General features: G+C 36.2%; 2 long non-coding RNA genes across 2 annotated transcripts in view; both read right to left on the bottom strand.

Annotated features, from left to right (window-relative positions):
- LOC135289515 (uncharacterized) overlaps positions 1-4,675 on the bottom strand; it is a 15,777-nt gene extending 11,102 nt beyond the window's left edge. Inside the window, exons 1-2 of the long non-coding RNA XR_010352273.1 lie at positions 4,635-4,675; positions 392-503 (exon numbers count right to left, since the gene is read on the bottom strand). This is a non-coding gene — a long non-coding RNA (uncharacterized LOC135289515). The remainder of the gene's footprint in view (positions 1-391; positions 504-4,634) is intronic.
- A 13,118-nt stretch (positions 4,676-17,793) lies between these two features.
- Positions 17,794-39,968, bottom strand: LOC135291078 (uncharacterized). Its single transcript, XR_010353944.1, has 3 exons — positions 39,854-39,968; positions 30,719-32,726; positions 17,794-18,620 (listed from the first exon to the last, which is right to left on the bottom strand). It is a non-coding gene; the product is annotated as an uncharacterized LOC135291078 (long non-coding RNA).
- Between the last annotated feature and the right edge of the window lie 32,121 nt (positions 39,969-72,089).

Genomic DNA, 72,089 nt, shown 5'->3' with positions numbered 1-72,089 from the left:
GGTTATCAGAGGCGATTTACCTTCTTTGACCATTCTTTTCTGGTTTACATGCCTATAAAAGCCCTTTCTGTTATTCTTTGCGTATCTTGCCAGGATCAGTTCCAGTTGCCTTAGGCCTTCCTCAGCCCATCCCTACAAAAGTGAGCTTCCTCGTTATAGCATTCCCAGGTCAGCTCTCTATGTATTTGCTTCTTCCCCTTTACTTTGACAGAGAGGTGCTTGCTCAGCCATGCTGGTGTCTTGCCCTTCTTGCCCAATTTCTTGTGCATCGAGAGCCAGCTCTTGCACTCCCTTGTCACTGGGCAGCTGCCCAGGGAATCCCACTGACTATCTCACTGAAAAGCTGGAATTCTGCTTTCCTAATGTTTAGGGTCCAGACTTTAGGCCTTACCTAATCCATATGCTCAGGATTGCAGGTTCCACCAGTGAATGATTACTGCAGTCCAGCATGCCTCCAATCTTGACATCCTCAATTAGCTCACTTATACTGATGACCATCAGATCTATGTGATATATTTGTAGAAAAAGAGAGGAGACCTATTTTAAAATTCTGAAGTTATGGAATATTTGTTTTATGAGCCTTCATTTTGAAGTTGTCTATAAGCTGTCAAAAAACCCAGTTATACTAGAAAAATGGTCTTATCTATCTAATCTACATTTATTGTAGCACTTATAATTATATATCAATGTGCATGTAACAGGTTTGTGATGCATGCTTGCATTTGCCATGAACATGAAGTAGCAGCCAAAATGACTATACAGTGACTGTTCTTTCTACACATTCCTCAGAGAAGATGGGAGACAGCTTTATAAAAATACTGCTGAATGAAAGTACAGATAAAAGGGGCAAAATTCATAAATATAACAATTTATTGACTATCTCCGTGCAACTTCTCTCAGATTTGAAAAAATAATGCAGAAAAAAATTCTATTTAATGGTGTACAGTGCATCCAAGCAAGTGTGCTTTGAGACTGCCATGTAATGAGACTGTTGCAGTCCATTGAGTCCATTGACCCTATGTTAGGCCAGGTGTTTAATTAAATGAACACAATACATTTCATTGTGGTGATGTACTTTGGTCTTCTACAAACATTCACTGAAATAATTCTGCTCTTTAAAAGCAATATGTCCTTCAACATTAACTAAGGCCTTGTGAACTTCATACTAGCCATTATTTATAACAGTAAACACAAAATAATACAAGAAAAAAGATACGTGCATAGAGTATTTATAGGACCATATTTTTATGCAACTGGGCTGACTTAAAGAACCCAAGACATCTGTTTCTCACTAGTCTGAATGAATCAGACATACTGAAAATAGGACTATTCCTCATAATTTTAATGTGAAATGTGGTAAAATCTGTTGGGGTGTGATTTTTCTTTTATTTAATACTATACTATATTTGACTTTTGATTTGATTTTTACTTTGATTTTAAAAGCACTATTCTTCTATGGAAACCCATGAATTTTACTTATTTATTTATTCTATGAAAGACATAAGCCCTAAGCAGAAAGTATGGCAGGTTCAATAATGACAAAGGCTTCTCTTCTTTTTTTGCTTCAGGCCAAGCAGACTGACCAAATTCTGATCCCAAAATTAGGATAATCTTGGGGTTGCTGTAATGATGCTCTAACTGCTTATGTTTGATAATATTAAAAATTTGGTGTAATATAAAAGATAGCATATTATAACTCTTTCTAAGTCAAATGGAAAACCCTCAAATTCATTGATTAGAATTTTTTTCCAACCAGATATTTCCCTTAAATTAAAAATATGATTTGTGACTAATTAAAACAGTAATTTCTACTGCTATATTTACACTTTTCTGTATGTGATACCATGCTATCTGCATCACTATATATATCATTGTAGAAGTTCCCTGGTTAAGTTAAAACTAAGAGAAACGATGACATATTTGAAAATGCTTTATTTTACTAGGGATTATTTCTTGCACTGAAAATCTCTAATCAAGAGGCTAAAAAATGATAGGAAACTGAAATCTCTAGAATCTCCCTCACAGAGATATCTCTGATATTTGACTAAATAGAGCAACTACTCAAAATTATTCATGATCAGTTTTATTCTATGTTTTTGGAAAAGAACCCCAAAAACCTACAAAAACTGTCAGGATCCTCTCAGATTTTGAGAGTAAAGTAAATAGGATTGAATCTCTGCATGTTTATGGTAGTTAATATGTAGAGAGAACACTTTTATAGAATTAGTTTGGCTCCTGTTCAGAATCTAGCAATATCCATAATAAATTTCAGTTTAAATCTCTTGTAGAGATGAATAAGTAGAGGATTAACATATTTTTCTGCTGTGTTCTTAGTACTTATCTTGGCAGTTGACTTATCTGCAGAAACAAAAGGAAAAAATATATTCTCATTTGGGCCAAAACCGAATTGTTTTTAAAATAAATAATGAAGATTTCCATTTTAAAGATAAATATAGTCACATTTTTATAAGTGTTTTTTTGTAATCTTTTAAAGGTTAAATGAAAATTCAGCTGAATGAAGAGGACTGATACATTTTTTATCTCATGCAAGTTGTGTTGAAAGTTGGTTTAGAATCCTTTTGACTCTTCCAAAAAAAAAAAAAAAAAACCCAAAAAAGCCTGGAATGAAACAAAATGTGCATTAAATCCTCTGTATCCAGCTGAATTTTCATGTAACCTTTACAACTTTACAAAAAATATTAGTGAATTCTGCAGTCTAGACGGAAATCATCAGAAATGTAGTTGAGCCACCATACACAAAAAATGTTCTTTTTTGGAGCAGAGAGATAGGGAAAATCTCCAAATTTCAGGGACAAGTTGCATTTCCTGAAGGGTGCTTCATTACGAGACAGACTAAATTTTTTCCATTTGTGAAAATGGGGAAGGATAAAAGATGAAAATATTTATTCATGACGTGGCCAATTCTCAGAGTAGCTTAGATTCTACTTTGTTTCCCTTTTCAACATTCTCCAGATATTTTCTGATCTCATGCAGTCACTAAATTGGAGAAAAATAGGATTTGTTTCATAGGCTTTCCTTTCCCTACAGCATTACGTTTGTTTTATTTCAGACTTCTGGAAGAATACCCAATCCACTATAAGATTTTCACTCAAAATCACCCTTGTGTTAAGAGAGGCTTATTAAGCTGTTTCACAAAAATTGAAGATTAATACTCATATGACAACAGGCTGAAATACTGATAGATTTATGAATTCTATAAATATTATTGATTTAATGTAATATGATTTTATAGAAAAGTTATTACTTGTGGAAGCATATTATAAAGAGCTTTAATGCTCAGCATAGGTATGCCGCAGTATATAAATCAGACTTAAAACTTCTCATGATGGAAAACAATACTGAGATATTGGAAAATCACTACCTTTGTTTCATTTTAAATTTGTTTTATCTGGAAGATCTAAAATGTACTCCTGTCTCCTATGAATACTGTGCTTTATAATTCTGCAACAGATGTAATTTCCTGTTTAAAATCATATTCAAATTTTTTAAGGAACTTCATTGTTTCATGACAGGTGAAATGATATTTCACTACAGAGAGTTTAGTACCCTTATGAATATTTATAAGCATAGTTTCCACAACTGTACAGCAGACAATCAATTTCAGTGATTTTCATATGCAGTGGATTATAAAGTTTTCTGGTTTTTTGTCCTTTTCCAAATAAAATTGTTATCCTTTCTTTTTTTTTTTAATTTGCTTTAAAATCTGATAAAAATTACAGTATCTTCCTCTAGTGTTCTAGAGCCTGCCAAATGCCACCCACAATAAGAAAAACACTAGCGTCTTTGCAGACCACTGTTCAGCCATCACGCTGACAAAATAATTGTAGACCTCATATTAGACAAACTGCATGAGGAACAGGACACTCAGCCCTTGACAGAAGCTGGTGGGCTATTAAGGAAGTAGCCAAGTAGCAGCATGCTGTTCTGACACTTTTCTTGCAGTGGATGAATAAAGAGTGACTCCTCTGAGTGAATGCCAAGGCATCATGATTAGCATAATTAGAGCATACCTTTGTGGCACGATTATATCTGTAAGAAGTTGCAGCAAGAAAGGCTTGGTTGCAATTGGTGATATGCCTCATTATCTAAATACACAGCTTCTGATTTCAAAGGCTGTCAAGTGAGAAGGAGTAAAACTACACTTCACTTGCCCTGGTGTTACCTGATAGAAACCTTAAATACCTTTTTCCTCAGCTTAAAGTTTTGCTTTGTGCTACCTTTATGCTTTATATTAACAGCTGAGCCAGATAAAACAATTTTCCTCTACAAAGTATTACCAATTGCCAGCTGCCTAAGCAATAACAAATATAGGAAAATCACACAAATTTCTACCCTGTTGTAGGACTAACTGAAGGGCAGAACACACTTCAGTACATGGCTCATTGTGCCTTTTCAAAAGTACTAATATAATAAAGTGTGATACAACACAAGTATGATGCTGAAACCCAGGAGTCTCTTAAAAGCTTTCTCCAGCAAATCTATTCAAAGACAAGTCTAGTGTATTTACATAGTAATAATAGTTCTTGTCCTTATAAAGATAATATTTCAGCATAGTTGGAAAACTTTTCTGCTGATATCCTCTCACAGTGCAGCTCCTATTCTTTATTACTCACCTCTCTCTGGGTTTCTGTTTTCTCCACTGCACCTGCAAACCTCAGACACAAACATGACCAAAGCTGCTTTTGCTAACCTGAGTGGTTCAGTTCATGATGTCATAAAACAAGTTAGAAGTCTGCATCTGTAGCAGACTGGAGCAGACAGTAAATACTTGGTTAACTGTATAGGATAAACATGATTAGAGTTATGTTAGTTGGGCTGCAATGAGGGCTAACTCCTCCTCAGCTCCCTCAGCTCACTCTATGTGCGATAGCCTGTGCACGGTCAGTCTGTCAGCTGGTTCTGGTCAGTCTTTCCCTGACCAGCACAGGAGCAGAACCTCTGGCTCACTTGGTCTAGGAACTGAAGACTGGAAAACTATTATCTCTTTGTCCAGTGCTTTCAGTTGTCACCACTGTTGAACTTAGTTGACATCTTCCACTTGGCTCCATATTATTCTTCAGCTCACATAATCATGTTGCGCTTTCTAAAATTATTTGTAGGGATTATCTCTTTCTTCCTTTACCAGCCCTTTCAACTCCTCGTTTTCTCTCCTGTATGCTGTACAGTGAGCTTTTCCTTAAATATTTTTGTTTTCTTCCCTTTCTTTGGCAAAGCAATTTCCTTTTGCTATATATTGCACAGCAAAGTCATAGCAGATCTTCACAATACTTTTGGATATTCTTGTGAACCAGTATTTATAAAAAAAGGAAAAAACCCAACAAAACAGAGATCGGTTAATTGGTTATTAAAAAGTTTTCCATTTATAATTCAAAAGACAATTTATGAAATTTCTTGCCTTTTAAAAAATTATTTTCTGAAAATATTATGTTGTACAAAGACTTTCTTTATCAAAGGTGGGAAAATGAAATCACTCTTTTCATTAGGAGGATTTTTCCATTTCTCAGATGAAAAGTATTTCTTCCATAAATCTGTTTTTTCTGTTTTCTTCCTTAAACAAGAACAAGAACAACAACAAACCCCACAAAAAAGCCAAACCTCCGCCCTCAAAAAAAAAAAAAAACCCAAAAAAAAAAACCCAAACCAAAAAAACACCACATCCAGATCAAGTCTGTTCACAAGCCATTATTGATTTATCAGTGAGAAATGCATTGTGATTTTTGAGCCAGTTATCCACATGCTGTATTTTTTCAGAGGTCATACCTCTTTCTTGTGAGCTTCTCTCTATACATACAAAAACCTAGAAAAAACATGAAAATTAGTCCTGGTTCTGTGATAAGCTTTTTGTGCCCGATATTATATGGCAAAACCTAATGTTGCAAATAACCTGGCTTTATTATAGCCTTGGAAAATATCAGGGCATGCTATCTATGATTTTTTCCCAGTCATTCTTTCTAAAGGCAAGGAAGGAAGAAGTGAATGAAAACCACATTTTTTACCACCTACACACATACTTATGGAGACATTTTAGGCAAAGAAAAACTTATTTTTCATTCATAAATCTCCTAAGAAATAAATTCCAGATAAAAGAAAATAATTCCACATAGCCAGAATCTGAATATACCTGTGTAAGGGAAATAAGGACAAGTACGTAAATTAAACTAATTCACATAATTTGAAGGAATGATTCTTGCTTCAACTTGATAAGTAGACTTTATAAAGGATGTTTATCTAGAAGACAGATAAATATTAAAAGTAAAACTTGAAAGTGTTTTTAAGTCTCTATCTTGTTAAACAACTACTACAACTAGTGTAAGAGTCTTATCCTCTTCTCACTGAAAACTCCCAAAAGCTGTCATTGATTCAGTGACATCAAGTTTCAACCTTAATCTGCCAGTAGCAGCTAACTTATCTAAGATTCCATTCTGAAAATCTTCAGTTTTCCCCAATGTCTATGTATTTTTATGCAGTAATATTAAAAAAAAAATAAGCCTTATCCTAATCTACGTATGATAAACTGGTTTTTGTTAGGTCCAGATGCTGAAAAGTGGAGAGTTGCAAGAAAGTACATTTATCGATGAACTTCATATTGTGTTTAGTTGATGCTATGGTCAAGGAAAGAAGCATGTGCACTATGCTGAAGGAAGATTTGAGTGATGTCTGTTTTTTGTTTTCCAGAGGCGTTAATACACTACTTAACTCTCCAGGATGGAGTAAGGAAAGATAGAACTGAAGAGTTATTTCCTCTATTGGTTTGTCTCACCAAAATGACTACTCAAAAAGCTCTCTTATTCCTCCTGCAAAACCCTGTGTATATCTAATTTCATAAGTTGCTTCTGTATTTTAATTTTCCCATGTAATCTACAGTTTTCTAAGTCTTCATATACTTGCAGTGAACTAAGCAGTTTGGCACATGACATCATGTGCATTCCCAGATCTGAATATTTCTCCATCTGTTTTTGTTCCTATGGTGTATGAAGAAAAAAGATGATGACACAGTGCCTGTAGTGAGACCTCTCTCTCACCTCTGGTTTTGGGAGGCAAACTCCAGCCTGCAAACCTTTTTCAGAGACATGGCTTTGTTCTGCCATGTCTCTGAAGATGCATCTTCCCCATGTCCCTATGGAGCAAGGACTTTCATCAGAACTGGAGACCTGTACCTAAACTGACTTTGATTTTTCAAGGGATGATCTAAACAACTTTCAGCTCTTTTCATAAAGCTCAGCTCAGCACACACTGAGTACTGAATACTATGTACTGAGTACTGAACGCCCATACCCTTTACAGACATTCTCCAAAGCACACATCACATTAACAGAAAAACAAATGCCGTATTTTTGAGTGCTGTTATAGTAGTTTTCATTCATATATAACAGCCACAGAAAAAGTTAAGCTCTGTGTGCTCATTTATTACTATGTATAGTTATTATTACATGTAAGAGAAAAGTAACACTTTGGTTTGTCCTAAGCACCTAACAAATATTTTGTGGGAAAAGAAATGCTGTGTTCTGAATTATAGCCTTAGAACAGGAAGGATTTTTAGGCAAAATAACACAGTTCAATAAGAAATGGGATTTCTGAAGAGAAGGAGGTCCAAAAAGTCATTCATAATGATAAATCATTCATAAACATTTCCACTCTATTGCCAAAGTCAAGACAAATGAAGGCAAGGCTAGATTTTGTACATTTCTAAATTTCATAGGGATATCCTGATATTCTAGACACAGTATGACAATGTTATCTTCAAATATGATGAAATTTAAATGTGTAGGGAGAAAGGAAATCCAACAAAGAATTGTTCACTGTTCACATTATATCTCTGAAGAACTAGGATCATCCTTCCGGAGAAAATGAAACCAATGTGTAAAAGTTAATATTTTCTTTTAGAAAACATTGGACTTTCCATCTAACTGCAGCATCCCTTAAGGTTATTGCCTATTCTGATACCCTTGGAAAAGTGATGCAAAAAATTGGTGCAATTGATTCTGTGAGAGGTTTTCCAGTATGTTGTATAGCTACAGGAGTAAAACTTGTCATAGTCCTCATCTGTACAATCCTGCAAACTTTATGGAAACATTTATGCATAGAATTATCCATAACATTTCCATCTTCTGGCACTGGCTGGGATGCTGTATAAGTTGTGGAATGTAAAACATTTGAAAAGTGCCTTGTCGTTGGGAGAAAACACGTTTTTGTTACTTATACAAAGAGCCTTTTGAACTATACTGACATCATTCACGACATTAGAGAGAAGCTAAACTTGGTATAAATACCCATACATCCACTTTTCTATATTAATCTGTTTGTTTATCCTCACAAGTTTTATAACTCATATTGTACTCTTTGAACAACTTTAAAGTATTCATGGTCCAAATGATAGGTGACCTTGGGCAGAATACACTGTGCCTCCATCTTTTGAGCAACTTGCAAAAAGCATTATTCTTAAGACATGTCTTTCTCATCAATTTCTCATTCACTTGAACAGACTGAATAAAATACATAGTGTGCAAGAATTCTCTTTTTTGTTGGTTGTTTTTTCTTTTCATGACTGGAGTGCATGAAATGCCTGATATACTGGGGAGTGATTTTGAAGTGGAGGACCTAGTGCTGTGCCACTACTTGCACTTGGAAACCAGCTGTGCCAGTTGCTGTATTGGAAAAAATGCCTGCTGTGAATCTAGTCTGCATGTGTTGCTTAATTTCCTGAATTATCATATTCCCCTAATCAGTTTCTGAGTTAAGGACCAAAATTGAGGATCCAGGTGAGCAGCAAGGATTTAATGTCTAGAATGAAATGGTCTATTTTGTCTTTTTTTTTTTTTTTTTTTTTTTAAACTATGGGTACATTTATTCCATGTAGCTTGTCTTGGGCACTGAACATTCTTTTGATTCCACTTCATCTAATTGACCTAAATGATATTTCACAAGCTCAAGAGACTTAAGCAGTATTATAAGAATCAGATGAGGGTATATCTACCATGGATCCACAAAATAAATAAATTTGTCAGGCCTAATAAGTGGACACAGTTGAATTATTCAATATGAACCAAATATTTACTGCCTTTCTCAGTATATGTACTTTCATTGAATTGGGCACAACTGGGATGAATTTTTTCATTTATGTAACTCCTTATATACAGATGCTTTGAAAAATACAACTTGATTTGGCACTAACAAATAAGGTTCATAAATGTCTTGACCACAGGATCAAGGTTGGACCTGTAAACTTTTGCTTGTTTTACATACTCCATAAGACATAAAAAATATTTCTGTTATAAGATTCTTCACGAAATCACACAAATCTATCCTTACCTATTTGTTTCCATTTGTTAGAAAAACAGCAGAAGGGAGAGATTTCAATGCCAGAATCAGGCTATCCTTGTCCTTGAGGAAGACATGTAAGAAAATAATTTTATGAAAAATGACACTTTAACCTGGTGTCTGTGAATGAAATCCTCATTTTTTGGCTATGAACATCTCATAAGACATAATGCAAGTTCATAAATCAAAGAAGGAATAACTTCATTAAATGGCTTTTGGATGATTATATCTTTTTAATGATAGAAGAATTGTAAATTTGGATGGGCAAGACTGCTTGACAATTTAATTGCTTCAGTTTGGATAGTAGCATATGCTAAACTGCTACTTCTTTGTGGCTGCACAAATGTTTTAAAAGTACTTCTGGTGATATGCTGCAGCAACACACTGAAAATAATTTGAATGGTCTCTGATGTTATCTCAAATCTTCTTTTAGAGGAAATCTTGCTGTTAAGAGAAAGTACTTATTTAAAGGATAACATCTGCTGCCTGTCAGCATTAAGTGACTACTTAAATGCTTGTTTGTGGTTGCTAGAGCAAGCTTAACAATGAGGTTTGAGGTACAACACATGTACACTGGGTCTACAACATATTTTCTCTGTGTCCTGGCTTTCTGTAGTGTTGGATTGCTCATGCATCCAGTTTAACCAGCCAGTGTGGGTGTAGGGTGGTCAGATCTGTAAAGTCTTGTCCTCCTGCAGGTTTTTCTGTTCATGAAAATAAAGGGGGATGGAGCACTTTACAAAAAAAGGACATTTTCATGAATGCTGAAGGGGACAAATCATTAGCAGCTTAGGCTGCATGGGTGTTCATTTTCTGCTTTCAGGGTAATGTGAAGGAAAAGGACAAGGCTGAGGGGGTAACACTTTTACAGGCTCTGTAGTGGACTGGTAAACATTATCAGGAGAGGGGCAGACAGGTTCTCTCCATTCCCACTGATAAGTTTATTTCTATAGTAATAGAAACTTATCGGTGATGGCCTTCCCTCTTTCACTTTTAAGTGGTATCAGAAATGCCAGGCTTCTAAAAACTGGAAATCATGCCTTGAAAGACAGGCTTATTTAGTTCCTATCATTTGGGCTCATTTGTATTTATGGAGACAAAAATAAAATAATTCCACACTGGAGCCTTAAAAATACCTTGACAAAACTGGATGTTGAGACATCCTCTTTTCCTCATGAAATACAATTTTAATGTTATATTTGAAAATTGATCATTCCAAATATTATATATACATATATATTACATAAGGATAATCTGGGCCTTGATATTTGGGAGCTTTAATTTCTAGACAGTAGTATAAAATTTCTTTGATCATGATTTTTTTGTGTTTACACAGAATGAAGGAGCAAGCAATCAAATTTCCAAGGAAGATACCTTTGGAAAACACACTCAATCTTTGCTGGCAAGAATATACTGTGTATGTTGAGAGAAGTGATTCTTCACCTTGATTTATTACTTCTGCTAAGTGCTGTCATCTGTCCAGGTTTGGGTACCCCAGCACAAGGACACTGACACACTCGAGTGAGTCCAGAGAAAAGACACCAGGATAATTGTGAAGCTGGACTATATGGCATGCAAAGAGAGCCTAAAATATCTGGGTTTCACAGAATCACAGAATGAGTAAGGTTGGAAGGGACCACTGGAGGTTATCTATTTCAACCTCCCTGATCTAGCACGGTCCCCTCTCTATAGAATATTACTCAGGATTGAATTCCAATGATTTTTTAATATCTCCAAGGCTGGAGACTCCACAACCTCTCTGAGTACTTGTCCAGCCTAGAAGTTAAAAAGTGTCTCCTTTTGTTCAGAGGGAACCTCTTTATTTCAGTCTATGCCTGGTTATCTGATCATGGCACACCACTGAAAAGAACCTGCCTCCTTCTTTGCACTTTTTCTTTGAGTAGTTATACACAATGGCAAGATCTCCCTGAAGCTGAACAGTCCTCGATCTCTCAGCCTTTCCTCCTGTAGGTCGCTCTCTAGCCTTTTAATTGTCTTTGTGTCCTTTTGAGGACTCTTTCCAGTAACTTCATCTCTCTCTTGTACTGAGAAGATCAGGACAGGACACAGTACTCCAGATGTGGCCTCTCCAACTTTGAGTAGGAAGAAAAGATCACATTCTTCAATCTGTTAACAATACTCTGCTTTATGCAGCCCAGCCACTGGCCTTCTACGCAGCAAAGTCATGTTACTTGCTCATGTTCACCTTGGTGCCTACCAGGAATTCCATGTCATTTTCTGCCCAGCTGCTTTCCAGCTGGGTGGCCCCCAGCATACCCTGGTGACTGAGTTTGTTCTTCTCTTGGTGCAGGACTTTGCACTTCTCCTCATCAACCCACATTATGTTTCTGGCAGCCCATTTCTCCCCCTGCCAAGACCCCTGTAGTTGGAAGCACGAACTTCTGAGGCATCAGCCACTCCTTTCCAGTTTGTGTAATTTGTACATTTATTCAGCATATATTTTGTTCTATTATACAGATCATTAATGAAGATATTAAACAGGAGTGAACCAGTATTGAATCCTGGAGTACACCACTAGTTATTGACCTTCATCTAGACATTGAGACACTGATCACCAGTCTCCGGGCCCAGGCATCCAATCAGTTTTCATCTCACCTCCCTCTTGGCTTAATTAGCCTGTGCATCAACAGCTTGTCTATGAGGATCTTATGTAAGACCATGTCAAAAGCCACTTCAGTAATCCAGCACTTTTTTGTGTCCACAAGTGCAGTCACTTTATCATAGAAATTTGTCAAATTGGTCAAGTATGACTTCCCATTGGTAAAGCCATGCTGACTACTCCTGAAAATTTTCTTGTGCTTAGTGTTCCTGCAAAGAATTTCCAGGATTTTAGAGGAACTTCTGTTTCTAGGATTTGTTAAAAAAATGGTTTGAGAAATTAATCTATTGCTGTTTCTAATTGCATATTATTACTCTTATTAAACTGGATAACCTCCATGGATCGTATCCAATCTAATTGCACAGAGGTGGTAGCAGGACAGACGAGGAGTATTGCCATGCACATTCAGTCAGTGACATTGCATAATCTTATTATAAGTGGATTTATGTATTTCATATTGCAAGCCAGAATCTTCCTTTCTGTAGTGTTGTTGTAGGGCAATGGGTCTAGAGGGTCTTACCTCTTTTGGATGTGGTGTAGACCTCCACTAAATAAGCAGATTTTATACCCTTTTCCTTGTCAGTAGACAACTGGAAGATGACTTCCATGTAGGTGATGTCTTACTCCTTTCTTAGATGCTGTAGCTTGTGTTCTCCTTTATATTTAAAACAGTTTCTTATAGTCTTCTTTTTTTTTTTTTGCTTTTATAAAGATCAAAATAACTCCTGTGGACCGACAACAGACTTCAGCATAACTGAAATCTCTTTCCATGCAGTATGGTGAGCAACACCATTTATCTCATCTTCACAATAATGATAAAAATACCAAAGCCTAATAAAGGAAGTCTAATTCTGCTCCAGCATAAGTACTCCAACTGATTCTTGAGTAACACAACCCCTAGACCACACGCACCATGGTTTACAATACAGCCTCATTCCAATGTCATCTGCAATTCCCTGTGTCTTCGTTAGGCATCACATTTTGACCATACATGCCTTGCTTCCCTCCCTCTGCCTCGTGTGGGTCTTGGTTCAAGAACATAAGAAAAGATTTTTATTTTCCATGCTTTTTAAATTGAGGCAGCTCTCAGAAAAGCAGGACAGCACTATTGAAATACATGTCCACAAGGAAGCAGATAGTCAATGTGGGAAATAAACCTCAGTAGAATAATTATTTGGGGTCTGTTCGATGTCCTTTCCACTCAGCCACCCATTGTATAGATGCCATTTCAAAGCACGAGTGATTAATCCAGACAAAATTATCTTCTCCCTACTTACAATCACAACTTTATTTGATCTCTGCCAATGGCACACGTGCATTCTTCTTTTTAAAGAGAAATTTGCTATCTTCATTTTCCAAAATCTATTTTAAATGAAGGAATAAAAAAGATTTCATGGCAACTGTTTCCATATTTGCTAATTTAAATAACTGGTAATGATTTTGAATGTGTTTCTATTTAATGTTGTTTTAGTATTAGAACAGCATATTATTGTGATAACCAATGTTATTTGATTGTATTATGGCTGATTACATATCAAAGCTTAACACAAATTTAACTTTTGCTTGGTTTTCTAATGTAGCTCTTAAGAGTAGAATTTCACTTTGCAAAACAATTTAAGTGTTAATGCTGTGTGGGGCTAAAACTGGCCTGAGTAGTAATCCATTGAAAGATAGGTTTAACCTGCTTTGGTAACTCTTCCATGGCCTGTCAATATGATAAAATATGATTAGGTAGTATTACTAAGCTTTTAATCAGAAAAAAGTGGGGGTTTCTTTTGTGCAATTTATAATAATTTCAAGGCCTAAGATAGAAATAGAAACCTTCTTATATTATAGTGCTTCATATTTTCATTGAAATCAGCTCACTTTTTTTTTTTCTGTGTTTGCCATGAATATCCTTGACATCTTGGTTTAATTATGAGAGATGTTTTTGTTTAAACCATTGTGTTACCCTCTTAGCCCAACTTGTCCGATACTAACTCCTTTTCTTATATGATCCAGAAATGAAGTCAAAATGCCAAGGTGTAAAATCTCCACAATTTCCATGGCAACAGAGATATGATTTAGTGAACACAAGACTTTATTTTCTAGAGAAAATCAGGTAAATAAGAGAAAACCCCCCACCCATCCTCATTCAAATAGTGTTTAGTTGTTTTTTTCTTTTAAGGTATTTAGTTTGATATAAGGCTTTAAGCTACATCATTGCAGTATGAGAGCTTGTTGGACACAGCAAAATACCAGTTTGTTTCTTCAGTGCACAAAGAGAAATTTTCCCTTGGAAAATATCATACTGAAAAAAAGGGTCAGTGACTTAGCAGCTGATATTTCTTTGTGAACCTTCACTGAATTTCTGTCTCTGCAAGAAGATATGGAGGATATGGTGGAAGATGTGCACTCTTCAGGATGACATCTAAAATGGCTGTTTTACAAAAATAGAATTATGTGCTTTTCAAATGATTCCTTATTATGTCTAGCCTTTTGATAACTCATATGAGTTGTGCTGCAGTAAATCCTTCCTGTAAGCCTAATTCTGCAAAAATGTGGTTACTGAAGCTAGAATATGTTTAACATCATGCACCAGAGTTTTCCCAATATCTTGCCGTGGAAGAAAACACATGGGCCCCACAGTTCACTAAACTAAAAATATATTGACCAATAGGATGGGAAGTGAATTCCAAATACGAGGCTATTTTCAGCTAATTAAAGGTCCCATGGCACTATATGCAAGAGTAGGAACATCTGCTACTGTGTGCTAGTCAAATTACAGGTTCAGTAATTACTTTCTGCCTAATTGAGCTCCTGATTAATTTTAGCTGGATTTAAGTATTTGTCATGCCTTTCTGTATTTTGTTGCTGCTGTCAGTATGGTGGAGTGAACCACTGCTGAGAGAAAGTTTCTTCTGCTTTGGCTTGTGCTCTATATGCTGAATGTGAATAATAGCTCAGGGCAGCACATGGGGATTATGAAAGTCAATTTGTGTTGGACTTGTAAGAAGTAGACAAAACACAGCCTTAAACACTTCACTTGACTGAGGTCTGTGTACTACATAAGGCCATCAGCAGTTTTCCTTGAGAAAAATGAGTATTCTATTGAATAAAACTATTGTGCCCCACCAATTCCCCCACGATTTACAAAGAAACTATTTCTCTTAATTATTTTAAATGTTATAATGTATAGGTTCAACAATTCTATTTGCTTTAAGAAGCATCATAAAAGTATATGCTATATACCTGCTTGTCATATGGAATATATGGAATGTGTGTATTCTCATAATGAATTTAAAATTCATTTTACAGGGTGGAATGTTCCAAATTTCTGATGAAAAAATGACCAGGATATTTACTAGACTTTCAGACAAAACACAGAAATAATTCAGGATCATATTAACATTTTGTTTTCCAGTCTCTTAGTTGTACTGCAGTTGTGTATATGTGCAATTGTGAAAAGGATGTTGTACAATAAATACCAGTATGCATATACATACATACAATTTTTAGAAGGAAAAAAGTGAAGCATATATGTGGTGTGGTAACCACACATGTGAGAAAAGTGGCAGACTGACAGAGTGCAAGTCATTTGGTGTGATGGCTGTCCTCTTGATACTATCTTTAAGGGGACTTCTGTTTCACTAAACTAAGTGAGAATCAGATTTCACCAACTGTGCCTGACAATAGATTGTGGCTAAGTCTGACAAGGCCCCTGGGAAAGAGTGCTGCCCTCTGTCACCATATGGCCTGGAAAGGGTTTCATACCTGTTACAATATCCCGAGGAGAGGGATCATCGCTAAATCTGTGCAGGCTCATTCCTAATCCCATGAAGCTAATGATCTGTGAAGGATATCTTAAAGATGCTTTCTGTGAATAAGCATATTATTCAGACTGTCAGATGTAGTTTTTTTTCTCTCGTATTAGTTTTCATTGCACAATGATTACCCTCCTCCACTGAGAATACATTATCAAAAACAGTGAAAGACTTGCTTAGTCTCTCTTGCTATTCATGAATATCAGTTGAATATAAATACAATAAACTTACTGGTATTTTATAGCAAGATACTTAACATCCAATAGATATGCTAGTTCCTAAATTGAAATAATTCCCATGATAAAAAGATATTTTTCTCGTTTCCAGCAAACACTTTCAAGTTTGCACATAGTACAGAATGATGTTAAGTGTCATTTTTCAACCAGAATTTTACTCCTCATGGCACGTGCATTTTGATCTCTCTTGAAGGTTCAAATAACCTTCTAAAGTCCCTTAAAATTATGAAGTGTTGAACTTGATGTAAATATCACTTTTTAAGATGTTTTCTCCTGTATAACATTAACATAGGAAGAAATTTACAATTCACTATTCTGCTTATACGTCAGTAGAAAAAACTACTTTCCTTCCCCACCCCTTTATCCAGAATAATCTATGGATAGCTAAATTGATATTCAATAAAGGATTAGATTAATGTATATCTTGTTTTATTTTTAGACAACATAATTAAAAGAAATAAAAAGTAATAAAATGCTTCAGATGTTAATTTATGAGGAATTCAGAGAGATGTTGAACTTCCCTCCCACACCCATTAGCCTGATGCAGTACCTTTACTCCTGCCCAGGGTATACATCCACATGGATATGGGGTCCACCCATATTGCCCTTCTCGATTACCCACTTTATATATGAAGAACCTGAAAGATCTGAAAATCTCCTCCTATCAACAAGCATTTGTATAAAAATATTTAGGAATATGACATTTAGGTACATGCTCTTGAAATGAAAAAAAAATCCCAGTTATTATCTTTCAAGATGTAGTTAGAGTTTACCTTCTCTTTCTTCTTGTCTAATGGGCACATTTTAGCGTTAGATGTTTTGGCTATACAAAGATCTTCACAGAAACATTATTTCCAATAAAGATGCTGGGGGCAGCAGAAACAGGATTTTGTCAATTAGTTATTAATTCTCAGTGTGGTTATTTTCATTTCTGAAATCTGTCTTGAGACACTATCTCAGCTGGAGAGGCAGGATATTTTAATATCAGATCATGGCACTGGGACTGGAAGAAGGCACAATGCTATATGATTCTGAACTTGGGAAAAAATATGCTTGGAGAGTAATAGGATTGCAATGGCACTGATTAGAAAAATTTACCTTGTTTTTTAAAACTGTAAAAGTTAACGTAGGGTTTCACGACTGACTGACGAGGGTGAGTTTTGAGTAGAAAAAGTAACTTAGAAAAGTACTGATTACAGCGGTCACAGCCCAAGAAAAAATTTATTGAATACCAATCAATTTAATTAATACAAAATCTAATTATTAAGTAAGTGTGCTTTTTTGACACATCTGTGACAGAGATGTGCTCTGGTATGGTCTTTATGCCAGCTCAGGAACTGGAGTTCTTGGGAACAGTGATCGAAAGAATCTCAATTTAAGTGAATGGGGAAATAAATTTCTCAAATTACATTGTCCTTCAAACAAGGGTCTATGAGTGTGACTCTTACCCTCACTTTCACTTTAGGAGGCTGGGAGAGTGTCAGAAGGAACAGAAGACAGAAAAGCCTGGTGATCTGTTTAAATCAAGTTCCAGAGGATGAGATTTGACAGGAGACAGGAAGTCCTCCATGGATAAGTCTTTAGAACAGCTCCTTCATGTTTAAACTCCTGGCCCACCTAACTAATGCTGCTTCCTGTGGCCCACCAGGAGATGCATTTTTTCCCTCCCACGCCCAATGAAAGCACTAAACTTGTTGTGGATTTAAAAACTATTCTGACCTGAAATAAATATAATACTCTTCGAAATGCTTATTCAATAACAGAGAACCCAGGACAGAAAAAGCCATTTCAGGAGTCTATAATTTTTTTATTATTAATCTTACAAAGCCTTTGGTTCTTATCAAAAGAAGCAGATGATCACAGTTCCAACATAAAATTGTTCACTTTCCTACACATACATTGCTCCAACACCCAGTCCTTCAATGAAACCAACCACATCAGCTGGTTATGGTACCGACTAATGATACCATATGCAGAAAGCTGAGGGCTCTGCTTCTTCGCTCAGTGACCTGTGCAGTGGCTGGATCTCCCTGGCTGACAAAAAAAAAATTTCCCAACAAGCTTTGCTGTGTGCAGCTGTCATATATCATGTGAGCCTCTTCAGAGAAAGTCCTTCTGTATTGTGAATTAGGGTGTGTTCAGCTAGGAAGTAGAAGGTTATGGGATGAAAAAGATAGTAAATGCTCTTTAGTCTATCCAGTTGATGAAGTCAAAGGGCACGAAGCACCCGTGGAATGCTTACAGTTACAGAGTGATACAAAAGATGTCCCAGTCTTCCCCCTGCCACTCCTGACACTGGTGAAAGTTTCAGACATAAGAGGCCTTTCCTCAAAGCATGCAGGGCAGAATCAAACATATTGTTCATTTTTTTATCAGTTAGGCAGTGATGAAGTTATAACAAGAAATCCAAGGGCAATCCAAGAGGGACTTCAGGGGCTTGGTACAACTGGTTAAATGAGAGCAGTGTTCTACTTCCCGTCACAAGCAGTGATTATGGAGGAATCAGAGACCCAGCAAATCAATACTTGCCTCTGAGCCTGGTGTCACTGGCAGAATTTTGGGTTCTTTGATCGTGAGTCAGTTTACTTGACATCAAGACTGCTGGCAACAGACGTGGTACACCTGTTTTAAAGGGAGAAAATTATTTTTGAGCAAGGTTCATTGTTTTGAAGGAGTAAAGGGAACAAACCAGGCTCAGTAATGATAAGCCTGGAGGTATTTAAAAGATATGTACATGTTACACTGCAAGACACAATTTAGCAGCAGACTTGGCAGTGCTGGGTTATCTGTTAGACTTGATCTTGGAGCTCTTTTCCAAATAAATGATTCTATGATTCTATGATCCTTCTATATATCCACAATACAAACTGGAAATTAATATTGTTGTGTATGATTATTTCATGTTTGTGTCTGTGTGGATACATGTGCAAAGATTGCAAAAGTGTATAGTATATATTCACATATATATACAAAATGCCTTTCAAATATTCTGTCTTAATTTTTAAGACTATCTCCACACTAAACATAATCTTTTGTACTGCTTATATTCCTAGCAACTGAAGTGACTTGGCTAATTTTACACATATCATGTTTTTCAGTGGAAACTAAATATTTTAATATTTACAAGGCTCCATTTGGAAAAGCCATTTGTCAGTTTTGTCTCTGAAATAGTATTTTATTATTTAGACTGGATTTTCAAAGCCTGTTTTTAAGACCTAGGAAATGTGGGTTACTTTAATTTTGAGAATACTATGACTAGATAACTCTCTATGGGGTATAAAATAAAACAGGAGTAGAACAAAGCCATGGGTTCATACAACCAAAAGGAATGCAGCGAACAGAAAAATGTGTACAAAGAAATGAGCACAAAGTTAAAGTCACTATAAAAGACCTACAAAAACAAGGGCAGATGAAAGAGATTAAAAGGTGCTTTTTTTCCCCTTATTTTTTAAACCAAGGAATTACGTTTCTTGGTTTCCATGCTCAAGAAACATGAAGTAGTCTCATGATGTGCTGCTACTTTTTGCATAGCATTTTATTTTGACTTTTTTTAATAGATACAGTCTGTTGACCACTGATTTTTTTTTTCGTCTATACAGACAAAACACATTTTAATTGCATTTGATTTACATGAATGTAACAGAAGTCATATTTTGGCCCATACATGGGATAAAAGGTATTATGTACATATTTATCTTATATTTTGAAGGAAAGGAGGTATATACAGATAACTCTTCTGGGGACATTTATTCAACAATGTAAATTCAACATTGTTGCAGACAGCCTACATATGAGTGACCAAAATCTGCCTTAAGCAAAATTCTTTACTCTGGGATAAATTTGACATGTTTTTTATTACACTGTTTGAGTCAGGAGCCTGGGAATAGCAATGATCACCTTACAGGGCCCTGAAAATGGACAGATTAATGTGCCACCATTTCCACAGCGAAAGAATTTCAAAAGATGTAAAATTTAACTGAAATTGTACAAATACTTTCATTTAAAGTCCACAAGTCAGACACAGTTACTGTTTTTTTACTGGAATTGCAATGGATCTGTAAAAAGATGTCCACCAAGTCTCGGATTTTTTTTTTTAAATCAAAATATAGATTTGCATGCAACTAATTACCTGTGTACAAGCTGCTAGCTGACTGACTTCCTAGAAGTCCTTTGGAAGGGGTTGGCAAAGCAAAAGAAAATTTGTTGGTTTAACACTCTTACCCCACTACTGAATCACAGCCCTGACATTGTTTAACAATAAAAAAGTGTTTAAATTAACATTCACAACAGTCAATGGCTGCAGTTGGTATCAGAAGCTGCTTGTACTTCAATCAGCATACTTTTTTTACATCCTTAATTTAGATGAAATCTAAGAGTAAATTTTCTGAATATGAAGGAAAAAAACAGAAGAAAGCACTTTTTAGAATCCTAGGAGAATTGAAAAACTATCTGAAAGAATCCCATTCTCTTAGCAGATACCTTTGAGAAGTCATTAAATACAACCAACATAGGAAGAACTGCTAAAAGAAACACACTCTGTAGATTAATAGAAGAGAAAAATGGAGCTATCAACTTAGATTTTGTTTCCTGAAAAATCCTGGGAAAAATGAACTAGCTGTTAACAACTGGAGAATAATAAAGCCACAGTTATGGTATAGCAGTATATAAGAATTTTGTATTCACAGACTACCATCAAATGCTGAGGAAATCTTAGCCTGCTGGAGTGCAAGTTAACGTGCCCTGAAAATATTGACCAGTGGTTATGGTTGAAAGGATTTTCATGGAGGTATATCCTGTGCATGGCATATGTGCACTTTGAGCTGTCATCTCTCTCAAGGACAGAGAGGCCCTGCAGAGAGACACTGACAAATCAAAGAGATGGGTAATCATCCACTGCATGAGGTTTAACAAGAACAAGTGCCAGATTCTATACCTGGGATGGGGCAGCCCTGGATGTACAGACAGACTGGGGAATGAGATTCTGGACAGCAGTGCCATGGAAAGGGCCGTGGGCTTCTGGTCCATGGCAAGTTGAACATGAGCCAGCAGTGCCCTGGCAGCCAGGAAGGCCAAGCATGTCCTGGGGGGCATTGCCAACAGGGCAAAAGAGGGGACTCTCTGACTCTGCTCTGCACAGGGATGGCCTCACCTTGAGTGCTGGGGGCAGTTTTGGGTGCCAGAGGAGCAATTAGTGTCCAAAGGATGACAAAAAGGATGACTAAGGAAAAACTGTACGAGCAGCAGCTGAGAACACTTGAGTCTGTTCAGTCTGGAAAAGAGGAGACTGAGGGGAGGCTTCATTGAAGTCTCCAACTTCCTTGTGATAGGAAAAGGAGAGGCAGGTATGGACTTCTTCACTCTTGTGACTAAGGAAAGGACTCAAGGAAATGGCTTGAAGCTAAGTTCAGTGAGATTTAGGTGGGATATCATGAAAAGTTTATTCCCCCAGAGAGTGATTGGGCTGGTATTGGCTGTGGCCACAGCACCAAGCCTGACATGATTCAAGATGCATTTGTACAGCTCTCTCAGGCACATGGCGTGCCTGAGAGAAGTCTTGTGCAGAGCCAAGAGTTGGACTATGATGACATTCACGTGTTCCTTCTAACTGAGCTAATTATATAAGTCTGTGAACTAGGGAGCACATTTTTATAAGGAGGTAGAAACTCTGGTATATGCAAAATAAGTACAACTGAGATATTTTTGTCTGATGCATTTGTTTTTCTTCATTGAACTTAAAGGACAGGTGAGAGAGAATCTCGTGGATGACAAACTACATATACACATTCAGGATGCCTTTTCACAATACTCATCTTTTACAAGGAAAGAAAAGGTTTATTACAGAAGAGCACCAGCGCTTTTATTAATGAAATATATTTTCTGTAAGTCTCCATCATAAAATTAGGAATTTGGCAATAAGTAGAAAGAAAATAAATGGAAAAATATAAAGCTTATACATTCCTTTCCTTCCTACCTTACTTTTACCATTTTTCACACGTATTTTTAGTCTTAAAACTAACACTCTCCAGATTTACACTTGCAATTTTTCAGTACAAATGACAATATTTTACATGTGAAGGATGGGATGCCATCCATAGGGACCTGGACAACCTCAAGTAGTGGACCCATGAGAATCACATGAACTTAGTTAGCTCATCTTGTACAGTAACTGTGGTAACGTATAGGTGACAGAGAGGCATGGGAAGGCAGCATGTGGTTCTGTGGCAAACACTTATCATGTCTGCCTTAGAAGACCAAGAACCCCACTAATTTCTCAGAAGGAAATGCTGTTTTTCATCTATCAGGCAGGTGTCTAGGATATGGATCAAGGCAGGAAGAGCTGACCTTTCATCACCTCTGGAAACAAGTGGATCTATCACCAGGCACAGGTTACTCCAAGCAGATTCTTATATAATATGCTATGTCTTCTCTGTCCTCACTTTACTGGAATCTGAACCTTCTCCAAATATGGCAAATATACTTATTTTTACACTTATCTTAATTTAATAAGATATTTAACTGTACCTAAATGTTAGGTATTGCAGAACTTACAGGTATTTAAAGTCTTCATTAGATCTGGTTCTAAATCAAGACTCATTATCCATTGAATTTAAGCACAGGTTCTTGAGATAGATACCTATTTTTTGCAATGCTCTTGAAGGACTCAAGTATTGATTACTAGCCTGGAAAAGGATGTTTCCACCCAAAGCCTCCAAGGAAGTACGAATAAGATATCCAGTGTATGCACAACATCATAAAAACCCCATTAATTAATTGTGAAATGTTTAACCAATAGGGATAAACAGACCCTTCACAAGAAAAAAAAGACGTATTCTGCAGCCAGGAGGAAAAGTGATTTGTCCAAAAAGATGGCAATTTCTTGGAGAATATCCAGAAAACTGAAATATTACAGATGTACCTCAGGAAAATACTCAGCTTTTCAGTGTCCAGTATAACCCTGTAGAGATGAGCCCAGTGTGGATCTTAAAATTTCTTATTATCTAAATGTAATTAATACTTTAATAAAATTTTCTTATTTTGTCCAATACTGCAATAATCCTATATATTTGGAAATAATGTTAACAGTATATTTAAAAGTTCTGTTGCAAATTTTTTTCCATTTCTTATTGAAAATCCTTAGAGGGCTTAAGTATCATGGTAGGCAGTTTATGAAAAAATTGTTAGAGTAACAGTACTTAGAGAGAGAAATTGATATATTGAACCAAACAAATTTAGGAAAAAATAATTTATTTTAGGAAAAAATAAATCACTTTAAGTGAGACAGATGAGAGTTTAGCTATGGTTTAATGAGATCAGTGTTAAACAAAATCAACTAAATAAGCTGAAACCTTCTGCAGCAGTCATGTTCATTATGTTCTAAATTCAGAAGATTATTTTTATGGATTGTTTGATTTTTTAGTTTGGTTTTTTTTACTGCATTTATTATGGTGTCTTCTATATATTCCTTGACAAAAACACAGGCAGAATCTGTACCACCAACAAAATTATCAAAGGAATGCCTAATCCAGTTTTGAGGTAAAACCGTATTTATGGCAAACATGCAGGATGACACTCTGGCCAAAATTCACTCCAGTCAAAGACCACCAAAGCAATTATGAATTGTTTCACAAATACTTTCATGAGGCCCATAATTTTCCAAAAGGACAGCTACAATCTTAAACCACAACCTTTCTTCCTTTTGAAAAAGTGCTGTTTTCCCTACTGTGCCAAAAGCTGGTGCCCCTTTAGAACGGCGCAGTGCCGTTGTGTGTTATGGCAAGTACCATGAGCAATACTCTACCATGAAAGATTAACTCCTGACTAATGATAATCACTGTAAACTGTAATCAATAGCTGGGTGCTATTTGACTGGGTGGCTGGTGGTCCCACCTACCCAACAGCCCCTGAATAAGTTTTATCTCATCTTGCCTTTCAAACCTTGCATGGAGTTAGACAGAGAGCTGGAAGAAGCTTCAGAAAGTTATGAAAAGGGAAATGATGAATAGTCGGCTATTAAATGATATTGCAACAAATAAAGCATAAATACAGGCCTTTGACAGGGAAGACCTGTTTGAAGCTGTATTGGGGAACTAAAAAATTAACTGTTTGACACATAAAGATAACAAGAGGCTTCATCCAGATTCTCATTCTTCGTCCTGTTGCAACTGCACTGAAATATCCACCTGAAATCTTGAAAGGTGTTGCAGGAAGCTTTGAGTATCATTTATCAGTATTTTCACCTGCATGTAATTGATTCAATTTTAAAAATTCTCTCCTTTTCTTACACTGAGAATTATGAAACTAAACTGCCTTTTGTTTTTTCTGCCAACTGGAAAACGGGACAATAGTGCAAAACTTCTAATTATAACATCTATTTTTGGGAATTAATTTTATACATTCTTATGCATGTTGACTATTTAGACAAAACAGTCCAAAGTGAAAAAACCCCATAATTATTACATATAAATTTATTTATTTATGCCTTATTTAACTGCAACAATTCACATTATTTGCATCCTTGAGTCAAAGTCTTGGGGGAGATGTCACCTATTTATGGGGACCAATACATTTATACCTCAGGGTAGAGCTTTATACTATGCATTCTTCAGGTTATGGGTCTCCACGGACTGCGTGATAATTACACAACCAACATAATGTGAACTGGCAGCATAATTTTTAGTAACTATAAAGTAATATTTCCAACAGTTAAATCCAACATATTTAGCATGTAAAATGAATTGGTCTAATATTTTTATCAAAGTGAAAATCAAAGATTTTCCTGAGAATTTCTCATTGTGATTTATACGCTGGGGGTCAAATCAATGTTTTCTTTTATTTGGGTTTCTTTGTACTGAGAAACCTAATTACCTAATTCCAACATATTTTTTCCCACAAAAATAACAATTATATTTATTACTGGCCTCTCATTTTTAACCAATCCTGTTTACATTTATTGGGGGAACTTTCCATAATCCTGTAGAATCATGGAATCAAAGGATGGTTTGGGCTGGAAAGGACCTTAAAGATCAACTAATTCCAATGTCCTGCTGTAGGTAATACCATCCAGTAGATTAGGTTGATTAGGGCCCAATACAGACTGGCCCTGAGCACTTCCAGGTGTGGGGCATTCACATTTTCTTGGGGCAACTGTTCCAGTCCCTCTGAGTAAAAAATTTCTTTGTAACATCTCATCTAAATTACTTCTCATTTAGTTTAAAACCAAATCTCCTTGTGATGTAACTGCTTGCTTCTGTAAAAATCCCCTTTTAAGTACTGTAAGGCTGCAGTGACATCTCTCCAAAGCCATTTCATCCCCAGACAGAGCCATTTTCTCAGTCTGTCTGCACAGGAGAGATGTTCCATCCCTCTGGTCATTTTTGTGGCTTCACCTGGACCCTCTCCAACAGGTGTTGAGACTGCCAGTGAAGACTGAGGTGAAGGACTTTTTCAGTACCTCAGCCTTCCCCGTGTCCACTGTCACCTGTACACCTTCCTTCTCATTTATCAGGATTGAGGTGTGGGGGAGGGTTTACACAACTTTTTTTTCAAATCTTTGTATTTATAGAATCACTTCTTGTTATTGTTCACACCTCTTGAAATGTCCCATTACATCTGTGCCTCAGTTTTCCTGATCCCATCCCTACATATCCTAACTGTATCTGTGTTTTCTTCCCAGGCCATATGTCCTTGCTTCCACTGACTGTGCATTTCCTTCCTGCTTCTCACCTTGAGGAGCAGGTTTTATTCAGCTGTTATGTTTTCAGCCCGTCCTTGCTTGATTTCCTACATACTGTGATGAGGAGATCTTGCCTTAAGTGACCTTAAATATTTGCCTCAAAACTTACCTATATTTATATATATTTTTTTAGTTTTTTGAATGATTAAATTATAAAACCTTACAACAATTTTTTTTTCGGGCCAAAATATGCTTATTCATAAGAATCTAAAAAGGTCAATAAAAAAGAGAAAGCCTACAGATTCTCATGAAAAACTCCTAGAGGAATTCTTGCTTTTCAGTTACGAGCCTATATGATATCATAACATATTTTAATGCTGAAGTGTAAAATTTAGAGTGTAAAATTTTAGATATTGAATTTCCCATTAGAACCTGATATCTCTTCAGACAATATTCATACTACAACACTATTATGCTGTCTATGGAATTGGATGCAGTAAAGAGGGAAATGTATCAAAATGCACTTGATTCTTTAGGTCACAATCCTGAGTGTTTTTTGAGGAGGTTCAGCTCATATAGATAATATCACTGGATTTGTCTCCTCAGTGTTTAAATCACCCTTAATATTGAGGGTCATGTAGGTCTCTCAGATCATCAGATAAAATTGTCAGCCCACTCAATAGACATCTCTGCAAACTTTTATGTGCTTCCTACTATGATGATGGTTACAAACATCACAGTATTAGTAGTAAACATGATATATGATCATTCATAATTTTCTTGCCTATCTGCATTCCTTGGTTTGCTTTATTTCCTTTTTATTGGAAGCATAATCTTTTTAGAGAATTGTACCTGTAAAACAATTTATAAATACATATGCTTTTAAAAGTGCAACTAATGACTCAGAGCAACAACAGAGTCTAGAAATTGCAATCCATCTTCTTAGATTTTTTTTAAATTTAGCATTGTAAGTGCCAAAAATTAGAAAAGCTAGAACTATGCTGCAAAAACCAGTTTAAATTATTTTGTTCTAAATGAATATAGACATGTAAAAAGGCTTATCTGTGCAGGTGGCTCTTGTACAGGAAGCAGAATTATACACAGTTTGTCAAAAGGTCACAAAGGAATAAATGCAATTCTTTTTGAACTTGACAATAATTTATTAGAGCTTTACTTAATTTAAGTAACAAAATGGCACACTAAAGCTTCAGAATTTTCTTTTGTATACATTCATTTCACCATCTTCACTTTATCTGAAAATAAACTGTCCATAGAGAAAAAGAAGGAAGTTGGTGTTGAAAGATAGTTAGTTAACCCTTTGGGTAAAAGCTTGAGATGAAGTCATAGGAACTTCTTTTCCTTGCTTCTTCTGAAATCCTTATCAGAAAATCTACATGTTCAATGGTTGTTTTGCTCTAGGCTGAAAGTGTTGTACTTTTATGTAGTAGCAGTATGTAAGGAAAATCCAATGGGAAGAAATTAAAACGCTGTTTTCTAATCCACAGGAATTATTTATAATTGACCTGCAAAGTATGTTTTTCATGCTAAAGTCACATCTGATTCCAATAAGTATTGTCGAGAAGAAACTGGCTTGTGTCTGAGAGCAAATTTCAGAAATTATTTTTTTGACTGTTTGCAATGGCTGCATGCCAGCCAACATTGACTGCTTCCACATTTACTTATATTGGCTGATTAACTCACATGTGTACAGGTTGAAACCTGAGCTATATCATGTTTAAGTTTGGACACAGGACACAAAGCATGCATCCAGGTTTTGAAGAACCTTCAATGTGAGGAACTGTAAAGTTGCAGACAATTATTCCTATTCATGAAAAGTTTAATTTCACAGATGTATGTTTGATCATACAAGCTACTGTAAGCATTATAAACAAGAAAGACTGCAGAGAGCACAGATTCTTGTACAGATTTATTTAGTCAGATGGAAAATTCAAGTTTAAAGATAATTTTTCTTTGTCTATGCCGCAAAACTATGTGCCAATATATTTTGAAAAATTGGCCACTAGCTGTCAGAAGAGAAGCCCGTGGCACACACCATCTGCAGTGCTGGGCACATTGCCCATGGCACTCTGATTCATGATGTGACATAGCAGTTTGATGTCTGCCAGATCAGAACAGATGTGACTACATGAGTGACTTTAGGAGAACTTTGTAACCATGCACTTTTCCTCTACATTGATTATTGTCATGCAGCACAGGCCATACCACAGCAACCCTATGGGTCTGTGCTAATAACATTTCCCTCTGACCAACTACTTTTGTTCTGTTTTCTATCTTTCAGTTAAATCTTAATCTATACAATCCCATGACAATGTAATTACTTCTAAGAATCTTCAATAAGGAACCATGTCAAAAGTTGCTTAGATATTAAAAGGGAATAATTTTTACCTATGAAAATGGCCCATGTTCATTTCACACCTCAATCATGTACTGGCCTCATAGACTCTTTGGCAGAAGTCTTACTTCTGGACAGTTACTTCTGACATATGACATTAAAATTTTATTTTTAACTCATCAGAATTAATGCTCCTCCCTTTTTCCTGTTTTAACACATTTTTACTTTTTAAAGATTTGTGTATTTTTAAATTTGAAACACCTCCTTTTCTCTGCTTTAAGCAAATCATCATTCATATTTATTTAAATACTTTCTGGTAGATAATAGAATCTTCTTTGAAAATTAATTTGAGTATCCAACACAGTGTATTTAATTTCTTTTAAAATGTAATCTGGAAGTATTTCAGACCTTCTCATGATTTTTTTCATTACTTTTGGATGAATTTTCTAGTTGCTTACAGAAGTGATAGAAATTAAGTGAAATAGTTTCATCTGTGTAGTGCTTGGCTTTCTGAGTAGTCTTTACATACTTCAACCTCTGCATATATACACCAACTATACTTGTTAATACATGGTAGAGGATTTGCCCTGATGAGGACTTGAGTCATTCTGTGTTCAAGCCAGAGCTTTTTTTGCCAGTCTTGCTTGAGGAGAGGTTCACTCCCTAACCTGTGAAGCCATGGTTTCATTCATCTTTGGTGCATTCTCTGACTGTGATTGTGGAGGGCAGGTTGGCAACAACCTCTGTGCACAGTTTCTTCTTCCAGAATCTGATAAAAATATGATGATGCTCCATGGAAATTTTTCCTTACTATCTGCTTGCAGTAGGAGAGTAGATACCATAAAGGAGTGAACTTATTTATTATGAGTTATTTCCAATATCTTTATGCCACTTACAGAGTCCAGGCACATAATAACAGAGGCACAGAGCGAACTGGTGTGATAGCATGGAACACATGGTTTTGAGGTAAACATTGACTACACGGATGGCAAGAAAAACTGGTAAGTATGCAGAACCCAGATAATAAGCCCTGGCACACCCTCTGAGGTGCTTTACCAATCACTCAGAAGGACTGCTGTAGCTGGACAGAGTAGAAAGCCAGGAAATTAAAACCTGAGGTCACCTTTGGGCTTTTGGGAGTAATTGCTCAGCACAGTGCATGACTAAAACACAGATAAATGACATTTAAGAGCATTTTTACTGAGCTCAGCAGCTATAATTGAAAAAATATGTTAAAACATTTTTAAAACCCAACCTTGCATCCCATTCATTGTGAAAATTGTAATTATGAAGAAGTCTGAATATGGCCCTGACAGTAGTTCTGAAAATCTGTCATTTGAAGAGTTTCTGGATATTGAATCATAAGACAAATCCTGCTGTTCTATTAGGTGCATGAATAATCTAGAAATCTGTATTAGCTGGAGGTTTTGAACACTTGAAAAATCAGTGCCTTTAGCTTTTAAAATGCAAATTTAGGGAAGGAAAAGTGTAGCCTTTAAAATAGACATATGAACAATGTTCTTTTTTTTGAGACACTGCAGAAATGCAAAACCTACCCATAAATCCATTCTGAAGATTCAGGTCAGCATCAGTGTGAAGTCTGAGATGTTTTACCCTCAGGCAATAGAAAAAAAAGTTCAGACTGGGTTTTGCCTAAAATCCTTTAAATTTCACAGAGGGGCATGGCACGACTTATTTTCAGTAGGTATAGAAAACTCATGGCACAAATGTTTCACCTTATAGAAGCAAGACATGGGTGGCTCTGACTTTACATGTAATGTACAGCTACAGAGCTGAGAATCCCCTTTGGGTAAGTGTTGGTGGGTGAGGAAGCCCCCCAGAATCATCACACAAGCACAGTTCATCTGAACTCTTCTACTGAAACATTAGCTTCTCCCTTTCCTAGCACCATATCTCCTCTTTGTTTTCCTTTGTAACACTCTGTTTTGTTTTGTTAATCTGGGCTTTTCTTTTATTGTGGTGCTAGAATCTATGGCAGAGCACACGTTTAATTTACTCTTGCACTCTGCTGTGCTCAGCAACTTGTCACAAAGGGTGTGGAAACCAGCAGCTTTCATAGTATGTATCTGAAAAACAGACCAAAAGCAGTGAAACCACAGCAGTGTGAGCACTTAGATAATAATAGCATTAGAAACATCCACCCAGGTTGTTTTTAGTCCGTGATTTCCTTAAAGCTTCCAATATGTTCCTAATTTTCTTTTAGCATTTATGATGCTTATATTCTGTGTGGGGAAAAAAAAGCAAATGCGCAAAACCAAGAAAACCTTTACTCAAACTACTGTCTTGAAGTTTCTGCAGCAAAAACTGCAAGTGCCACTGCCCATCTTCTTCTTCAAACCTGCCCCAGGGCTGCTCCTCCAATTTGTGCTCACGCAGCTGCACTGTGACCTTGTTCACTTCCCTAAGCTGACAGTCATAGAGTTGGTTTTAGCTAAATTATATTTAACCTGGCTCAGCCCCAGTTCAGCTCATTGCTTTAGCTCATTACATGGAAATGAACATCCACGGATGGAGGAAGCCATACTGCTCGATCCTCTGTTTTCAATGAGAGCAGTCATCATAAAACCCCAGCCTTGGCATCAGATTTGTGTCAAAGAGTAATTTGAAGTGACATTGGTGTACTAGACTGCTAATCAACCTAAAGCACTAATCAATTAATGTGAAGGAACATACCTGAGTATAATGTATTAGTAATAGGCCTTTTCTCTGCATCACAATAAGCCTGTAAGGCAGAAGGCATAAAAGTAAGATTCTTTCCACCTCGCAACCTTCACAATATCAAATCAGGAGAGATGCTGCTCTGACAGAGGATCCAAGAGGCATACTGAAATGAAAATGACTGCAGATAAGAAAAATTGCTCCCAAACATCCAAATGAATGTTTTATTAGTTAAGCTTTGTATTTTTTCATGCTAAAAATTTAAAGCAAAATTGCAATCTCTCTTAGATACTTTATTAAGTTGCTATTCAAATATTCTTGTAATAAACTAGTTCCAAGAATGACCCAAATAGTTTAATCAAAAATATATCATTAAAAGTACATCATTAAGCTGTAGCAGTAAGATCCATTTGTTCTATTTGCTCTGCAAATAATACTGGAGTACTCATGTTTTCCTGTGCTGGACGTGTGGCTGACTGAGTTTAGCGTCAGTGTGAACAGAAGGGGGTGGTGTTAACCTAGCTTGTGCAAGACTGTACTTCCTAAGAATGGAACAAAAAATTACCCCTAACTTCATTAGATCCACTGAAAGGATAAGATACCTAGGAAAAGAAACAAACTGACATTGTTTACATTAAGTAGACTTCTAAGTTTTTATTGCCATTTGATATGGATTTCCACCCTTTCTATTCAGCATTGTGGGGCTAGCTGACTTACAAAAGACACCTGAAGTTCATACAGATATTTAGATTACAGTTCTGCAGCCTTTCTTCACAACGCTCTGTTCCTGTGCTATTTTATTCTTGAAAATCAATACATATATATATAAAATATATATAGCCAGATAATGTAGTCATAAGAAATGCATAATTTGAGATTCAGAAGGCTCTCTTTGTATGTACAGCTTGTTGGAGTCTGGTGGGAAATGAGAGAAGATGAAGCAATATCTCACGGCTGTGGAAAGAGAATCACAGGTCTGTATGCTGTGGTCATGGGAATGTCAAGTAACAACTCTGCTCCAAGGAAAACCTCACAGAGGAAAATTGTTCCGATGAGGGATGAGCTGTGCCACTCCTGAGACCAGGAAACTTACTGCAAGCTTCTGTACAGGAGGGCAAAACTATAAAGATTTTTGTCTTTTGTTTGCTTGTGTGTGTTTGTGTCTGTGTATAAGAGAGTGAAAAGCCTCCTCCTGATTCTTTGGCAAATTAAAACTGGTCTTTGGGACTGGGTATGCAATCAAAATGACACACTCATTGACATAACAGTGCTTAAATAAGCAAAATGTATTACATAACTATACTCACAGCTAGGTTTTATTAAAAGGGACAAGTGTATTGGATAAACACACTCTGGCATAAAAAATTGCTGAAATATTTTTGTCAGTTGAGGAGAATACATTTAAGAACGATATGGCAAACAAAAAAATCCACTGTTATTCTGACAGCTCTTTAGAATCTAGTTAGAATTCTTAATCTAAAGATTACTTTTGTGAGCTTATTTAAAACATATGTTTTTCACTTAGGTATGTTGAAGCAGTGTATGAACAGATTTTTTTTCAAAAACTTTCTCTGAAGAAGAAAAGGAACTTTTCATAGCCATAATTTTTCAAACAGCTTTACTTATATTTTTCTCATGCACTGCTGACAAAAATGTCAAGCTTTTAAAAGGTTGTATTCCTTTCCCAAGGTGAAGCTAAGTGTTCCTAACATCATGCAAAGTAGTCTGAGGAGAAGAGAGAGTTTTGAAAACATGCATTTATGACTCTTTGAAGCTGTGATAACCACTTGGAGCCTTGGCAGTGCATCGTCAATGACCTTTTCTCATGAGCACTCCTAATTGCAGAGATATTAATTAATTAAATTTTACTAAAATGTTTTGAAGATGTAAGACTTCAGATACTGTAAGTATGACATAAAATCTAATGAACTGTCTACTTATCTGCAGAAGAGTCTGCTTGGGGGAATATTTATGCGCAGTAAAATATTGCAGACTGTAGAATTCAGAGAAGCAGACTGAAAGCCTGGTGTAGGAAGAAAAAGACACAATCTGTAACATATTTATCTACGGTCATCCTCTTCTATGCAAACATGGCTTTCAGTAAGACCAATACATATACTGAATTTTTATTTTCCCAGTCTAAGACAGTGCTACATGCTGCCTGGAGTAAAGTCCACAGTGTCAGAAAAAATTGTTCTTAAAGTACTTGGTTTGCAAGTGCACCTGGTCTCATGTTGCTCATCATAAAATGTTAGGTTTGCTTGATGTTGCAGGTTAACATGCCAAACTGTTACTGAAATCACAGTATTGGATCAGATAAATATTTCAATTTTTCTTATTCCCAATTTAACAGTGAAATTAAGCAAGTGCTTAATTTTAAGCACATGTGTAAATCTTGTTGAAATCAGTAGGATTTAGGCACATATTTAAGTGCTTTTCTGAACCAGGGCCAGTAAAGAAATATGACTAATCTCATTAATAAAGGAAACAGGAGTTAATCCAAGTTACTTAATTACAAACAGTCTGTTTATGGGGAAAGAACAGTACTTTTTACATCTTCATTGTTTTACACTTTAAAACATAAATACAAGCCAGAAAGGGAAATTCAACTTTCTATTATATGATGATACTATGATTTGTGCAGTAACACCTTCATAACAGTTCTTTTGCATGTTTGTGCTACTGACAGTTCCCACTCCCCAGCAAGTATATCCTCGGGCTGGCAATCCATTTCAAAGTTAATCCTCACAGTTCTACAGCAATGATTCAAGCAACATTAGTTGAATGCTGGCTGAGGTTTTAGACCTCAGGGTTGGGTGTTTTCTTCCTCCTTGCATAACGTCTAAAAAAGAATTAAAACAATTTTCTTAGATTTGCTATTCAAAACTGTCCAGCTGCTCAGTTTGTGGTTTTTCCCTGTGGATTGCAAAAGGCATACATAATCTTGGTACATCCTACCTAAACTGCAGGTGAGTAGTTGTGATTTGGCAGTACAAAGCAGGTAATGTGCTTCTTGTTGAACGTGAGCATAATTCTCAAAATATGAATATTACATAGAAATCCACAAGAATAATTATTTCAGACTCTCATTCAGAGTTTTTTTTCCTGTGGAAGTGATCACCTATTAACATTGAAAGACTGTAAAAAAATACAGAGGAAATATCGTCAACTAATATATAGTTGGGGGGGTTCACTTTTTTGTTTGTTTGTTATTTGTTTTGTTTTGCTTTGTTTTTGTTTTTGCTGTTGCATTTCTTTGCTAGATTTTGCTATGAAAAACCTGGTCTATACATAATAAAAGAAAGTAAAAATTCCAATATCATAACTCCTTACACAGAAACACATGTGCCAATTATTAGGCTATTGTATGGGTGCAAAAATTACTTCCAATAAGACAAGGAAGAAGAAGAAAGCATAAAACAACAAGGACATTGCCACAATTCAAAACAAAGACAAGAAAAGTAAAATTTTGACTACAAGAAAATAATAACTTTAATGGAAAGACAGAAGTCACATATATCACAGATAGAAAACCAAGTTTCTTTTTGATCTCTTTTTTTGATTGAGTCTATAAATTTTGTCTGTCCTAAAGTTTACCAAATTGGCTTATAGAAGCTGAAGCTCAAAGCTACTTTGCTACTTTTCAAACACATATTTCTTCATCTTACATTGCAAGCCTAGTTAAGAATTGAAGACTGGTTTGATTAATCATTTTTAGCATGACCCACCACAGTTGTCTATATCCTGTCGGTATGAAAGAGATAATTAAGACAATAAACTACCACAGAGATACTTTTTCCATCTATGGGGTTAATTAGAAATCTAATTTTCTCTGGGATGCTAGCTGCCCATTTTACTTTTTGATCTTCCCAGGGTTGCTGTTATATGATGGGATGCTGGGATGTAATTGAACATACTTTCTGCAGCTTTTATGTTTACTAGCCCTTCTAAGAGGAGTTGTAGAGAATGAAGCATGAGGTTATTAAGCAGAGTAGCACAGTGAGTCTTTAGTAAACACCTGTTTCTCTGCTGTGGCTTACATTTGTGATTTTGCCTGAATTAATTGTAGTGCTTCTCATGGCACAAAAATTAACTGGCTGCTAACATTTCTGTGGCAAGCATCCAATTTCAAAAACCTATAAATTAGGTGCAAAATTTTCCCCCAACTGAAATGCTCAGATTCAGTTATTCAATGCTTTGCCTTGCTTAAAAAAATAAAGGCCCCAGGCTTTGAGTATCAGCTGATAAGTTAAATTTGATGTGTATTTAAATTGGGAAATAATTTACACTTCTTGTGCACTCTATGTATCTTTCCATAGCTCTCCACATAATTAAGTGGAAACAGGATAACTGAAAATCCATATGTGGAAATTAAATATGTGAAGAGCAACCGAGGAACCACTATATTGGGCAGGAAGGCTCCAATGACAGAAATCTGAAACTGATGATAACTAATTTGAATCAATTTTGAAACATGGTAATTTCTCTGACCATCTTAAATTTTAACACAGGGAATATTGCCATGAGTGTAAGTGTACAGCAAAAGAGAAAGGGGGTAACAAGAAAGGCTTCAGCAAATTCCTCTTGTCAATTCTTAGGTGTCTGCCTACCTTCTGATATGTCCTTTAAAGAAGGGAAGTTTTCTAGACAAGGAGATAGGCAGAATTTTTTACCTGCAGGTTTGGTGACAATGGGTACAAAAATTGCCTGGGTCAAAATATTTTTGCAGAGTGTGCTATTGTGCAGCACATTGCAGGGTTCATTGTGGCACAGAAAAACATATTAGGAAGTCTGTTGTGGTACAAACACAAGCCTCTGCTCTAGAAAATTTTTCAGTGTAAATTGCAAAGCCTGTGAAGCTTTTCTTAAATAAAGATTACTGGGTTAAACAAATGCTTTAACTCTCTGAGAGTGAGTGGTTTATGTTTCAGAGCCTTCTGATGAATATAAATTTTGAGTTACAGATAGACTAAATGATCACAATGGCTTGTTTAACTGGGAAATCTTTCAACCTTTTTCAATCTTTTTGCATTCATGTCCAGACAGTAAACAAACAGTGACTGCCAACAGACAGTGAATTCATAACCTTCTACAGTGACAGTTACCACCAAAGGAAGAGTTTTCTGGTAGCCATTTTTATCATAAGTGAAAATATATCTTGAGATGAGAAAACAATGGCAGATTGATTCAGCACCCTTCACTTTAAATTCATCTAATTCCCACAAAAGACTAAGTGTACCAGGAGTGTTGTGAGGATCCATAAAATCACGCTACGGGGTACCTCACAGTAGTGGATAATGTGGAAATTGTGAGATTGCTTCCGAAGATAAAATGTCAGTAAAAAAAAAAAAAAAAAAAAAAAATTAAAATCTGACATTTCTGATACTTCTGAACAATTTGTATATCAATAAAAAAATGTAAGTCCCATCAACTTACTAATCAGAATTTCAAGAAAGATGGGAAAGAAAAAGAAGGGTTACAATGCTATATAAAGATATCAGGAATGTAATGGTTTCTGTTAGTTGTTGAACTGATTCCTGAGATGTGGATTAGTTTAAATACTCCTGCAGAAGTTCAGGAATTTCAGAAGTTCAGAACTTAAAATAATGTGCTGTATTCTCAACTGGTGATGCAGAAGTCTGTGATAATTACTTAGCCTTCCTTTTTCTCTCAACATAAATGGCTACAGGTATTAAATGGGAGCTCATGGATTCTATTTTCAATTTATGTTTACATCTGTGAATGATTTCAGTTTTCCAGCATTTAAAGTCCAGATGGATGGTAGAGTATCACTGGGATTGGCCTTGATGAAAACAATAAGAGTGATTTTTCAGAAAAAGCCAATATGGGCTCTTGTTTCCTCTCAGTTTTCTTAACCTGATGCATGGCCCCCTGAGAGTCAAAAGCAGTGGCGTTGTCATACAGTCTGCAGATTTGAAAATTATGCTACTAGTTCAGTTTCATTCTCTCTTTAGACAAATACTGTATGAACAGCTGAAACTTTGGAAGGCCTTTTCCCCATGGCTGTGTTTGATGTCCTGGTGTCTAACCTAAGTTTTGACCTCAGGCTTCAGGCTCTGTCTCAGCAGAGATTAATTTGTGTCTTTTTCTTCTAACCAGCTATCCATTTTTATGTAAGCAGTATATCACTGCTTTTGTCATAATTAATTGGATTTGAAAAATATATTCCAATATCAATAATTTTGCATGTGCAGTTTCACTGCAGTCATGTGCTACAACTATCATTTAACACAATTGTTACAGCAAGCGAATAGCCCTGTTTCAAAAATCCTAAAGATAAGACACAAATTTAAGTCACAAATAATAGCAAAGGAAAGAAAGTATTAGTGAAATGACATATAATAAGAGAAGAAGGAGCAGATTAATACTACCTGTTTTTCTTTTAAACATTTTTTCTGTTATTCATTAGTGTTTGAGCAAAGGAGGAAAATGGCAAAGGACTCTGCAAGAGAATTTTTCATGTAGTGATTGCACTCTGTTCACAGAAAAAACCCAAGGCTAATGAAAACATATTTCTCCTTTTCCCATATTCAGAAGAATATGAGTGAAAATTCTCAGAACTCACATTAACTCCTCTTACACTTACGTGCTGAGTGTTTTCTGAAGAGACAGGATCTTCCAAAGGCATGTCAGAGACCTCAATCAATATGGGTAGATTAGATTTTAAAAGTCTTTATTTTGACCAGATTTTGGTTATATTCCAGGATTTTGACCAGATTTTGGCTATATTCTTATCCTCTGGAATTTCTTACAGTCCTGGAGATCAGCATTTGGGCAAAAAATTAGTCAATGACTCATTATTTCATAAATTCCAAACACACACGTGTCACACTGTTGTCTGTTCTGGGCATGCCCTGTTTTGTTATAAGCCTGAAGGGGAATAATTCACAATGCCACGTCACATTTCTTCCATCTGATCTAATGCAGAGATAGAACTAGTTTTCCTGTTCTTTTTAACACAAAGGCAGTATCCAGCTTCCTCCCATTTCCCACCAAAGAAGTCAGTGACTGTGTGGGACTTAAGAGATTCACCCAAATTAAGAGATTCACCCAACTGTTAATGAGCACATTTAAATCCTTAAACTTCCAAGGTAAGAGCATTTTCCCTCCATACGGTAAGGGATTAAATCCATCTACTCCCATGAAGTAGACACAGCATCCATTTAACCTGCAGACACTACAGGAATCAGGTATTTCTTTCAAATCTCTTTTCATGCCCTGGAAAACCCCAAACAGCAATTTTACCTTATAGTTGGCATCAATTTCCCAAGATAATGATGTCTTTTCACTACATTTTTTCTCTATTTGACTTCTTTATTTTCTTCTCTATAAGACTATTTTTGATCCAAGAAATTTTCTGAAATATGTTTACTTTTCAAAGTAAATATTGTTAATAAAAGTTTCCTTAGATCTAGAATTATTAATTTCTAATTATCATGGGTGCATGCATCTCTGCATTGCATGATTCTGTTACCAGAGAAATTTAATCCCATTATTTTAATCTTAGCCGGGAGATACAAAAAGCATCAAGTACCACAGATCCCAACACTTCCAGAATGGTAGAAGTACAGGTATCAAATATGAAACCTGTAATGAGCATGAAAAAATGACAAGAAATTTGACATGAAAAAATGACAAGAAACCCATACATGAGTTTTACAAGTAAAATGCACATGTGGATTCATACAAATACTTTTTTATTTAACCAATGGCAGCAAGAGGGAATTCTATTGCTGATTTTTTTTTCACAGACTTTTTTGAAAGCCAATGTACTTCTCAGTGTACAGGAGTTGAGGTCTATTCTCCTCGCACCCCAGTCTGAATGTTCAATATAACTGGGAATATGATAAAACTTATTTTCTGTGAACGTTCTTATAAGAGGAGTGCCCTCAACAAAGTCATAAATGATACTGTAAGTAGCAGCCATGCTGTTGCTCTCCAAACTCAGCCTGTGTTTCAGACCGAATCTCAAGAAAAACAGAGCCATGTAGCATTACATCAAAGCTGTTACCTTCCATGGTGTGTAGGACTTTTAGGGACATAATGACCATACAGACAGTCTTTGACCAAACATTATACAGCAATGGAAGTGGAGCAATGTTTGTTCTGATCTGGGAAGTATCCTTTGACAGACTGCAGACAGTTCAGATAGTAACTCAGAAACTATCAACACAAATGAAAGGAAATCATAGAAGGAGGAAGTAGGTAATATTTCATCTTCAAAAAATGATAAACATTCCCACGTGAAAAAGACATTTATTCAGTTAATGAATAATTAGGATATTCAAAACAATGATGTTTTGTTAGGCAGTTAAGACTGCTATCAGCAGTTGTGTTAAGCTGGCTTCCCATTTAGATCACCGTCATGAGGAGAGGACCAATAAATTATTTTCTGCCAACCCATGTAACACATCTGTTGGAAACATGAGAGGGGACAAAACACATCATGGCAAGAGTATTTCCTCTGTGAAGTCTAACTTTTTTACCTATTGGAACTTATTTAATTAAAACTTGTCATGAACGAAAGAAGACACAATGTGATTGTCGCTGAGAAAGTGTAAAAATTGGCATACTTTGAGCACCATTATTGATTTATTCCAAAAGTATTTGACACAGGCATTCATTTTAGGTTCAACACATATAACTACGTTTTTACTTTTCCAAGATAAATATCTATTTATGCTTATATTTGTATAGAAAAAAATATATGTATATGTTTTGATTTATATAAAAATATGCCTGGATATGGAAGAAAAATTCAAAATGGCATAATTGTACAGTATTTGTGGTATAAGGAAAAGTTAAATATAATTTTTCAGGGATTTTAAATGCCCAGAGTTTGAGCAATTTAAACATAAGAACATCATACTGCAGTGAAACCCAGACACTAGAGGACTTTCTTGTTTGTCCCACTTTAACCACAAATCAGGAATGGAAAGGTCTCCTAGAAATAGAGACATGTTCAACCGTTTCCAAGAACCATGTACTGTTTTCAGCCAGTGGTGGTAAGAACTGCAGGAAATGAAGAGGGGAGGGCAAAAGAGATCTGCACCCATACTGGAATTTTAGAAAGTGATGCAAATCACAGTAAGCAGTAAAAAGGGCTAGAGGTGAATGTGAAATATTTACCTGCAGCTCTGAAATGTGGCTGAACATCTGCTAGCAGCAATTCCATCAAAAGCAGGGAGGCACATGCTGAGTTATTTCACTGAACCAGGGAAGCAAAATTCTGCTGAAGAATATGCCTTAAGAAACATCATTTTCTCTTAATTATTTTTTTCAGTCAGAAAATAATTTTCTTGGACAGAGTATATGTATTGTAGGAAAAAATTCCATGTTAACAAGTCTTGGTTATTCTTTTTCATGTCCACAGCTCTTAAGACTAATATATATTGAAACAAGACTTTATTTTAAAGAGTTTTATTTATTGTCTTTAGATTAGTCTGAATGTGTCAGTAATATGAGCTATATTTCATTCAACTTGGTTGCTTTTCGTAACCAAGATATGCAGCTTAAAATGAGATTATCCTTTTTTTCTTTTTTTTTAGAGAAGTCCTGCAGTTAAGATATTAATCTGTTAAAACTGTTAATATTGCCCAAAACCACTGATGAGTCATGTAAATGGCATTTTACCTTATAGTAAGGTATATACCTTATATTTTACCTGTCAATGGCATTTTATTAAATCAAAATCATTACTAAGGTCATCTGAATAATCCTTTAAAGAGAGTAGTAGAATAAAGCTTTAAAGAAATAAGTTAGTTTGTAATAAAATGCCCATTACCAGCTTCCACCCATTGGGTAACCTGCTTCTACTCCCCCAACTCACTGATCTGCCAGGCTGAGATATCTCAGAGGTAGTGCTTCACATCAGAGCCCATGAAGCTGCTTAGCCAGTGCTGAAATACCATTTCTGAATCTGGGCTTCTGAAGAAGACATGCCCAGGAGCAGCAATCCACAGGGCTGAAGCACGGCCGTCGTTTGAGGAGGCAGCTGATGGCAGGGATGTGAGTAGTTCCTATGCCTGTAGGTTAACAGAGATACAGAAAAATTCCCAGGTCCCCAAGGATTTATCTGTTTAAAACGACAACTATTACCTTCTGCCATGACATGAGAATTTGTACAATGTAGCTTTGTATCCGCCTGAAGTTTGTGCATATTCCTTAAGCATGGTCTCTGCTGGAAGGTGAATAGTCCTTCTCTGGCAATTAGTTCCTTCATAGGTTTTCAGTTCACTGTTTTGTGGTTTTTGGCCATCCAATTTTCATTGATATAATTCATAGTCGTGTACTCGAAAAAGTGAAGCCTCTGTAACATGATGTGTGCCTGTCTTACTGTCCTCATTTTTCAAGCCTGAGCTGTGGCAGTGGGGGTTTTGAAGATGTTTAGACTCTCCTGTTGCAGTGGGTTTGAGTATGTTTGGTTTCTCCCTGCCTGTGGCAGTTTGAAGATGTTTGGTCTATGTCTGGGGTTGTTTGTCCCATGTCTAGCCATGGCAGTTAACTAGCCAGACAGTCCCCTCCCGATTTCCCACTCCCTCCTACATAAAAGCTATTATATTTTCTTCCTCAAGCCAGGTCTTATAAACTCTCAGAGGAATATATATTATACATCCAGGATAGCTCAGCTACTTTTGAAAGCATAAAATAAGCAGGATGGCTTTTGCTGCAGTGTTGGAAACAAGTTTAATAAGACAAAATAACAAGCAGAAAAAACTGAGCCAGGTACAAGGGGTCTTGTTCCTAGTAAAACACCTCACAAAAACCCCTAGTTCCTTTGTTCTCTTCTTTTTCTACCCAATTGGTCAGGTGGGACTTTTTGGCATCTATCCAATTAGCTGCCCTTAAGTTTGAGGTGGAGTCCTCAAGGTCCTATGAGGTGGCTTTTTCACCTAATTGATGAGAGAAAATTCTGTGCTTCTTTCCTTTTTAGGGGGACAAAGGATAGCTTTGTCACTCTGTCAAGAGGGGGCACACTCCTACAAAAAGCCGCTGTTTTCTCTGCTTCCCCGCTCTCTGCCGCTGCCCCCTCTTCGAGCCACATGGTACCCGCGCCCCACCAGTACTTGCATCCCTCTGGCACCCGCACTGTGCCACTCTCTGCAGCCAGCACTGCTCCTCTCGACAAGAAAGGAGGACACCCGCACGGTGTGGCACCGGCTGTCTCGCTCCGGCGACGCGAAAACGCCACCGCTGGCGGTGCTTCGCCCCTGCCCCGGGAGAAAGCTTCACCGCCGCCCGCGCAGCCGCCACTCCTGCCACAGGGAAAGATGGCAGCCGCTGCCCACGTGGCTCCTGCTGCAGTGAGGGTCGCCTGCACGGCCACTCCTGCCACTGCTGCCTCTGCTGCTGCTGCCGCCTGCAAGCGTTGTGTCGTACGTCTCATACTGGCACCGCTGCCACCGCGGGAAAGAATGCACGCTGCCGGTGCCAAGCAGCTCCGCCCCGGCATCATTTCTGCATGGGAAAGAAATAAAGGCAGCTCCAAGAAGCAAGCACAGAGTCCTTCCTTCTTCCTTCTCCTCCATACTTAGACATTAGGTCTGCGTTTATCGGCCGCCTCTGGTGGTTAGGACCTCAGTGAGCGGCCGAACCGCGACCCTGTCTCCCAGCAGCAGAGATAGGGCATGGCCCCTCCTGGCACGTGCCCCGATCACCTCCCGTGCATTGTCACTGAGCAACTTTGACAGTCAAACAAGGATTTTAAAAATAAAAAACTTCATGTATGTTTCCCTAAACAAGACAGCAGGCAGAGGAGTACCAACAGAAAATATCCAAGGTCATCGTATCAATTCCTGTCTGTTGATATAAGAAAACATCTAATTCAAGAGGGGCCTTCTGAGTGCCCGAATTAGGGGAAAACCTTTAATCAGAACCTTCAATCAAGCACTAGACATATCTTAGTTAAATGAAGCACTGCTGACTCTGATTCATGGAACTATTTGTTTAACATAGCTGGTGGTGATAAAACTCATAAAGTTTAAGATGAAAAACTTCCTACATTTCTCTTTCCCATGTGATGGACTGTGCATATTCATGATTTACAAGAATAAATTGGGCTAACAAGTGTTAATTTTACTTCTTGACACAGAGAAACATTCATTGCATTTTTTGATTTCAAGGAAATACTTGGATTGGTTTAATGTATTTTTAAGTTTTCTATCGTGAATTTAAATTTTGAAAGTATAATTCAAGATGATGGGTTAACCCCTAGTCTCTCCTACAAGTCTGGGTCATCTCTGTAGGTAACTGACTGCTGATATGCGAGAGCCTTGCTACACAGAAGGAGTTTACTGGGATTTTTCAAAAAGAATGTTTTCCATGACACTCTTTTTGAAAGTGTTTTAAGACAAAAGTTGTGATGGAGTCTAAGAGATGTAACAGCTCCTAATTGGATTATATCTTGTGTCCTAAGAAAATCCAGTATGAGGTGGATTATAACTACCGTTAGGATATACCAGTAAAACAGAAAAATGGTAGTAAAGTGTTAAGTATCTTCATCCATTATTAAAATGTTTTTCCTAGAAACATTCCCTTGTTTCAGGGTGGTGTGAATTCAAGGGAATAAATGCTGTCTAGTAAAATTCAATGTATTAATATGTAATTTAAAGTTCACCATTCTACTTCTTGCTCAATTCGTCTCTTCCTTCTTGTCACAGTTTTTGGTGCAAAGCAACAGTGCAATCACTTATTTTTCACTGTTTCAAATACAAGAAAGGAAAATATGTTCAGATCTTGTAAGTGCTTCCTGAATTGGTAAAGGAGCAAAGTAGAGGAAACCAAACTGAAAACATAATAAAATTTTGAAATTCAGTGTGTGAATTTGGAAAGAAAATTGTTTGGAAGATAAACTAGTCTGCAGAAATGGGATCTTTAAATTATTAGGGAAAAGCAAAACTGGAATAGATCAGGACATCACAAAACTATATTATGTCAGGTGTTTACATCTATCTATGTGTTTTTAACAATCTATCTAAATACAACAGTATCTATAACCCAAAAATTAGTTCTATTTAAACTCAGCCACTGCCACACACAGACATCCAGTGAGTCTGTGTATGCTAGCACTGATATCTACAAATCTATGCCATTTGAAATAAATTGCACCTTAAATTTGAAGGCAATTTTAGGTGGTTTGGTGTGCTGCAGGATCCCATTTTTGATATTTAGCAAGCCTGAGATCTTTCTAACTTATGAAGTCTGCATGTCTACAAACTAGTATGGATGTGTTTGTGTTTATTACCTTTTCTCATGCATGCCTTGAAATTACTAAATTACAGGTATTTTACATGTATTTTGTGGTACAAGACAGATACCATCTGTTAGTATAATTTATCTTGAAATACCCTGTTTTACAAAATTACAGAAAAGCACAGCAATTTACTCTTTTTTTTCTTTTCTTCTTCTTTTTTTTTTTTTTAGATTTCCAAGACTATGGCAAAATCTTCAAAGCCCTAGAAGATGCCTTCTAGCCAAGAACTTCGCCATCTAATAAACAATTTTCATCAAAGCGCTGGGTTTGTGGAAATAAGAGTACAATTGTAGAATCCAAATTTTGATAATGTTCTGTACTTATTAGCTATTTTGTCTTTTGTATTTTGACCTAATTCAGCCAGCAAACACATCAACTCTTATGTAAGATTAGATACACGTACACATACATACTCCAGCCCAGATCAGATTAGCTGCAATCAAGGTAATTACGTTGAACAAAATTGTTCATCTGTGCTTTGCAGCTGCCATTTGGATCTAGTGTTTGATCCCAAGTGACTGAGTTGTACATATATTCCTCCTTAATCCTGGATTACTTAGACTTTATTTTAATACATAATCACCTCTTTAAAACTCAAGACTGATATTGCAAAATATTTAGTTTTGATAAATTAACTCTTATTTTCTTTTAGTGTTTTTTCTTGCTACAATCCAAAATTCTTTAATGGATACTACCTGGAACTGAGCTTCTCAAAAACTGAAGCCATCATTTATGTTCCTCCAGCAGTTAAAATTATTACTCATGAACACACTCAGAATGCTAAATATTACACAGCAGCCAAGCAGGTTCCCTTCTGTGTTTTTCTTCTACTCTCTTGCAATCTAGACTTAAGAAGGCATTATGAATTCTCATAAGCTCCAAGAACTGTGTTTAAAAAAAAAAAGTTATAAACATGAAACAGCCCTTCCCCCAGAAAACCAATAGCTCCAGAGAACCTTTGTTCAGAATCATTGGTAAAGCTGTCACCCAGTTTTGCAAATATTTAAAGAGTTCAGGCTTATGGTTATGGTAGTACCACAGTTCTTAATCATAAATTTTGATTATGACATCTGAGTTCTGGCAGGTCCTATTGTTTATCAAATTAAAACAAGGTTGCTATCAATCCAGAAGAGCAGTAGTCTGGAAGACAGAAAAGATAAATGTTAATTTTGCCTAGGATTTAAACTCTTAATGGCTTATTTTTGAATTTATTATTATTATTATTAGTCCTTCAGCTTGACTTCACAATTATTTACTTTTTCATAATCTGTAAAATGGGTTTCCTATTTTCATAAGATAAAAAGTTGCATTTTTTGGCAGAGAGAGAGAACTTTTTCTGTTGTATTTAAAAGATTAAACCCTTCAATGGCTCTCTCATGAGAAAAAGAAGTTTCTAAATAATACAGCCTTGTTTTTGTAGAGCTATTTGCCTTTATGAAAAGTAAAACAAAAGATGAGAAATAAAATTAGCATTTGGAATATGGAACACATTGATACTGAACTCAGTTACCATGTTTCTAGGTAAAAGAGATAAAACAGAATCAATAAATAGATTTTTTTCCCCAAACTTTTGATGTTCATAATTTGTTTTTGAGGATCACCAGTAGTTTTAAAAAGCTGAAAAAATTTCATGTTGTTGTTTACAGTAGTTACTATGATGGAAGAAAATATTACCTTCAAAATATTTGGATTTGAACTCCAGATTCTGTGTAACAAAGAACCCAATTTACACAAACCTTATCTTGTAATTATTGCATAAAGATCTGTGCAAAAGGAAGAGGAAACAAAGAGATTAGGAAGCACTAAATGAGAAGCTGATTGTTAAGCCTATTTTCCTCAAGATTGTGTCCCTGTGTATATCAAAGGGGCTGTAAAGTCTGGAGTAATCTCCAACAAGTTTAGGGGGGATTTTCCTAACTCTGCTCTTCCTTTGAAAATACTATAGTTTCTATTCTTCCCTTGAGCAAATGACCTATGAATAAATTCACAGAGCGATATACCATGACTTTTCTCCACTGGGCCTGCTTTATAAGTAATTATAACCATATCTAGGAACCCTCCATTCCAGAGTTCTTGTTCTGTTGTCCTAGAAGTTGAATTTCTTGCCTACAACTCTACAAAAACCAATAGGTGTGTATGTATGTATATATATATATATATAAGCATATCTCTCTCAACAAATATACATATATAGGTTTATACATATCTATATGCGTGTGTGTAGTGTGTGTATATATACATATATACAAAATAGTAGCAGTAGTTTTTAGAGATGACTACTCTTTTACAACCCAACTACCGTGTCACATACATGTAATTTTATCTCTTTTCTAAAAGTGATTGGTGTGGAAGGAAAGCTGGACTGCAGTTTTGCACTGTTAATCCATTTACAGTAGAGTTGTTTATACAGCATTTTCCTGTACTTGGGTGTGCTTTTCTGGTTTCAAATTAAGTTATTTGTAGTCAGCTGCACAATTTCTGCATTTTTACTGGGGTTTTTGGTGCTTTTTATTGACTCATTAGACAGGAGGTATTGATCTCACTAATGGAAATAGGTTATTCTTGATTGGTTATTCTGTAAAGATTGTTGTTCATATGTTGAAAATAGACTTTTTAACTTTGTATTAGACTTGCTCTCCTCAATACCAGTGATGGTGCCATGTTTGACGTGATCTTACACAAATGAACATATTCTTGGGCTTGGATACTAAGCAGCACAGTGCTCTACACAGATTGTGCCCATGATTTTTGGGAAGCCTTTGCAGCAGACATTGCAGTAGCATAACAGTCTCTCATTTAAAGTAGTACAAGTTTTTCCACAATATACAGCATGACTGACATCTGTGTGGAGGTACAATGATTTATTTTGCAGCCTTGGGCAAGTACCAATGTCTTCTATCTGTTTTCGTGTCTGTCCTTTTTAAATTATTTTAAAACTGGTCAGGAAATGTAACATGATTTCTAAAAAGGTTTTGGACCATTTTTGAAGTTCTTGGTTTGGGAAGAATAAATTAAATTAATAATTTCTTTAATAACTAAAAATTTCTTTACAAAATTCTTCTGTGGCTTTTTCTGCTTTATGCAATGAAGAAGACCCTGCACAAGTAAGTGCTGATTTTCTATTAAGAAATGTGAACGTGGTTGTACAACCACAGTGCTATCTCATGAATTCAGATAATTCAATTCAATAATACAATTTAGTGACATGAAATAATGAACAGATTAATGTATTCAAATGTTCCAGCAGTTCTAGAAGTTTCTTACTATCAAAACAGAAAGGGAAGATCTGTAATGTTATTAAATGAACCTTACAAAAGACTTAGATCAAAATAAGAATACTAAAAATGTGTACAGTTTTATGCATATGAAGCTTCAGTAGAGAATAAAAGAGTCTGGACCTAAGTTCTCTTCCCATCATCCCAGCGAATTAAGTTTGTGGTGGCAGGAAATTTAAAACCTTTCTCAGATGAGAAATGTTTATAAAATAAACACAAAGAGCCATCTTTGCAACTACAAATTATATTCATTTTACCAAGTTTCCTTCAGGGTTAGATAACTCTTACTGTAGCTGTCCCTGTAAATATGACAATAAATTTTTAAATCTCCAGAGAACTGGCAAATATAGGCAGATGCACTTAACTGCTGGTGAGCAACAAAAGTCAGCCTGCAGGAAACTGTGGCACTAATGTAGTTCTTGATTAATCTCTAATTACACTTTTGTCATCTTAGCGGGGAGACAAAACTATAGCAGTTCCTAAATAGGCAGGCAGCATTTTGGCACCTAGCAACCAGCAGTTCTTTCATATTAGCTGCAGTGGACTCTGTGCTGTTACATGGAAGGTTGTTATGGATCACTGCTCTATTATTTATAGAGCAGCATTTACAGAGGCCTTCACAACAGTATATAAATTAGCAGCTTAACAGGCCATTGCTAACTAAAAACATGGCATGAGCTGAAGCATCAAGTATGAAATTAAAATGTGACTTGGAGATAATAATGTTTGTAACACACATAGAAAGGAATGTCGATTTATTTTCCTGTTAACCATTTCACAGGCAGATTATAGTATGGTCTTTAAGAATTTTTGTGTGGATGTGTGTCATTTCTCGTATGCACATAATGAGCATGTGTGTGAATCCATAGACATTCATATTTATGCCTAATAAATATTCTACTATATTTTCTCACATAGATATTTTTAAAGATTAGTGTAAAAGCTTCCCTGTTTTTTTGCAGTTGGATAATATAGCATGGAGGTAGAGGAACAAGGAGAACAGTGCTAAAAGGGATCTATCCACTAATTGGACCTCAGGCTGCAATAACACTACAAGTGTCTTCATAAAAGGGCCTTGTTAGCTATCAATCAGGAAAATAACACTAACTTTCTTCTGTCTTCTGTTCTTTGGTAACTTGTCTGCAAGACAACCAACTCCAATGAGAAATCGCACACCTCTATTTAATGTCATTCAGGGTGAATAAGAATCAAAAGCGATCAAGTACAGTAAATACTACTGGCTGGCTGCAGTTGATTCCCTATTTAATCAGCTAAAGAAAGATATAAATTAATGTTTATATACTAGGGACTCTTGAATAAAGTTATAGGATTATTAACAATGGGAACATGTAAGCAGAGGAACTCAAAGAACATTCAGCTTTTGTTTGCGGTGCTGGTTTAATTAAATCAACACTTGGCAATTAAAGACAGTTCTGATCTAAATAGTGGTGGTTTCTGATGCTTCTGCTGAACTGGATTGCGTTTTGCTTTCCCTTTCTCAAACATATCATCAGAGAAAGTTTGTGCGGAGTAGGAGGGAGCCTGCAGCCTGGGCAGACATAGCAGATGGTGGAAGGGAAGGAGCCCAGCTGCATTCAGTCCCTGTGTTCACGCAGCTAGCTGGCGACAGAGCCAGAAAAGGGAGGCTGCACTGGGCACTTCCTCCACAGAAATCAATAGTAAAATTGCTCTTACCTTCAACAGAGGAGGAAATTGTCTTTAGTTTCCTATCAAATGACCCATTTCTAGATGTGCTTTACGAAGTCACCCTCCTTGTCTCTGCTCTTAGTTACTGGATATTTCCAAAGATTTTTTAAAAGGGCTTAGAAGTTAAATGGGATATACCTTATTTCAGGTAATGGTGTTTTATTTTCAGTTGCTAGCTCAGAAGGTTATTTCCCTCTCAAGTTTATACATTATATGCTCTTTCCATGTAGATATTATCCAGCAATGCATTTTGTGCTTATAATCTAAAGTGAAGCATCACACAGTATTCTCACGGTAAAAATAAAATTAATTACTGAAAATTGGACCTCAGAACTGTTCAGGATGACTCAAATTATGGTACCACAGAGCTTCCCCAGCTAGTTGGTCTTTCTGTAATCGTCATCACAGAACTGAAAATCACAGGCTTAGTCCAAGCAGGTAACTTGATGCTGCTAACAAAATTTTTTCTTTACACTAAAACAAACAAAGAAAGAATTTAAACCAACCAAAATAACCCAGAATAGAGAAAACAATTTGCTTTCTCCTGACCAACCTTGTGAAGGGTGCTGCTAGTTCTAGCTCCTCCACCAGAGACTTTCAAAGCTGTCGTTCTGTGTCCTGTATGGGAGGACAGAACCTCACGTGGAACTTTACATAGAATACAAGTCACAGTATATGCACAGTGTAAGTTTGGGCTATTTAAATGCAGAAGGGACACTTAGAAACCCAAGTAACTCACTTTTGAGAGGTATTTTCATTGCTTTCTCCTAGATTTTCATGAAAGTGTAAAACAGTACTTTGCTGTGGGATATTTTTGTTTTGCAATTTTGTTTGGTTTTTGTACACAAATACTTGGTGAATTAGACAAAGCAGGAACATAAGGCTGATAAAATTTCTTACAAAATCTCCTAGCTACTGAAAAAGAGCAGTAATCATCAAGCTATTGTCATCATAATGCTACAAGATGACTTAATTAGCTAATTGATTTCTATGATGATGCTCAAAGAGATGGGGTCTGAGATGCATTTGAGATAGGAATTATGAATTGATATGGCACCAAGAGGTTAATCAGTTGTTCCCACTGCATTGTTACTGTGTTGGCTGCCAATGCTTCAACAGGAAAAATGAAGCTGTTTGCTAAGTGTGGGTCTGGCAGCTGTATCTCTGTGGCATCAAATTTGCAAGTTGAGCCAAGCCCCATGTGAGAAAGATCAGTTTAGACACAAATTTTCCGCAACTTTTGTCTGACTGTGGGGCTTGTTTTATGTTTTTAGTAACTGTAGCTTTGGTAAGGAAATTATTTTTTTCAGTGGATACATAATCCCATAGACTGTGAATTTTTAACTTCATTTTTTAAACTTCAAGTCACAAAACTGAGCACCTGCACTAAGGAAGGTTCCGGTGAAAAACTGCCTTGCAATTCAAAGAAATATAATTCACAACCAGAACAAGAAAAGCTAAAGAAAAATATTGAATGTTACTGTGAACTCACAGTAATTTTTCTTACTACATGTTTTTGCAGCTGCACATAATTAAGGTTCTTAATACATTTTAAGAATTCATTTCCATATCTTAATATGTTTGATTTTTTTAAGTACTATTGTCACCCAGAACTATCTACAATTTCACACATTAATTTAAGAAAAAGAACGATAAAAAAAAGCCTCAGTGAAGGTCTCAGCTTTAATCCATACATATTTCTAATATCATATCTTCAATTTAAACTCCATGTTAATTTATCCATAAATTGAGTTAATTTCTTTTATGTTGTTGCAGCATATGACATATTCAGTGGCTGTTTTAGCAAAAGAGGGATGTATTTTTTCAACTCAGCATAGAAAAAATTAGAAAAATATTCATACTTAAAAAATTACCTCAAAAGAAAGATGGTAAAGACATCACAAATGAAATTAAAAAGATATATTGTCAATTACTTCTGATGACACAATTTCAAGCAATTTTTTTAAAAATGACACCTGTGTTGTAATTAATCACTTTTGAGGGATATTTTTCAATGAAATATCTCTCTCTGGTGAGTAATTTAGAATAAATAAATCCATACTTGTATCAATACAAAAAATAAAGTCCTTTTATTAGCCTCCTCGATTTATTAGACATGGATATTTAAGGATTAGAAAGAACTTCTGACACTAAGGTTTAGGGTCATTAAACAGGTCACTGGAGCCTTCAACAGTAAATCTGCGCAAGACAGCTTCAGCTGATGACTTCAATTAGGAAATTTGTTTGCCAATCATTATAAATTTAATTTCATAGACATATAGACTCAGAGAATCTATATCATATCTAAAGTGATCTTCAGACTCTGCTCTATTTTTGTTAGCATTCAATGAATATTTTTGTGACAGTATCTTTCCTTGCATTTTTAATTCTAGAAATGAAGTCCATCCTTTTATTAAAAAAAAAAACAAACAAAAAACAAACAAACCAGAAAAGACACATGAACAATCTCTGTGAATTAAGCTAAAATCTTGAAGTTATTATCAATTTGTGAAATGACACTATTGAAAAGCATAATATTGTTTGAAACAGAAGCTAATTTGATATCTCCAGAAAATCACAAATAGTGTTTCTGGGGTGTGTAATGATGCTAATGACATAAAATTATGAATATATTAATTATATATAATAATGAAAAATAATTGTGCTGATATTTCCCATTTATAACAGGTAGGGAAAGATCAGCCTTCTATGTTTTTCTCCTGTTTTGTAATTATTAGGTTGATCTATCCTAATGTGTCAATATTTTGAAGAATAATAATAAAGGGCATTATATATTGGAACTCGAAAATTACAGGTTAGGAAATGTATACATGTGTGTGCATGTGTGCATTCAAAGTTTGATGTATTTGGTTTCATATTTTCATTTCCTTAAACCAGTTTCTGCTTTCTGTATATACCCCTTTGACATTTGCATTTTCTACTTCTACTTCTACAGCATTTATAACAGAAAATTCTCTAAATAGACATTTTCATAATGATGAAAATATTTTGTTCTACCAATTTGTTTATCTCTCTGAATATATAGGATTATATATATGAATTGAACACAAACTTTCGAATTCATTCATCCTATGCTTTGCATTGTTGACCAAATTAGTTCTACTTGCAATTTCCCTTCAAAAGAAAAATTACCACCAGAACTGAGACTGGAAAAAATTGAAGGATTTTGACTTTTTATTTTGAAACCTTGATGTAGCACAATATTGAAGAGAACTAATGAGTTTTAACCTACAATTTATATTATTTTAGAGCCCTGTATAAAGGATTTTACTTGGGAACAGGGGAATTCTGTTATGGCGAATAAGCTGTAGTAAAATTATTGGCAAAAATCATGGTGTTGGTAAGTACATGTGGAAAGCTAAATGTGTATTGAAACATTTTCACTACAGGTGGAATTGAGTAACTTTTAAGCCATTTTTTCTATGAAATCTCATGTACATTTAGGCACAATAATTCTTTAATAAAAAAGTTTTAAAATACATTATGTAGTTGTGCATTTTTAGAATAAGAGTGCTGGAGGCCCTAACATTGACAATGATATCAAATAGCTAGTTAACAAGTATCAACCATAAATCAGAAACTATGACTATGAAAATTTTTGCCATTGTGCAAAAAAGGAATTTTCCTGCACTGTAAAATGAACATATAAACTAAATTAAAATGTTACCTAAGACTATCAGTAGGTGTACTTTTTTTGTTTGTGTTTTTCTTCTGCTAACATAAGTAAAATGGAAACTATTCCATTATATTTGTATTCATTTACATAAAAAAACCAAATTTTACTTTCTATTCATAGAGAGCTCATACAGTGTCCTGTGCTGGTAAATTTTCTCTGTTAAAATTCAATTTCACCTGATTAGCACTTTAATATTTAATAAGCAGATTACTTAAACTATATACAATAACAGAGGAAATGTGTACATGCTTTAAAATAATTTTTAAAAATGGGTAAGATAATTCTTAAAAAGGAGAATTTATGTATCTGCCCCCACCTACACATGGCTTGTTCTAGTTCACTATCAATTTTAAGAAGGTTGAAAATTCTCAAAGTCAGAAGGTGTAACAGATACTGCTCTTTTTGAAAGCCAAAGGAATTCTCCCCATACTTTTGGACTATTTTATGCTTGCTTGTTTTTGAATGCACTGAAATGGCTAGGAGTGGACAATGGTCATGTTTTTCGCCATACAGTGTGGTTCCTTTATGATAAAAAGAACTTCAATATTTTAATAAGAATGTTGTTTTCTTTGCTTTTGTAGCACTGAGAATTCCAGAAGGGCTGGACCCCACTGTCAATATGCTTTTCCATAAACATACATAAATGTGCTTGGAAGAAAAGTAGACAAAAACATTTTTTGTTGCTGAAGCGTTTTTTTTTTGGAGAAAGGTGGCTTTAGGAATACCATTTCTATGAATACATGCTCATGCTGTAGATCAGTAAAAAATAAATAAAGAAAAAATTGGAAGTAAATTAAAAGTGATTATATATTAAAGTTTAAAAAACTAATATTTTACTGAAATGTTTACTTCAAAAATTCTGTTAATTTAATCTATTAGAAAGTTTAAAATTACTTCAGTGAAATGGAACATGTTTTTCCAGTCAAAAAGGAGTTATGTTTCTGGCAAGATCTTAGAGGACAGCAGTTTTATACATGGCTAGTTCCTCTAACTTCAGTGTATCTACAGATCCAAGTGCAAGGCTAGGTTTTTGTCTGCTCAGAGCTTAATTGATAATATGTAGAAAGACTACAGAGAGAGTGGTTTAGTGTGTGTAGATATGGTTTCTTGTTTCTTCTTTTCACATGCATTAAATATCTTCCAAAGGATTTACTTCACATCTGCTCCTCTGTTAACCTGCAGTCGCTGATTTTCGTACTGCTGCAGATGAAACCTCAGAAGTGAAGCTCTGAAAGGCAGTGCTGTTTTTTGCAGAAAAAAAGGAAACAGATGACAACAAAACTATCACACACACAAAAATGAGTCTCTTTTATCATTCTAATCAAACCTGATTTTCATTTTTGAAAGTGTAACTCTAACACTACACCTGGGAATAACTGTTCATTACAGCTGAACCTGGCACAACAGCATGTACATGGTTGGGCTTGTCTGAACTCCCTGGGATAGAGCTTTAGCTGGTAAAAATAATGATAGTTGCATGTGGATACAGTGAAGCTCTCCTGATTTACACCAGGTCAGGGACTAGTTCTGTGCATTGATTTACTGCAACCAATTTGAACCCATTAGACTTACGCTAGTATAAACCTGAGGAAACCCAGTGGTGAATCAAGCCCAAAAAGAAAGAAATCTTTAGATAACTACTTAACAGCTGTGGAAATATTGGCTGGTTCTCTTAGGACTTCATTACCACATCTGATGAGAATGCTGATTTATGGAGACCAGTAAACAAATCTCAGCAGAAAGGGTGTCTCAGAAAAAAACAAGGAAACATATCCACTAAAAGAACAGACCATCTCAAGACTTGTCTTTTCTTGCACTGTCTGAGCCACACAAAGATTTAATGGAAGACATTTCTAACACTTTGGATTTAAAGGCAGATGAAACAAGTAACACAAAGCCCCTGTGGCCTGTTGATATAAACGACCAGGGGCAAGGAGGATCCTAGCACTTGGTTCATTCAATGACTCATCATGTAACACTGGGCTCATCATTTGACCCTTTCTTGCCTCAGTGAACTCAAGTAGAGATTAGGGTGAAAAATGTAGGTTCCTATTGGAAAACAGATGATTTATAAGAGAACTTCCTTGTGTAAATACATTACAAAGACATGGTAAATCCATAAATTCTACATGTACAATCATAAACAATAGAGTGAATATCTGCAACAATCTCGATTTCTCCTTCGTTCTTCAGGCTGCTTTTTTTGTCTTACTGCATTATTCTCATCACAAAACCACGCACATTCTTAACAGATCAGCAAAGGAGAGTAATGTTGTTACTTTCTGAATTTGTGGTATGGTAACAGATGCAAGAGTAAAACCAGATTCCCACTCCTCCCATAAATCAGGGAAGGCAATGACGCCAGATATATCTACACCAATATCAAAAGTAAGTTTTACAAAAATTGCTTTGGACAGCTGTCTGGACCAAGCAATTTCAGCTGTTGATGCTGTATGCACACGTGTGTGCTGGAGATGCAGAGTGAAACTTGTTCACAATCTGTTTTTCAGACATTAGTACATTTTGTCTTTTACCACATGAACTTGTGGCCCACAAACTGTCTCATAATGAAGGTGATTTTATTCAGTAATGAATGGTGTCCTCCTCACCTTCAGTTTTCAGCAAGGGAAAACACCCATCAAAATCAAACACTAGGGAAAAAAAAATCAAGCTCTCAACAGATTTTGTTGTCTTAATTTTACATTTTCATGATTTGGACAGAACTCATCACTTCTGTTTTATTCACCAAAATGATCATAACAGTTTTGACTATGAACAATAAAAATATACAAGTGTTCTTCCAATGCATCAGACAAAAGATCGAAACACATTTTGACAGACTGCTGTATACAGAGCTAATGGTATAAGAAATGTAAAGTGATGCTAAGGTTATGAAATACAGTGGAAAAAACCACATGCCATAAAAATTTGGATTCTTTCAAAGTTCAAATGTCAGCCAATTAAATCCCCTGTTTAAATGCTGAGACAAAAAGCCACAAAGATTTCAATGCTATCTCATCAGAAGGAAGGGTTTTTTTACTTCCCTGCTGGCAGCTTGTAGATGCAAAAGGTCTTGATATAGAGAAGGGTGCAAGTATAGCAGCAGCTAAGGAGTCTCAATCAGATAAAGTGACATCTGTGACAGATAGCTCTCTTACACAGGAGTCACACAAGCCTCGCTTGCCTTTCTCACGGGAATGATCCACCACTATTACAGTATCTCTAATGCGGCTACTAACATGAAGTTTTAAACTCATTCACAGTTTGAAACAAGATCACATTTACAGTGAAAAGCCAAAGTCTTAAGTAGCATGGAAACTCAGTTCAGTTTTCCTTATCACTTCTCTTCTATAGCTTTAATCAGGTGTTTTATTTATTAGGGGTTTGAAAAATAGTCTCAATGAATAGCCATTCATTTCTCCCGTACTCATCCATTTTGTACTTTTGATGCTACATAAATGTGCTTCAAATAGGAGTTTGAAAAAGATTTTTTTTTAAGTTAAAATAAGTTCTACTTTCATGTTACGAATTACACCATTTGCATAAATATTATTAGGCTTTGTATGCATTGAAATGCATTTATACTACAACAAAAAAGCATCAATATTGTTTCTTAAAATGTTTTCCACATAACATCCAATCATTAGATATTCCTTTCAGTTCTGAACAGGAAAAAAAAAGAATAAAAAAGAAAAAGGTAATTTTACAAAAATTTCACTCAACTTTGGGGTATCAGGAAAAGATAAAATAAAAATACCTGGGAATTTGATTGAAGAATACAGAAGACAGATTTTTAGAGAGAGTTTGGGAATTTTTTTATTAAACAGAAAAACTGGAAGAGAAAGAAAAATCTGCATACTGGATGAAGGAATAGGGTGGTTACACTAATGATAGGAGAATAAGCAATCTAGAGTATCAAAGGAAAAGAATATTAATATTTCTCTCTGGAAAATATCTTCAAGCAGAAAGTGATACATTGTGTAAAAGGCATCCAGGAAAGGATTCTGTATATCAAGTGAATACTACAATGACATTTAAATCAGGTTCCTAAACGAAAATATATGATGTCATATTAAGATATGACCAAATAGAGAGGAGGAAGAAATAATAACTTCGAACACAAGCTTCCTCTTGACTTCATTTTAAGTAAATGAAGCTGTGCTTAGATCCTTAATCTCTTTGCCTTCTAATATATGCTGGTTTTTTATTTTTTGGGGGTTTTTTTTTCCTAAATGGAGGAAATTTTTTCTTTATTGAAAAAAAATAAGCTGTACTCTAAACATGTCCCCCATGTCTCAAAATAAATTATTTATATTTCAGAAATTGTGCATATATTTGTTCTTAATTTACTTTCCATGATCTTTTAGTACCAGTGAAGAAAAACCTGTAGTTTCCTTTAATTTTCAGTTGCTACTGACCTGCAAAGAACCTGAATAAGTGTATTTTGTGATATAAGGAAGTATCATGAAAATTACCAATACTATTACAGATTATACAAAGTATTTACACTTTTTCGAAATCAGAATGGCAAAAAATATTTAATGTAAGGTAAAAAGTATCAAGTCTTTGCAGAGAGATATATTTACTAACAAAATGCAGATATTGTTTTATTCCCTAGAGCTCTTACAAATGCACAAGACACAGTCTCAATACATTCAGGAGCTGCTTCAAAACAGATTATTGATATTCTGACCCACAGCTCTCTTGGAGGATATTGAGTATCAGCTGCCTCAAAGGTTGGCGCCAACCTTCCTCTTCTATGCACCACAAACCAGAATTAATTGCAAATCAATCGAACAAACTACAACTGATCAGTAAACCAATTAGTAATTTTAGCTGTTCATCCTGTCTTCATTTACTAAGGGGAAAGATGTGGGATGAAGGAAAGTGATTTCTAGTTAACATTTACGATTTTTTTTTCACTCTGGTAACAAGGATGCCCTTGTAAAAACATTTCAAGCAGCGCCATACCCAAGCTAAGCAATTCCATCACTTTCATTACATTCTTCTTATGATTCTTCTTCCTTCTTGTGGTTCTTTTATTTTTTCCCCCAAGGCTTTCTTCTGATTTTACTGGCATAAGTTTTTAAATTTTTATTTTCCTTGTGTCTTACCCATGAATTCACCACTATTTCTGAATTTATTCAGAAAATTCAGAGTGCAAGTACCTACTCCCATGTGCATTAAGTACATTCTGACTCTTACTGGATTACTACATTGCTGCTTGCTGTAGGGAGAAATCTGTAGCCATCTCTGGTAGACCCATACCTATACTCTCAAAGAGTAACTTCTATCCTAATTTGGTTGCGATTTGATGCTTTTTTTTTTCTTACCTTGCAAACAATTCAAGAATTAAATTATTTTTCCTAACAATCTACATATCACTTGAGTATAAGTAATTTGCAGTTTAAACAAGGTAACAGTGCACGTCACATCTACATGCTTCATCTTTCTCATTATACCAAAGTAGGTGATTCCATAGGAAATCTATTCGATTGAATGTATTATAAGTGGTCATCAAAACACCACAGATTATATTTTATACAAAAATACATCTTGTGATGAAAAACAGTTATGGGGAAAAAAAGTACGTTAACTGTAGAAGACAAGGGGAAAAAAACCCAACAACTGATACATCAGGTGCATTTCAAGGTCTCAAGAGTTCCTGAAATATCAGAAAACACATACAAAAGAAGTTTTAGGCCTCTTCCTTTACTGCAAATTGGTATCCAAGGAATTAAATGTCTAGAATTGTCTGTTACTAGTAGATTACTCAGTAGACCTTTTTAAAATTACTTTTAAGAAGTGCAATTCTTTTTTTGCATAATTGTTTAGTTACTAAAGTCTGGGTCATCTTGATGAAACAAAGAGACTTTACCCAGAAATAAAACAAGATTTAACATATGTTCTGGTCTCAAACCACTATATATAAACTCTAATAATAAAGAAAATATATACATATTTTTCCAAGGAAACAGTATATTTCGCGTAAGACTGTCTAATACTGAAAACGTTGAAAACTGAACTCCAAAAGCCTGACTGATTGTGACAGCAGCACCTTTCACCAGCTGATTGAAATTAACAGTTTCTTTCAGTTGTCCTAATTAAGACCAATGGGAGTTCTGGAATTCACCAAAGGTGTTTCAAGTTGCTCTCTTGTTTAAGTGTTGGTGGTATCAGCTTCTACTTTATTCAACAAACAGTTTAGTCTAACTTGAGAACAACTCCTTTCTTAAGGCTCTCTTTCAAGAAGTTCTTGGATTGATACCTTCTATGAGTGTTTCTTAATAGAGAGCACTGCAGTTAGTGATGAAAAGGATAAAATTTCTGGTGAAAGATTAATACATGGTGGGAGCAATGCTGACAATGTGAATACAAAACTGTTACTGAACAAGCAGTCACTAAGGACTCACAGAAAACTCTGCTAGTCTTTCATAGTGGCTACAACTCCTCTGCTATGAAAGGGCCAGAGGTGGAATATACGCAGTGGTGGTGGGGACACCACTACCACTTTCAGTGCTGAGTCCTGCAGGAGCCTTTCATAGTTTTTAATCTGGATGCCTGGGGTGAGAGAAAAGGTTGCATTAGAAAGGAGCACACAGCAGGTTTGAGGAGCATCCTGGCCACAGCTGCAGAACTCTCACACCAGGGACATGTCTGGATCTCCATGTGCTCTGCGGACTGGCACTGCTATATCTTTTTCTTAGCGCTACCCTATAAGTCATGATGACACATACTGCAAAGGGCTGCCTTAATTAAAAACAGGATTGGATGAGGAGAGCCCAATCTCTTATTTCGTAATACGGCAGATCCAGCATGCACCCAAGGATGGCAGGCACAGGCTTAGCTCCTAGAGCATCCTGGGACTGTATTTAAACTACCACCTGTAATGAAAATGCTGTGCTCACCAGTTTGGTTACAACCACTCTCTTGCAACTGCATATACCAAACCACATCTTCTGACCATCAATACAAACCTAGAAATGGACTGAGGAAAGTATGACTGAGAACTACAGTGAATCCTGCAGCTCTGGTCCACAGACTCTCCAGGCTAGTGAATGTCTGCGTTTTGGTGTGACTAAACACTCACTTCACTAAATGCTCATAGTGAGGTCTGGAAAGTAAGAAGTACTTCAAATTCTCACTTCTAAGACTTGCCCAAGGTTATTACGAATGATGCATCTACTGCATAACTGTAATTTTACAGCTATTATATATGACAGTTCTACCATGCTCAGAGTTTAAACTGGTTATTAGATGTATGCTTATAAATTTCAGACTTTCCTCTTAAATGGATTTCAAGCACATTAGGAAGTCATAAATTAAGTGCTATTATATTTGAGAGAAAACTTTAGTATTGAAATTTTCTTGTAAAATATTCAAAATCTCCTAATTTTGTCTTCATTGCTATGAAATAAATGGTTGCAGAATCATAAGTCATTTCAGATAGTCGTTTATATGGTGTCATTCAGAGAATGATGTATTATTTTACTTTCATTGAAGAAGTGAAAAAGCCTTGAAATAAAAGTTGTATAGTGGTTTGGAGGCTTTTTTTTTTCCTCTTGGGAGATTAATGGGCCATTTAACTGAAAGATGCATGTGTTGTATTTCATCTTTTTTAATGTAATTATTACAGAGGAGGTGGAGGGTTTAGACATTTACAAAGATAAAATTGTCCAGTGCTTCAAATGTAATTGCAGTAGCAATGAATTTAGTTCAATTTTCTGACGTACTTGGGCAACTTAACTAGTGAATGTTTTTAATATATTTGCTAGTATTCTTCTTGTTAAGATCTGCTTATGTAGTGCATATACAAATACTCTTGATGTGCTTAATCCTTCTTGTACTATTTCTCACAGTCCTTACTCTTATATGCACTATGTGGAGGAGAGAGAGCTCATGATGGTTACCAGGTCTAATTCCCACAATCCAGGTTCTCTTCCCAGAATTTCCTGCTCTAGACCTCCTGACTGACCTTCAGTAAACACATCTGTATCCACGTCTTCACCTTGGGTCTTTGGCTCTTCTTGGTGTTCAAATTTTGCTTTTGGGTAATCATTGATCCTGAAACTGTCCTCACTTCTGCAGATCTCTATTAAATGCATCACACCTCCTCCTGAGAATGCTGCAGTGTGCTTTACTCTTTCTGAATTTCTGAAAACTGTAACCCTGGAGCTCACTGCTTGTGAACTCTGTGTGTTTGAGCTCTGCTTCAGTCCCTGTCCCTGAGCAAAGCCACAGGTGTACCACCTGGTGCCAGCAACAGCCCAGGCATCTACCTGCTCTCAGGTCAGGCATACCAGTGGGCAGAGAAGGGCACACCATGGGGTCTGGATGGCCACACTGAGAATGGACACACTGCATAGCTCCACTTCTTGTTTCCAGGCCTTTACTTCCTCCTGGAAGTGAAGAAGAGTAGTTCATGCAAACACCGGGGTGTTGGTGACTGTCTTCTAGCCCAGAATCCAAGGCCTGAACCTGTTTCCTTACACTGTAAAATAAGTGACCTTGCCCATAAAAGTTATTTGGAACATCTGAATCATCATCAAGAGCTTGCCCAGGTATGAGCAGCACTTGGGTCAGTCTAGAACTCTGCTAGAAGACATACTAGCAGTTATATGGGAGTGGGCAAATCCTATTCAGCTTCCTGAAGCAGACAGACAACCAGGTACCACAGCAAGGGAATGGGACACCTGAGCTACCAGCTTAGCAGCAGAGGAGGTGGGAAGGTCTGCCAGGTGTTCCCTAGAAAGAAGAAAGGGAAGGAGAAAGGGGAAGGAAAGTCAGGTATCCCCACACATGGACTTAGCACCGTGGCACTACTGACAGGAATAGTAACATACTGACCCTGATCTGTGGCAAATCCTCATCATAATTTATGTATGTTTACAATAAACAAAAATTAGGTAACTAGTATGCTTTGCATTTGATATCAGCGGGTGTGGATGCATTGTGATTGACTTTGACAGCAGCCACTCAGAATTGGTTTGCCCTCTTAAAACAATAATCCATCTCCATAAATATTATCATTTTTTTTAATTACATAATTTTTCCCTGCTCCAAAACTGTATGTTCCCTTTCCCACATTTTCACTCACATAAATATTCTGGGTGAGGTCCTTCCAACTGAGAACCCTTCAGAAACAGCTCTGTTCCCTGAAGAGGTCTATTCCTTCTCCAGCTACACCTATGTTGATAAAAAGGGACTCACATGCTCTAGTTGGAATTATTTTTGTCCTCTCCCAAAGTGAGAGGACAAGTGGCCCACTTCATAGGGGAATTACTCTCTCCATAGGAAGGTGTAACATATATATATATATATATATATATATATATATATATATATATATATATGTTGCCTTTACTCAAAACTGCTGTTAAAAAAAAAACAAAACAACAAAACAAACAAAACAAAACAAAACAAAACAAAAAAACTAGATTAACAGGGAGTCAGCTTCTTTCAGCAATGGGGTAAAAAAAAACTCTAAAGAGACCAAATACTTCAAGATAATTTCACAAATACTGAAACTTTCCAGACTTACTGGTCCTGTCACATTTAATTTAACTGATGACATAAACACTAGGCAGGGTTACACAGAATTATTTTATGGTTTTTTATGAACCTCAATTTTTTTCTCTATTATACTCTTTAGCACTTACAATTGCCTTGTGAACTGAAGGGAAATGCATCATTAATCCCTGAAAAGCACCATGTGTTTAATTATTTAGACATGTAGGGAAATTAGGCCTCTTAAGACAGAAGTTCTTTTCAAACAACAAAGTCTTAATTTGCTTCTATTTTCTCCTACTCTTTCTTTTTATTGTCAGATTTTAGAGATTTTTACAGTCATATTTTTATATTATTCTGCATTATTATTAAATTCACAGTAGGCTTTAAAAGTCCTTCTAATGCAATGTATTTTTCAAGGCACTGACAGTAAATTCACAGAAGAAATTTAGCCTTTCTCAAACATGTGATAAGATTTTCTCCTACCCAATAGGAAGTGAAATCTGAAATAACTTCACAGGGTAATATAAAATGCCTTGTTACTTTAAATGATAGAATGAATTGTAGCAGTTTTCTACAGTTCTTTCATTTACCAAGAATAGCTAACAGCCACATCATTTGGAATCCATCTAAGTTTCCACATTTCTAAAGAGATGCTTAATTGATCAACCTGGAATCATTCATAGTGATGAGCATATTCACTTTAAACTATTTCAGAATGATTTTCAAATTTTCAAAGCAAAATACTTGGTACTTTATTTTCATTTTGGTATTCCAGCTTAAAAATTGAAATGGGGAAGAAGGTTTTTAAATTCTAGGGTTTTAAAAAAGAAAAAAAAGGTACCAAACTTTCTAAAACCTATATATCAGAAAATACTGGTGGCTTATTCACAGGACCAAAGGCCTTAATTTTGCTATGTTCGTTACTTGATGAAGAGTTGATAAATTTCAGTGAGCTTCTCCACTGTGATATCTCAGAGCTGACAGGGTACGCTAGATTAAGTGGCATGAAAAGTTGAAGAGGTTTTCAATTAAAGAAGGATTGAAGAACTGTCATACACTTAATGCTTGTTGACATTAGAGTGATTTTTCTTTTTTTTTTTTAATTTTTTTCCCCTGTTTAAATAGGGCCTGTCAAACAAATATGATACTCTTTTTTGATAAGATTCCAGTTTGGTCGATAAAGATAACCACAGAGACATAAAAGGCCTAGGCTTTTAACAGGTTTTGCAATAGTATCACACGACATTCTGCTTGAGACACTAGCATTATGCAGTATCAATAAAACACATATTAAAATTTCATTATTAGATGGTTTTCAAAAAGTGTTTGTCCAAGGTGAATCATTGTCAAATGAGGAATTTGCACTGGGATTCCACAAAGACACAGTGCTGCTCAACATTTTAACAAACAATCTGCAAGTACATGTGAAATCCCTGTTCTTAAAATTTGAAGACGACACAAAAATTATAGACTTTTAATATTGATGAGGAGACAGTCAGCCATAATTAGTCATCAAGTAAACTGGGACAACTCATCCAGTATGTGTTTTAATACACCCAAGGATAAAATAATCTGCCAATGAAGAGTGAGCACCAGTGACATCTTCATGAGATAAACTTTGATTTTGCAGGGTTTATGATAGATAAGACCTGAATATGGCTATAGCAATAATTAATTCTTGGATATCTACATGAAAGACAAACGTAGCAAGCCAGAGAAGATATTGTAGTAGTACACTGTAGAAGATACTGTAGATGATATCATATAAGAGAACTATTAAGAGCTTCGTCTGTTTAACTTCACAGAAAGAGGATTGAATAGTAATTTGATTTCAGGTTGGAAACCAGATATCACTGATATCTTAATCTAGCTGGTAGAAGCACAATAAAAAACAGCAGTGGGAAGCTGAAACCAGACATGTAAACTGGGAAAAAAGCCATGAGTGTAAAAAAGACTTCAGCCATTTGAAAAATCACAGAAGTGATGGACTTTCCATCTCTTGATTTTTTTTGTTGAAGTCTGGTGGAAAGGGTTACTGAATATTCTCTGAGTTCAGTAGATAGTAGATTTTAATCCAAAATAAATATTAGAATGTTATTTATGTTTAGGGTCTGCCTTAGTATGTGTTGTGTAATATTAATGTATTTAAAACCAAACACTGGAGACAGAAATGGAAATTTGGTTGAAGTCTTCAGTTGAGAATGATTTATATCCTCTGTAACATCTGGAAAAAAAATCATGCATAACAAAAAATCTACTGGATACATACTTAAATGTTTATGAATTGCTCAATCATTAAAATGATAACACATACTCATAGTCATAAATTCAAATGCAAGACCTCAAAGAGGTAGGAAATTAAATTGAAGAGAATTGTTTGAACACAGAGGGCTTGCCAATCCCAAAATGGAGTTACCAGAAATAAAAATTTGGTACAATTATGTTTGTAGAAAAATAAATTCTTGATTAGCTTAATTAAAAATTACTCATGTGAACCTTGATTTGAATAGTATCTCACATCTGTGATTAGAGAATTGGAAAGGGTTGGAGCAGGTCTAAAATACATTAATTCAGTTTTGCTACTCTATGTTCTTTAATTAGACTTGGTCTGTCTGGCAGCAATCACAGAAGTTTGAATGCTTATATGAAACACTGAGACAGCAGAACATCTGATCCTGGGTGATTTTTAACACTTCCCAAGACTAGCAAGAGCATCTGAAGGAAGAGCTGAGATGTTGTGTATTTAGGAAACCCATGCATTCATTGCTTATACTGCACTTGGATTAGGACAGTATTGGATCACCACCTAAATAACAAGCCATAGTCTATGGGAATAGGTGACATGGCCATGAGGGAACCAGGGGATGTTGTTGCCAAGAGACTCTCCACGGTATTTGAAAATTCATGGTGCTCAGGTGAGGGTCCCAGTGACTGGGAAAAGGATCCTGTTTTTTAAAAAAGGGGGAGAAAGGAAGATGTGTCACAATCATCTCTGTGTCTGGGAGATCATGGAGCAGACTCTTATGGAAACAATGGCCAGGCACATGCAGTGCCTAGGCCACTAGCCTAGACTAGGAGGTTATCTGAGGTAACCAGCAGGTTTCACCAAGGGCAAATTGTGCTCGACCAGTCTGGAGGCCTTCTATAGATGGAGTGACTGTGACAATAGACAAGGGAAGGCCACCTGATGTCATTCCCTAAACTGCTACAGAAGGTTTAAAACAGGCAGTTGAAAACATGACACTATTATTGGCAAATTGGAGACACCTGGATTTGAAGGATGGACGGTTTGGTGGAGAAGGAATTGTCTGGATGGACACAGCCAGAGGTTGTGGTCAAAGGCTGTATGTCCCTGTGGGGGCTTGTGATGAGTGGCTCTCTCAGGGCTCTGACTTGGGACTGGTGACTTTTGGTATCTTTGTCAATGACACAGGCAGTGGGATCAAGTGCACCCTCAGCAGATTTGCAGATGACATGTAGGTGAGTGGTGCAGTTGATACAACAGAAGGATGAGATGCCATCCAGGGCATCTGGGAAGTATGCCCACAAAAACCCTCATGAAATTTGTCCTAAGTGCAAGGAGCTGCTGCACCTAGGTCAGGGCAGTCCCAGGACTTGGAGAAGAACTTACTGAGAGAAGACCTGTAGAGCAGGATGTGGGCATGCTGTTGGATGAGAGGCTGGACATGAACAGAGTCCACTCACAGCTGTGACGTATAGCTGCATCCTGAGCTGCATCAAAATCTAGGTAGCTAACAGATCAAAGAAGGTCTTTAACACTGTCCTTGTGTGATCCCAGCTGGGGTGCTGCATCCAGCTCTGGGGTCCTCAACACAGAAAAGTCATGAACCTCTTAGACAATGTCCAGAGGAGGCCATAAACATAATCAGAGTAATAGAGCAACTGCCCTACAAAGGCAGGCTGAGAGTTGGGGTTGTTTAGACTTGAGGTGAGAAGGCTCCAGAGAAACCTCATTGCAACCTTTTGGTACCTTAAAGGGGCTTTCTATTGAGCTTACACCAGGAATATTAGGTTAGTTTATAAGCAGTCTAGAAACAGACAGGACAAGAGGCTTCTCAGCAGTTAGAGCTGATGTCGCTGCAGTAGGTATAAAACACAGAAATATTTATGTAAGCAAAGATATCAAGCGGTGTTTTTTAGGTATAATTACAATAGAAAAAGTGGAATCTAAGTTTTGCATTCATTCTCTTTTCAGAGCCCCTGCTGCTAGTGAAACTTCCTCTACAGAATTTTTGTCAATACTTAATGAATATTTCTAATGCCACTTATGTAAGTTAGATACATCAAGATGCCAAACTAAAGTTATCTGGCCATCTTGCTTTATAGTCAATTAATTACTTTAGTAAATAATAGGTGATGAGGAAGTAGAAGGCATTATATTCAGCATATTAATTGCTGAGTGACTAATGAAGGAACACTTTCCCATCATTTCAGATTGAATTGCCAGTGAAAGCCATAAGGTCTACACCTGTCACCACTAAACCAAGCTTAGTTACTTAACATGTGAAAGCAGTCCAGTGCAAGATGTGATTTCACACCAGGCAATCTGAATACATGCTCTGTTTAGAAAATATAAAGTTTCTGTGATGAATTACTATTGAATTTAAATCTTTTCTGTTTTCTCTCTTAAGGAGTACCCATTCCCTATGTTTTTCCACATCCAAAAACATTTTAGACAAAGTGTATACCCTTTTCTTTCATCAAATGAAATAGCATAAGTTGTTAATTTTCATTCAGGTTTTCCCTGCCTTTTAATTTTTTGTTTTAATTCATTTGACCTAGCATTATGTACAAAACCAAAATTACCCATAATAGTGCTGGGATACTTTATTAAAAGCAGCATTTATTATTTCAATTCCTAATTGTTTCATGTAATATTGGGTACTTACCTAAGAAGATAAATACTTGCTCTTCTTCCTATCTGCCACAGTTAAATTATATATCATTATTACATAATTACAGGTGTGCTGTCTTCCTTTGCAGGATAATGATAGGCGTGACTTAAAAAAACCTGCAGGTATTTAGGTAAAACAACATGGTAGGTCAATTGCTAAAGTACTGCAAGAAATTATCCCACATATGTTCTGAACAGTCTTGCCAGCTATTAACATCACAGCTATAATTCCAAAGATAGAAAGAAAGAACTGTTTGCTTAGAGGTGCTTGCTAGCATGCAACAATCGAATGAGAAAAAGCACTTTTGCTTATATGTTATCTGATAAAAGACAACATATAAGAGAATCTGTCTTCTCTTTAAAATATTAGGCCTACATTATTCACTATTTTTGACAGAGAGGTATCTTGATCCACCAACAGTCTCCTTGGCCAATAATCTTATTGGGTTTAACATAGATGGTCATTATGCACAGCACATCAGTAATGGATGGATATCAGAAACAAGCTGGTGCCATATTGTCTAAGATGCCAAACTGATAATTCAAACCCAAGTCTCTGGTACTAATCTTCCAGACTTAACAACTTTTTATTCATATATGTTGCATGAGAAAACTGAGTTGCTTTGCATGTTTTCACTCAGCAAATATCTATTCAAATTCTTACCTGATTGTTACATTTCAAAGCCAGTACTATGCTGCTTAGATTGGATTGTGTACACTCACAGTTCAGAAGAGAAGAGGCAGGAACAGTGCTTCCACTATTATCTTTTGTACTTGAGATTTCTAGGTAACTGCTGTTTATCCATTATGTAACTGCTACCAGTTGTAAAGCAGCCTGACTGATCGGTAAGGTGTATTTGCGTATTCCTGATTTCCCTACAGTATATTTCAAAAGCACTTGCCCCAGCAGTATTGTCAGAATCTCAATGCCTTCCTTTCGCTTGTACTTCAGGTACAAAAATCTTTTCTTTGCATCATGCTTAGGGTGTTTTTAGCCCCTTTTTATTGAAAGGTATATATTATTTTTAAAATTCCTTCCCCCCCACCCCTTTTTCCTTCATAATGCTATGCATTTGGATTTTTTAAAGATACTGCCAATGAGGATAAACATTCCTGATACTGGAAGGGTACCCACTACTTACTGGGAAAAAAGAACTTAGAAAAATACCTTTCCACAATACAATGAACTTTATCATCAGGATACTTGAATAAAACAGAAAAACAAAAAGACAGAGTCAGTGCAAAGTTAACCTCCCCCCCCAGCCCTATATTTTAGCAGCTGCTACCACCTGTAACTACCTCATTCTAATTCAATACCTCTGCCTTGGAGCTGTTGAAAGGGTTGATAACTTGATACTGTCTCAGTCTGCAGTAAAGCAGGAGTAGTGGTTGTAGACCAAACACAGAGCCTAGTAGGGGGGAGAAGATTCATAGTTAGTTCCAGAGGATATGTCATTTTTCTGTGAAACAACTATGTGGATCCTCTAAAAAGGCAAGCTTTTTTATCATCAGTGACATAAAACCATAGAAAACTGTGTGCCAGGTATGTGCAGCTGTATCCATCCCACTCCACATTCACTACTTTTTCCTACCCCAATCACTTCTACACCGCAAGCACAGCTATGGCAGGGGATCCCATTACAACCCAAATGACCTCTCTTGGTTAAAGCACAGATCAAGCTGTCTAGTTTCTTATTATCTAGCATTTCTGTTGAGGTGAACCATAAGAACTCGGAGTGCAAATTCTTTGTAATGGGAATGAAAAAAGGAATGAAAAAAGATCTATCTGTCCTAAAAAGAGATGTGCTCACACTGGGTCTATCACTACAATGACTCTGTAGCACATCAAGTCATTAGACCTTTCACTGTGCACAAAGCTGTAACTGTGAGCATTGATCAAGATTTCTTGTCTTTATAGTCACTTTTACTTGCAGCTGCCCAGACTTTGCACTTTCTGGACACAGAGATCCTACCTACACTACAATGCACCAAGTGCATTGTAACCATGTGAGACAACAGCATATTTTATTTTCTTGTCCAGGAACCAAAGAAGAAGCTTTTGGACTAAGAATAGAGAATGAAAAGGGAGCTCAAGAGAGTGTAAGGAAAGACACAGCTATTTGGATTTGGAAGTACTGGAGGTTATAGAGCGATAGCAAAATTAGGATGCAAATCTATGCTTGATAAGAACATCCAGATTCTGTGACAGATTTAATATTTAGGTCCACAAATAAAATTCAAACTTGAAGGAATGATTGTCCAATTTCTTTTAAGAGCTTAAGAGCAATAGGGGACAAGAAAGCAGCTGCCTATGGTTCAATTTGCTACTGAGACAGAGAATTTTCTTGAGTAGACACACAGTTACATGAAGTTTATACTATTCTGATAGTGGTGCAATAAACCTGAAGTATATCTAAAAACCTCTTACAGATATTTTGAGTATTCTCCAGTATCAGTGGACTAGCACTTAATAGACTTAATCTGTAAGAGGAATTTTGACAGATTGGATCTATGTGTTGAGGACAGAAGCAAGCGTGAGGTTCAACAAGGCCACATGGTGGATCCTGCCCCTGAGTCACAAGAACTGAGACAGGGTTGCTTGAGAGCTGCTCAGTAGAAAAAGTCCTGGGAGTGCTGCTGACAGCAGCTGAACATGAGCCAGGCTGTGCCCAGGTGGCCAAGAAGGCCAATGGCATCCTGGCCTGGATCAGCCATGGTGTGGCCAGCAGGGCCAGGGCAGGGATTGTCCCCTGTACTGAGCACTGCTGAGGCCACAGCTCCAGTGCTGTGTCCAGTGCTGGGCCCTCAGTGCAAGAAAGACACTGAGGAGCTGGAGAGAGTGCAGAGAAGGGCAGTGGAGCTGGGGCAGTGTCTGGAGCACAAGTCCTGGGAGGAAAAGTTCAGGGAGAAAACCCTGGATAAAAGGAGGCTCAGGGGGAGTTTCATTGCTTTCTACAACTTCCTGAAAGGAGGTTGTAGTGAGGTGGGGATTGGTCTCTTCTATCATGTTTGAAATTAAAGGACAAGAGGAAATGGACTTAAGGTGAACCAGGGTAAAGAAATTAAAAAAAAAAACAAACCTCACTCTAAGTGGGGTTAGGCATTGGAATAAGTTGCCCAGGTGGTAGAATCATTGTCTCTTAAAGCAAAGTCACCTTCCTGTGGCACTTGGTGATATTTATCACCATTGATTATGATTGGACTAGGTTGGACTCAGTGATCTTCCAACCTTGATGATTCTGTGAGGGCAGATTTAGGTTGGATATTAGGAAGAAATTCTTTACTATGAGTGGGGTGATGCAGTGGAGCAGATCGCCCAGAGAAGCTGTGGCTGCACCATCCCTGGCTGCGTTCAAGGCCAGGTGGGATGGGGCTTTGAGTGTTCTGATCTGGTGAAAATTGACCCTGTCCATGGCAGGAGGGTGGTAACTAGATGATTGTTAAGGTCCCTTGCAGCCCAAACTATTCTATGACTATGATTTTATTTAGGCAAATGATTTCTAAGTGGTATCAGCTCCAGAATGACAGCACAGTCCTGGTTAGTGTTTCATCTAGTGACATTAAGCTGCTATCTGCAAACACCTGGCCAGATCCTCAGCTGATTTAAGTGGTTGTCACACTGTTTATTTGTTTAAGCATTAGCACCAAGTGAAAAGCTTGACACTGTCTATATAGACACTGTCAGACACTGTCTGTATAGTAAATCACAGATGATTTTATGTCTGGATGTGTGGTTTTTTGATCTTAGGTATAGTTTGTGTGTATGAGGGTGACTATGCATAGTCAGGTTTTATTTATAAAATACATGTCAAAAGAAAAATGTAATCCATGTTCTCAAAATTTTTTCAGCTTAATACAGTAAGGAAATAGTACTAGTAAATACATATGCACAAAAATCCAGTGATTTTATACATATGCACATACAGACATACAGATACACATTCGACACTGCCTATGATTCCTACACCTTTATTATATGTAACAACAAAATTGAAGAAAAAATATTTGCATGAGCAAATTACTTAGTTTAAGTATACAGGATTACAATCCACAGCACCATTTGGTGGTTATACTTTGGGCACTATCTGGTTTAGAATTGGTTATTACAACTCCCTTCTAATACCGTATTGAATCCCACAAAAACTGTAGAAACTTACATGATAATATTATAAACTGGTTTGTCAGTCATACTTCTGTGATTCCTGAAACAGAACTTTTATCGGAGGCTAAATTTCTCTCAGTCTTTCAGAAAGTAGTATCTGCATTTCAATGAGCCAGAAAAACAAAGAAATAAAATTAATTAAATTTCATTTTATCATCTTCCTAGTGCCTTCCATAGACCACTATCAAATTTATACAAAGCAAGACCAAGACCTCAGTGCACCATAAATATATCATGCCTTCAGGTCATTGACAAACTACTTGATGTCAATCTAGTGATCTCAAGGAACCTGGAACATGAATTAAGTTTCAGTGGTTGTGTTTTGTTAGGAATGGAATACTAGAGATCACAACAGAAGACATAATTTAGAAAGCAATGAATTCTTGAAGAATCTCTCAACTTAGGAATCAGTAATAGTATTTTCAAATGACAGAAGTAATCCAACAACAATAAGGCAATGCACCACAACAACCACAAATGTTTTTATAGGATTTGAGTTGGGTTCAAATTGTTAATCAGTCATTAGAGGCAGGAGGGGAACATTAAGATATCAATTGCACATTATATTTGCTTTATTTTTTTACATATACACTAAATCTTATAGATATGGCATTATTTGTATGGAGTAGTACTAAGATTTTTATTAAATCATTTACCAATATGAATGTTTTAGCTAACAAATTGCTTGTAGAGATAAAATGCTATTTACGTGGAAAATAAGTGAAAGGATGAAAATGTGAAAATTAATAGCCTCAACTACTTGGTTCATAGAAAGATTCCAATGTGTTTCTGAATCCAAATCCAAATTATTTCAATATTTTCTTCCCCCTGGTGTATTTATTTATGT

This window comes from Passer domesticus, chromosome Z, assembly GCF_036417665.1.
Source record: "Passer domesticus isolate bPasDom1 chromosome Z, bPasDom1.hap1, whole genome shotgun sequence".
Classification (NCBI taxonomy): Eukaryota; Metazoa; Chordata; class Aves; order Passeriformes; family Passeridae; genus Passer; species Passer domesticus.
This window is presented reverse-complemented; position numbering and strand designations above follow the sequence as displayed.